Genomic DNA, 60948 nt, shown 5'->3' with positions numbered 1-60948 from the left:
GTTCTCAATACCTAACAAATATTAACACCACAATCGTTGTCAATTACTTGAAATCTCACTCTGCCCCATTAAAAGAGTGAGCCAGGTAATTTTGTAGGTTTGTACAAGATTACATTTTTTTAAACACTTGTACTGATATCAGAACTTATGAACTCATATATATATTATCCAGTACTCACCACTGAGCCAATCCTAATAGGTATACAAGATTAAATATAATAATAAAAAGTTTTAAAAGAAAATATCAAAGCAATTATCAACATTTTTTCATTGTTAAAATGCTTTAATATCCAGCTCTTTCCATTTGTTCTCTAACTAAAGTAAAAAAAAATAAAATATTTGGCTGGCTATAGCAATTACAGTCTACTGCATTTGACTGTCTAGGAACAAGCTGATTTTTGAAGATTATCAATTTTCTGTCATAGAGGTTATTAGCAAGATTAAGTTTCTTATGTATAGACAAGCGCACCTGTTGCATTTGTTTTAGCATCTTGATATATGTCTTGTATCATTTTGGGTTTAATATAATTTATATTTTTTCCCAAAAAAAAAGTAGTATCACATTGATGACCATTGCTATAATTTGGTGTGTGCTAAAAAAGAGAAAATGAATTATTTAATTTTCATACATTAAAAAATTCATGTTCTCAACTAGCTAAAAATTACCATGAGTATCACAAATAATTATTATAAAAGTTAATAATCTTACCAAACATGATACACTTTCAATGTATTTAAATTAAATTAATGAATTATATATTAAAAAATCAAATGCTTCAAATGGAATTGATCAATATTTGAAAAATATTGGTTTTCTTTCCCCCAGGCTAAAAATACTAATGGCTTGGATTTATTGCTTTTTTTGGTTAAGCACACAAATAGCTTTATTTTCTTAAATCAATACCCTCACTCAATGAATCAACTTAAGGACCTGTTTGTTTCCCTACTTCTGTTGCGTCAGATCAGGACATAATTTTTGTTGGTCAATTTTGGGGGGAGTTATTCAGACAGGCAAGAACTAAACTGCGGTTTAGCTCAGCTTATCAACCGAGGTGACTAATTTAACTCTTGAAACTTAAGATGCTGGTGTCATGCTCACCCTCGCCAATGGGTCAAGTGGGTTTTCTTGGGCTGAATTTTAGTTTACACTAGTTATAATGCTTCAAGGCAAATGTCACCTTCAAGGCTGTGACCAGTGGCTTATAAATCAGTTTCGAACAAAACTTAAATACAATTCCTTATATGCTGGCGTAATCCATTAATACATACCTATGTTAAGCAAGTTAGTGAGATGAAATTCTAGTTCTGATTTGAAAAAAACAACAGCAATACATAAGAAACTGTATCTAACTTTTGTCCATTGGTTTACCTTCATAAGAAGCTTTTTGAATGAAGCAATAGAGGTATTCTTGGGGAAGGGTTGAAGCATTTTGTTCAATACAAAATCTCCATTGTTATTTTCAGTTATTTCTGTTTTTCTCTGGACAGAGGAGCTAAGTTTCCCCACCCTTCAGATCATAAATTCAAGGACTTATCAAAGTATATTACTTGGAGTTAGGGTGTGAAGGAGAGGGGTGCCAGAATCTTTTTTTATAGTACAAAAAATTTATTAATAAAACTGGGGGTGACCATGGGACCAGTGGTCCACCCTGTTCCCTCTGCTGCTGGCAGATACCTTCAATTCAGTCCATCCACAATTTTGTTTACACTAGCAGTGAATTTCTGAAGCTACCATTATTCAACCAAAAGGTTAAAAATATGTATATGCAGGATGATTACAATCTTTTGTTAGGCAATATGTGATCTGAGTCTACTATATTAGGACCCGTGAGACCTATAGTATGGAACATATTAAAACACTGATAGTAAACATAGATGATATCATAACAGTATACGAAATGTCTTATTAGGTAAATTTATACAATTATGTGAAAACTAAGCAAAAGAGAACATTTTTCGTCTTATCAACACCTGAATCTGAAATGGAGCTCAAATGTGTCTGCAATGTACAATAGTAACTTGCCACCGTAGTAAATATTAAATTTTCATACGAAATTAACAAAAAATGCATTGGTCCATCTCTAATCAATATAGAAACTGAAGATCTGCAAACTGTATTCAGAACAATAATATTGTCACAACTTTAGAAAGAAAACTATCAGACAATTTTTAACAATTTTCTACAAGGCTCAGTATAATTGAGGAATTCCTCTAATGAATCAGTTGATCAGCGGAGCAAAATAAAAAACTCATTTCATGCCCTAGCAACTACAATGGTAAAGAGAAGTGACATTGATGGAAGTAAACTAGACAACCTGACCATCATAAGGATTATTCTTACTGTAAGCTACTTGGAAGGCTTATCAGAAGATGTAGAACCCTTTTCAACCACTTTGGCTGAACTAGTAGATTCTTCAGCTTCAATGAGCTTACGTAGTCTTTCTTGATGAGTTCTTACTCTGTCCTCTGTCTTGCGAAGCTTTCTCCATCTATAAGTAGTCCAGAGTGCAAAGCCACCATATACAACAATATAGGAAGCCCAAACATAAGGGTATGTTTCTGCATGCTCTTTGACTTTTCGATATTGTTTTTCCAATGAATCTTTAAAGCCCATAGTGGTGCTGGCTGCTTGATCTTCCTCACTTTTCTGGATAGGTGGTGTGGAACTTGTTGCTTGCTGGTTTTCTTTAGACTGATTTGCCATGTCCTCTGCTTGTACAGTTCCAGATATCAATTATTTAAAGAAACTGCACAAACATTTGGCCTTTTTTAAGCATCACATATTTGAGAAGACAGATGAAGAATATACATAGCATCATATTATAGCATCACAGCATGCATATACAAGCAAAAGGAGAAAATATTTTATTCTGCACTTGCTAATCAAGATTCAACTCCTACAAGAACATCTAAACCACATACGAAGGCACATCCAATAAATATTATATTTAATTCAGAATAAAGATGACCTAAAATTCAATTTGTTCATTCATGACCAAATGGTGGATGCAAGTAAATTTTTAGTGTAACTATGTAGAAGTTTAGCATATGATTCATGATGAGGGAAACCACCTTACCAATGTGAAGCATGATCAAAATTATATTATATAAATCAACAAAAAGCAAGCCACCAATATTGTCAACATTGAAATCCTACCAAGGGTTGGGAAGGGGGTGGAAGATCGTAAATTGTAGGATTGTAACTCAGATTGTAAGATCTTACTGAAAATGCAAAATTATACTTATATGCAAATGCATAAAAAATAACAGATAATAAAAACTAACTTTTATTTGGTGAATAAAAATAAAAAATAACTTCTAAATAACAACCATTTAATTAAACTAGTAAACTTAAATTGAAATTGCATACCCTTGAGTTCACATCTAAGTCATAATACGAACTGAAAGTACTAAAACATAGAACAGAGATAGACAACAGAGTAAAGTAGAGACAAGAAAAGGATAAAATTAGAACACAAGGCAGAGATGAGTGTGGCTGAAATCACAAGTTTAGAACCCAAGGAAGAGACCAGATTGCAGTTGCAGATGGCCAGAATCAGAACACATGGAAGAGACGCAGATGACCGAACAACCCGAACCCAAGGCAGAGATCAGAATGCAAGTGGCCAAAGTCACAATGCACAAAGAGAAGGAAGAGAGTAGAGAGAAGGCCAAAGTCAAGAATGCACAAACACAAGACAGAGCAGTAGAGAGAGAACAAGGAGTGGGAGAGATTTGAGTGTGAAGAGGGAGAGACTGAGAGAGTAGGGTACGAACAAGGGAATCATAAGATTATCAGGTTGCAAAACCCAACATGCACAACCCATCTGCATAAGCCAAAATTGGCTTGTAAAAAATCTCCAATCCCAAGATCCTATGAGCAAGATGGTGATTTCACTCCTATCACACCAATTTACAATCCCAACTCCATTTCAGCTTGGATCTTAAAGATCGTGCGATATTATGATCTCATCTTAAAGACAATTTTGACAGCATTGCAATACATAGCTGAATACAAACATTTCTTTCCACCCCATACATGATGAAAAAAAGTAAAATGTCTCCAAAAAAATAATAGTCCTATTTGATGGACCACTATAAATTGCTGAATATTTGTATATTCTTAAGTCTTAACACTTGTCAACCAATCACTTACCAAAAGAGAAAAAACAAAAAACAGACTGAAAAGCATGAATAATCTAATTTATTATATGATTAGGTTCAGCAATCAAAAAGGCAACATGGCATCTCAAGAATTGAATGGGTCCAAAGATTGTACATTTTTCTTGGGTTTGGGTAGGGATTGTCACACAATAGCACATTAACAGCCTGTTTGGAAACACATTCTGCAGTGAATAAATCACATCCAATGAAAGGATGATGTAAAAGCTACAATAGGAAGCTTTCAGATGAACATGAAAACCCACGTTGCTGATCCATAACCAAACACACACTAAGAGCCAAGAGGACCAGTAACAAAGACAAAAAGGGAAGAGTAGTGGCAAAAAATGCAACTGGGTAAAGAAGAGTTCAAGGAAGAACCTGAGAAGTTGAGTTCCACTGTTGAAATGAAAGGGGTGAGAGAGAGGAGTTTCAATGCTTAGGGCTTCACCCTCTTTGGGCTGAGACACATACTTAAACTAATGATCTACACAAGAAATGACTGTGGCATCTGATGGTGGTCAATAGGAAGAGGGAAGATGACACAAAGTTAATAGCAATAGGCATAGACATTAATTAGACACTTTTTTAATCAAAACAAATAGAGACAAACAATGTAGAGGTGGATATGGGCTAGGCCGGGTTTTCTTAGGCTTGAGTATAGTATGTTTACCTATCATAAGGATAATAAATAGAACAACAAGCCTATCAGTTTAAGTAGGCCAACAAGTATATTAGCATAAACAGGTCCACAGCCTACACAAGATTCAACAGACTTAAGTATTTAAACTACAACTTATAGTATTACTAATACAACTATAGCCAACAAATATTAATAATATGTGGAAATAATATTATCACATAAAATAGATCAAAAAGTGAAAAATAACTTCAACCAAGAAATTTGATAATTTGTTCTGCTTCAAGACTAAGATTTAGTTACTATTAAAAATTAAACCAGATAAATATATCCAAATGAAACACACTGACTAAAGTCAAACAAAAACATATCACATTATTAATTTACTAGTAAGAAGGAAGAGGAAATACAGATGCATCCATCTGTGCGCAGAATTATTAATTTATTCAAATAGTGACATTTTCCTCTCTGAAGAGCTTAGGAAGCATTGGGCAAAAGGGAGAATAAGCAAGCTAATTTAAATAATCACTTCAGATTATGAAACATGTCAATATGTACCAAAATACAAGAATATCATATATTCACAAGCCACAGGAAGCATGTTACATGAGCTATGCTCGCCCAAACATTGTATATTGCTGCATGTATGTAAAATGTGGACAAACATACTGTAGTGCAACTGGCAAAAGTATTCCACCCTGATGTCCACGTTGAATGACAAGCCCTCAGCGTAGAGCAAGATTTCACTTAACTAGCTTTTGCTAAAATAGGAATTAATCCAGACATTACTCATAAAGAAGAGTTTAAATATACTCTTGCCCACACACGACGTACCAACATATAGCCTGAATTATAGATTATCAAAAGTGTAAAACTAAAATTAATAGTAATTCATATAACAAGAAGCTTCTTTGTTCAAGAATTTGCACAATGATAATATCACAAAACATAAATTACGCAACTCAAAAGACAAGAACTACTTCAATATAAACTTGGCATACATTACAGAGACGAGGTTAATCATGAAACAGGGAAAGTGTAGATAAGCTCATATCAGGCAGCGAAGAAAACGAAGAAGACAGAACAATCAAACAACTCAAGCGAAATTCACAAATGATAGAAACAATAAAAATCTCAGCTCCAAAATCCAAAGTCAGTTTTCTAAAAGCCAAACTTGATCACTTCCAAGGCACTAACAGACCTAGGTCAAAGAGATAAAACCATAAAGATCAGCATTTTCACTTCAGCATAAAGTAGCAATGAAAACAGAGGCGCAGAAAGTAAACTAGGGCTAATAGCAGCTCATTTTCACTTTAACAAACTAATTCCATTTGGCAAAGGACTAATGCTGATGCTGCCATAGAATACAGAAGCTCAATCTTGTTTTGAATCAGCAAGTTTTAGTTAAGAGTTGGTAAAGAGAGATTCGTGGCAAATAAACAAAGATGCCCAGAACCCCAAAGAAACAGAGGGAGGCACCTGACGGCGAGACGTGACGGTGGCCGACGACGTCGACGGCGGAACTAGCTTGGTCCGTGGTGGCGATTGCAGTGTGCTGCGGAGTGTAACTGTGCGGCGAGGACGCAAGGGGTTTTGTTTTGGGCACTGAGACTAGGTATTACACAAGTCGTCAATTTGGTAAAAGTGCAAATTAAAGATATAATATATTTTTTGTTTGGCCGACATAATGATTGGGTCGGATCAACCTGATCCGCTCCATCTCGTCAAACAGTTCAAATGGAACGGTCTAGGCCTCATTCATAGGCTGTCAAGTCATTTCACTAGATCAATTTAAAAATTAATAAAGAAGTTTAAAAACTTGGTTTAATGTAAAAAATATATAAAAAAGCAAAAAATTATTTATTAGATATTTATGTCATCTAACAAGTATTAGTAATGTCATTTAAATTATGCTTAATAAATCCTTAAATTAATAATATTGTTTTGAGATTGTTATTTCTTATAGACATTTATTTTATGTTTAATATATATTTTTTGCCTTTTAAAAAAAATATAAACTATAATATAAAATTATAAATTATATTAATAAGTTATTATATTTTATTTAATATTTATAATATATTACTAATTGGATCAGCCTTTGGTCCATCAAGTCTGTCCCTTCCAAGTCCATTTGAGTCGTCATATTATATCGACTGGACCTAAAAGGCTTGTTTATATTTGGATTGCTTTTTTTTTTTTTAGCCTAGTCTAGCCCTAATTATGAGTCGGTCCATTGGGTCAAGTCCATTTTGCTTTAGCACACTAAGTAGTTTTGTTAAAAATGATGTTTAATCTTGGCTGTAGTCCGTGAGCACATAGAAGATAATATTTTCCTCCTAACATTCAACATACAAGTCATTATCACTGGTGGAATTGTTATGTAAAGTATTTGTTTGAATTTGTATTATATTTAATTCTATTATTATTAAAAAGATTAAAAAGTAACTTTTATATATAATTAACTACAGAACAAAAGTGAGTTTTCATTGTGTTTTTCGTCTTTAAATAAATTTTTTTCGTTGTGTTAATTTCTTTCATAGAAAAAAATTAACACAACAATATGCTTTCATTGTGTATTGTGAAATTGCACCCCTATCATTCAGCGGAAATACGTTTCCGTTAAGGGTAATTATTTCAAAAAATGAGGTAGGAATAACAAGAGGTTGGAATAGCAAAGCCCTCTGGCCTGCCATATACCTGGCGTCCATGTATTTTACTTCGTTTTATCTACCTTCATTTGGCATATTTTATTTAGTGCAACAAGAAGGATTTTTTTTTTCTTTTTAGGAATAAATGTTGGAAAAATTAACCAGATAAAAAGGCTAGAGCCTGTACAGAGTGTGAAAAGGATTGAGCCTGTACGACTAGAAGGATTCTCTTGCTACTCTATTCACCATTTTATGGTTGCCGCATTCGTTGTACCTGGAACCTCTCCTTCCTCTACCTAATTAAATGAAGGATTAATTTTAGTCTTTAATTTTTTTTTGAAATTTGGTTTTTAATTTTTAAATAAAAGTTTGATTAGTCAGAGTGTTTTAACTTTTATTCATTAAGATTTTTAATATCTAAACTTTTGTTTGACCTGCTAAGGTTCCTAAACTTTCAAGAAATTTCAATTTTGGGTTTTTAAATCAAAAATTGAATTTATTATTTTTATTTATTTAATGATATTTCAAGTACTAAAAATTGATTTTTTTTAAAAAAATTTAGAGACTAAAAATATTAATGAAAAAATTTAAGAAACTTTAACTTATCAAACTTTTATTTAGAAACTAAAAACCAAATGTTAAAAAAATTGAAGGAGCTTAGTTAGTCAAATTTTTATTTAAAGACTAAAAATCAAATTTTAAAAAAGTTTAAGAACTAAAAACTTAGGTAATCCTTAATTCAACATTTAGTGCCGGTTATTAAATAAAATTATGTGTGGCTTTCTTGGAATTGGAGACTTCACTTATGCTGCAATAATAACTAGAATATAAAAAGGTAATGAAAAAATTGCAAGTATATACTTGTTGTCTTCTGTTAAAATAATAAAGAAGTAGTGATAATGTAAAGTAGTTTTATTTTATCACAATGGTAAGTTGTTTGATTTTTATAATAATTATTTTAAAAGTTATATTAAAGATAATTTATTTTTAGTTAGAAGTATAAAGCTTTTTATGATGAGTGCTGACCTTGTGTAGGTATTAAACTACTCCTAGCCACAAAACTATGCCTCTAAGACTAACTCTTAGTGAATATCCCTTCCGTGTCTCTTTTTCTCCATTGGTAAGTTGAATGATACCTTAAGATTAAGCTTCTTGCGCATGCTATCCGATCTCCTTGAACAAGATTTTGCAACGTAACTTTTTCACTAGACACAAACGCAAAATTGACATCTTTCTTGAGCTCTAGCATTTCATTCCCTGTCTCTGCCACAGTACTTTTCATAATATTTTAATGCCTTGCAATAAGGTCTAAACTCAAAAGTTGATGAGTCTAATAATTTAATTTTCTTATGGCTATCTTCTTCATATGTGCACCCATTTTCCACATCTTGGAGCTTCATTGGGAGAGAGGAGAAAGTAATGGAAGCAAAAGCTTAATGTCTTGATTGTGTCTTTGGGGTGTGGAACTACTCATCCCATCATCACAAGAGTTGTCGTGAGGATCTTGTTTGAATTGTTGTTGGATCACATGATTTGTGGGAGGTAATTGGTTTTGTTGTGAAAAGGGTGATTGCGATTGTGATTGAGTGCTTTGTGTTGTTCTGGCCTTTAACAAGTCATAGATTGTGCGATTGGGAACAATGAGGAACACACTACCAGGAAGCAAAACTGACTCAGGTTTGACCACAATCCATGGGAACTTAAACAAATCTGGCCTAGTAATGCAGTTTCTAGGGTTTTTTCTTATAACCTCTGCAGCTCTTATTGGTTCTTTGTGAACCTCAATTTGTCTACCAGGATGCACTAGTTTTTGCACTCTTTTCTCTCTTTTGATGCTTTCCATTCTCAATAGCTAGAGAAGAAAAGAAATGTAGAAGAATTTCTGGAAGAGGAAGTACTAAGTTGCCTATTCTTGATCTTATATTTGTAACATCTATCACTTCAAGACACGAGCAAGTGAAAATTCCAGGGAAAGCATCTTTGGAGAAGAGAAATCTTGTTCTAAGAATTGGTCTCGTTATATGACAGCTAAATTGTGTATAAAATGGTACTGTTTGGGATATATACTTTCTCTGTTTATTTATCAATTTCCTTTTTTGTATTTTGCTTCTTTCAGTTTCCTTTTGGGTAATCTTTGATTGCTGTTTGAAATGGCAAATTTTTAAATGAAAAGATCTTTTCCAAATCTCGTTCGCACTATTTATGTACTCTTTAGTAAAATAAAACTAAGCTTACGAATGATTTAACATATTGTTCTGAGATAACTATTTCTCTAGAAGCTGGAGTAAAGTTACAAAGTAGTCCATAAAGAATTTCATTACATGATTTCTATTAATTCAATCATTAAAATATAATTATATATTCTCTTAATTATTTTTTATCAAATTTCACAAACAATATATGAGAAGGATTAAATAATACCTTTTCAATTACAAATATAAAATTGGTTAGTGGTTAGAGTTGACATAAGGGTTATACAGTAAAAAAAATATTTGCATGGTTGAAATTCAGAAGTGATTTAGACAATGCCCACTGTCACGTTGTTATCAATGAATCTGCTGCAAAGAAATTGATATATATCCTTGTAGATAATTATATCCATATAACAAAGGGAGGATTATGAGATTCTTGGTACAAATTTGTCCTCTTGGTGTATATTTCTTTTGATTCCGCAGCTCCTTGAAATTACGATATAATTAAGAAGAGCAGATTATCATTTGTCTTCCAACAAATATAACATTAATTACAAATTGTTAATTTTTTTTTATACCATTTTTTAGCTCCCAGGAAATTTAAGAACCGCAAGAAGAAAGTACCATGACCTTTAGTTTATATTCTGAAATTTATATAGGCGACAATAGTGAGTAGTTATCATCGAAAGCAAGTACAAGTTACCCTTCAAACCTTGTTGAATTAACAAAGGTCCATTGCACTTATCCCTTCCGTAATCATTACGAAACAAAAGAAAAAAGTTATGACTAGCGTAATAAATAAAAACGAAATATGTACCAAAATATAAATAAAAAAGAAGGATAAAGATGTTTAGACGACACCCCATGCTATTAGACACTTTGAGAGAGAAAGAATTAGAAGAGATGATTACTAAAAAAATCTAAGTATATTAGGTGATATGATTTGATAGAATGAGAAAGATAAAGAAAAAAAATGTGTTAAATAAGTGTTTAAGATATATGAGGGTCCACATATATCATTACTCAAAAAAGAAATACCTCTAAGATACATGAATTCCATGTACGTAATACCCACATAGAAGTGTTTTCTGAACCAACAAAATATTATTTCATGCAGTATGCTGATCCCAAATAATGGGTTTGTTTTTTAGAGTGTTTGCTTCTCAAAGTGCAACAGCTCATGACTCACGAGGAGGCTATATATGCTTGCAATTGGAGCTTTAATTTGGCCTATGCAACACCGGTGCTGATGTTGCGAAATACATGACAGAATTTTACAAGTATTTGGAGATGGGTCTCCAAAATTTCGAGGACTACCAGGTTTTTGCTATCAGAGTGGGTGTGGTTGGTGATGCACAGATGTATTCAGTGCAGAGCCTTGGAGGAGAAAATAGTGTGCTACTGTCTTATTGTTTAATGAGTGAGAACCAGTGATTAACAGGAATTTTTTTTACAATTCTATAGAAAATTGATGGTTGTCGGTTGATTATTGAATAGAAACTTTACGAAGTGCATCATTAAAAATTGAATTTTAATGTAGCATATTTATAAAACGGGTCTCGTTAACTGCCTTGAGAACATTAGACAAAGAATCAATAGAAAAGTTTTGATTGAAAATCACAGTGAAAATTACTTTTGGAAATCACAATGCTGTATGCTGAGATATAGTACTCTCTTGTAAAAACTATCCAATTTTATTCCTTAACCACTGCTCTTTTTATCAGAGTTATTGTGTGTACCAAAGATATTCTTCAACAAACAAAAAGATATTCTTCAACCAATAGTTAGAGAATAATCCTTACGCAACATACAAATTAAGAAAGTGATATTTTCTTGTTCCAACGAACCTTAACCGTACTCCAAGAGCACTTGATAGAATTCTAGAATTGAATTAAGTGTTTAGTGTAGACTCTAAAAGATACAGTTTTGTGTAGCAAATGCAAAATAGTGAAAATGTTGGAGCATATTTCCTATAATGATAGTTCGCAATTTTACATTAGAAATTGAAAATCCAATCTGTTTTCCAAAAGTTATTTTATTAGTGTATCCAGAATCTCATACAATTCAAATTCTAAAACTACCAGAACTTTAAAGAGCAGAAAACTGTTCTACTAGCTTATCTAGGAAAGGGTAAGACAACCAGAAATTCAACAACAAATGACAGTGACAAGGAAAACATAATGGTATATCCTATTGATCCTATATAATGGTAGTTCCATAAAACAAAACAAGCTGAATTTGAAAGTAAGGATTGAACAAAATTCAAATGCTCATGCATTTTCAGTGGCTATGTTGATTTGGTGTTGTAGAAACGAATACCAACCGCAACACCCAAGATAAGCAGGGGAAGTAGAAACTGGAGCATCTTGGTCATGAAGTCTGATGATGATGATGACGATGATGATGTCTTGTCCTGATTATTTTGAGGTTGTGTTGGAGGAGTGTTCTGAACCTTGGTAGGGATGGTTGATGGATCAATGTCTCCAATATATAAATCATCCAACATGGCTCTAGCACCTTTACTGTGACCAACATCCTCAAAGTCATCAGTGGCATCTTTCCCTGCAAACAAGTGACATTTTGGGCCATCAGAAGACATTTCAAAATATGTAACTCAAGTGAGTGATGCCAAGATGGATGCATAAATTAAGCGTATGTTTGGATACACGTCTGTTAAGCAACACTTGGTTGCTTCAGTTAATACGTGCATCAGAGGTCATATGACGTAAAACCAAACACGCAGTAAGTGTACTTAGAGAGAATGATAGATATCTAAGACTAAGATACATGTATACCTGTGGAAGACACCAAGACATCATCCCCACCAGGATGATCATCTAAGAACTTTGTGACATTGTAAACCTGTTCCAGAAAAAGAAAAGAAGTTTTGCCAATTCTAGAAAAGATACTAATAAAGGGTCTAACACAACACCAAAGCTCATTAAAAGTTTAATCTGGTGTGAAGTATCCCATATGAAATGAAATTAATACTTCATAAACTGCTATTGGTGTGTGTGAACAGTGGCCTTCAGATGTTGCGTTGCCTTGACAGCTTCATATGCTTTGAAAAACAGTGTTTAATGCAAAACACAGCACAAGAGCACGGTAAAAATTGTTTAAAAGATTTCAATTTGCAGTTACTCTTTTACCTAATTACCTAATTTATTCCTGTCATAATCAAATTTTATTATGACATAGTAGCAGCAGTAGAGATATCAACCTTTAGAACCATATCATTTAAGTTCCTTAGAAAAACAAAGAATAGAAAAATCGTTTAGAATAACATTTAGTACAATCCAAATGCTAGTCTACACCATAAAAGAGAAAGACATAGAAGGGGGAGGGGGGGGGGGGGGGGAGAGGTGTTAAATGAATACCATATTGAGATGTCCATGTATCATTGTTGAAAGTTTATACATAAGCCACATAAAAAAGACTAGATAAAAGTAGATATAACTTGAGATATCAATAATTATAATTTCGAATTTTTGATATTTCAAGAACAGAATCAACCATAATTATGAGCAAACAATCTACAGTATTAATCACAGGACCAGCAGTTCTAAATTTTCTATAAAAAAAAAAAGAAATCTCAAAACCGTCTACATTGGTTTTGAGTATTTTAATATAATGTGTTTTGAGTTTTGGCAGGCAACACACGAGACAAATTGTGCAGGCCAAGTGCATATTATCATATCATTAATTTATGATAGGAAAAATGATAGCAATACATATTCTAATACTTTGATTCTTCCATTTTCTTAACAAGTGAAATTCATAGGCGTCTCGTTAATTATGTTGATCCTATTTTTAAACTAGTAGGACTCGCATGAATTTCAACTGATAAAGGAATATATTAGAAAAATATTATGTTACAGGGTGTATTGTTAATCCTCCTCTACCTATAAAAATACTCTCATGAATAAAGATGTGGGACACTGATGAATCATAACACAACCAACCCAATCTTGATTTGCTTAATTGATATTCATACCGAATATAGAGATAAAGAAGAATTGAATTCCAGAGATATATAATTAATTACCAAAAGAATCAACTTTACGGGAATTAATGTGATCTACAAATAATCACTTCTCATACTGCATGTAGAGAAGTCATAGGGATTAATCCTAATGCCCATTTAAAAAATAAGGTTGTTAATTGTAACAAGATAAATAAACGCACCACACGAAAAACATTTAAAATGGTTCATCACATGATCATACACTAGCACATAGCACATATAATGTCATTCACGCCACACAAAAATATATTACAATGTGAATCCCATGATCAGATCTAATTGAACCGTTTATTGTGAGTTTTCGAACGATAATCAAATAAAATACACGAAACCCAGATGGTAAAATCAAAAGCAAATTTGCATCGATGCATGCATGGGTCACATTACATATTGTATACATATATATACCTTGCCATCAATTATGAGCCAGCAATCTTTGGAGGTGTTGTGCTCAGATACTTGGGCCAAAGTGTATACCTTGCGCTCCTCATCCATTTGTCTAAGGAGAGCAATACAATGTTGTCTCTTGGACGAAATTGATGATTATGATAATAGTGTTATTTGGTATTCAGATGTTAAAAGAATTTCAAAGCGAGGAATATGGAGATCTGTGAGAATGGTTGGTTATGAAATTCTTCTGGGATGGTTGTGTCACCTAGCTATTACCTTTTTTTTTATGCATACCTATTACCTTACCTTAGGACATAATAAACTAAACCTTACCATTAGTGCATGCATGTCCATTAATATTTTTTTATAACGTTTTTATTTATTTCTTGGCACTACGAAGTAAATTTAATTTCTGAAATTATAAAACTATTACTTTAGGATAAAAACATGTTAGCATTTTCTGTGTGAAAAATAATGTTTTTTTCACAGCTGGAAAAATGTTATTACTTGGTTTCTTAATTAGGAGAAAAATGATTATACACAAATATTGTAAAATTTTTATATAATTCAATCATAATTCATCATATATAATAAATTATTGATTTTTAAAATAATTATTTTAAAATAATTTAAACGATATTTTGTGATTAAATAACAATGTAAAATTATTTTACACCGTAAGTACATAAACATTAAACTCATTAATTAGATATTTACCTTTACATACATTCATAAGTAAACGGAATTTTATTACTAAAATAAAATTAACTATAGAAAACTTAAATTTAGTGATGGAATAGTTTCCTTAATTATGTATCAGAATATAACCAGTATATACAAGTACTATCAATTTATTTAAGTGAAAATATATGCTTGTATAAAGGTGATTTAGAGCATTTCCTGCTAGCTACATACACAAATCATCTACATATCACCCAGGTTCTCCCCCCCAACCCAACTTATCCTTTTGGGTTGCTTTTTGGCTAACTAGCCTATTCAAATAACGTGCAAGTTAGACTAAATTCTCTGGCTGCTTCAAAATTGGCCCATGTTAGCACTAGTTCCTCTCAAAGTTCCTCCACTAGAAAGCAAAAGATTGCAAGCTCAAGTTCCACAGCTAACTTCGATCCCTAGTTTGCTCAATTTCTTTCAACTAAATGTAGCTTGAATTTTTCAGGTGAAATAAGCTTTGTAGCCGTTGTTCTTGATATAAACATTAGAACAAAATAAGTTGACTCTGTAATAACAATAAGTCACAAGTGAAAATACACAGAAAATTAGAAGGAAAATTCAATAAATCACCAACTTTTGTTTTACCTTGATCAAAAGGACTAGAAGCATAGTCAATGATTTTGTCATTTCGCTTAGTGTTTGTGTGGTGAAAGAGTCCTCTTATCCATGATCATGATCTAACCATATCATTAGCTAACTGCAACAAAATATGACTGAGCATTAGAACTCTAGAAGAAAATTTTGTTGATAAACAAAATAATATAGGAGAGAATCATCAAGTAGAAATGTTAAGTCATTACAAGAGACATTGATACACTAAATTTCAAAACTGAAGCAAGTTCTTCTAGTGCAATCTGCAAATTGTCAGTGCTTTGTTAGTTAATACGAAAACTAGAATGCAGAAGAGACATTCCTTTAAATTGACTTTTGCATGCAAGAAAGTCCTGGAGAAGTAAAAAGTGAGTATTGGATAGAACTAAACAAGCAAATAGATAATTTTTTATTTCAAAGCTACACAACATATGTCTATTGTCCAGTCTTGTTAAGTTCGGTAGATGTGCGGACCAATCTATAAACTAAAAGAACTAGAGCAATCATTTTTGACTAACCACCTCAAGCCAGTCCTGCAGAGCATGCTTTTGAACTTCCATCGTCTTTTAATTTCTACGGAATAACTTCGCAACTGCACAAATAAACTAGGTGAATTCTGACCTGCAATAGAGTTTTTATCATTTTGAACCTTTACAAAAATAGAACATAGAAGATTAGTATCCAAAGTGAGTTACCCACACAAAGTGAAAAATAGTATGATCAGAACCTAGAAATCTTTTGTTAAAAACCTTATATTAGAGCCAATAATACCTTGTTGGTTGGTGGTAGCCAACTCATGTTCCACTCTACTGACTCTGTTTAGAGCATTAGAAGGCTCAAGAATGGATTTTACTAAACTAAACTGTAATAGATTAAATATAAATTTGACAGTACAAAAAGTCAGGCATATGTACGAGATTTGCGGTCATTCTCATTAATGTCCATGATTCCCAAATCATCATCATCATCATATCTAGCATATGAAATGTGCAAAAAAAGAAAAAGAACATTGCAATGTTTGCCATGAAGACTTATGCATTTAAAGTAATAAAGACCAATTTGTGTTAAAATTATTGGGAAATATCCAAGTTCCACATCGGCTGCCTCACTCTTTTGAGTACAACTTATATACCTGTTAGACAACTTCAATTAATACCAATTGATTTTGAGATGAAATCTAACATGATATCATCCTTAAAAGGATAAGTGAAACCTTAGACTCCATATCCATATACATACCAAAGCATAAAAAACAGTATATTTCTCTAGCGGCTTTCAGTTGGTCCACAGTGAGCGTAACCCTTGCACTCATCCCTTCTTGTGTGCAGTTTTAGCCAAAACTCACGTTGCATACTAGTTGTATTCATTAGCAACCTATAGCTTTGCAAACCAAGAACACTATCAAAATTAATTTGCACTCTCAAACATCGGTAAAACAATTTGTGATTTCTCTCAACATGCTTAGATCCTTCATCCTCTCATTTCCTATAGACCTCACAAACAAGGCACATACAAGAAAACAAAAAAATCTGTTTCACACACAAGGCACATATAGGAAAATATTTATTACACACACATCCTTTACACACACAAGGCACATCTATGAAAAATATTTAGAGAAAAAAGATGATACATTGACAATGTAAAATTTTTTATACAATCATTCAATCACAACCCATCATATATATGATAATCATTTTAAAAGTAATTCAAGAATAACCTGTGATTGAACGATAGCGTAAAATTATTTTACCCAACAACTGCATAAACATTCAATTCAAATATTTATTACACATTGTTACACACATAAGGAACATGTAAGAAATATTTATTTTACTTTGAAGTGTGACAAGACAATGCATGCATGCAAGACTCTAGATAGAGTTTTTGTCATGTGATATATTAACTTCTCTCTCCCTTCGCATCACATGCACATATTTCATTTTTCTTCTTTAATTGAGTTGGGTTTTAGGTAGTTATAGGGGGTGTTGGGTAGGAAAAGTCTAATTTGTTTATTTTAAGGATATTATTATTGATCCCATACAAATTGCATACAAAATCCACTTCCATATTAGTGTAGGGCGTACAAACAGATTACACAATGAAAACGTTTCTACTTTAAATTTTGTAGGCAGAAATATGTTCGTTGCAGTATAGAAAGTGTCTATAAAATATCCCGTGGGAACGTGTTTCCACGGGCAAAATAAAAAAAAAATGTTTTCATTACATATTTTTTCTAATTTGTTTGCACCCTTTTTATATAACTAACGAAAACATGTTTTCATTAGATAAATTTTCAACAAAAATTAATTGCAGAATTAAGTTATTTTTTTACTTGAATTAATTTTTCTATTAATCTAGCATTCCTCCAAAAAAAATACATTTATCAAGAGATTTAATTCATTTATTTAAAATACATGATTTATATTATAATTTTTTTGATATTATCATCGATTTGATTTCCTTCCACAGATACAACACCAAAATAATATATTTGATTTCCTCCCAAAGATTAAAAAAACAAAACAATATAATATATTTGATTTCCTCCCAAAGATTAAAAAAACAAAACAATATATTCTTGCTTTTTTATTTGGTTCGGAAAGGCTTAATTTTAAGTAACAAAATAATATATTTAATTTCCTCCCCCACAGATTAAAAAAATAAAACAATATATTCTTCCTTTTTATTTGGTTGGGAAAGGCTTGATTTTAAGTTGCTTTAGAGTTTCAAACCTTCAGGGTAGTTGGGTCAAAAGCCCAACCCACATTCACCCGCATCATAAAAACCCTAATCTCCCTCGCCGCCTCCTTTTTATACTCAAAACCCTAACACACGGAGGAGAACACAAACAGCGCGAGACAGAGGCACAGAGAGAAAATGGTTTCGGGGTCAGGGATCTGTGCCAAGAGGGTAATTGTGGACGCACGACACCACATGCTGGGGAGGCTGGCATCGATCGTGGCGAAAGAACTTCTGAATGGGCAGAAGGTGGTGGTGGTACGCTGCGAGGAGATTTGCATCTCCGGTGGGCTCGTCAGGCAGAAGATGAAGTACTTGCGTTTCCTCCGCAAGCGCATGAACACCAAGCCCTCTCACGGCCCCATCCATTTCCGTGCACCCGGCAAGATCTTCTGGCGCACCGTTCGTGGGTCAGTACTGTCACCCTTTTCTTTCTCTAAAAAAAACATTAATTTATTGAAGATATTATCGTTGCAATTGGGTTCATTTAAGTGTCTCTGTATAGGTAGACTAATGATTCTTGCATTTTTCTAATAAAATAATTAGTTGGCATTTTTATGCTTGCAATTGATCTGATGCCAATGTCTCCGTATGATGAAATTACTGGTAAATCTGATAAATTCATCCCCAACAAATTTGGCTGCTGACAAGTCTAGGTTGATTCATGTTTGTAGCTAGAGTAATTTTAACTGAATTCAATGGTGTCAACCTAATCTAGTGGGACGGATTTTATTGATGTTGGGGCTAATGTGTAGTGTTTTTTGCATTATTTGGGGCTAATGTGTTTATGGTTGACATTATGAACTTGTAATGAAGATTACTGGTGTTGTTGTGGAAAGTTTTCTAAGACGGATGTTTGTGTTTGCAGGATGATACCACACAAGACAAAGCGCGGGGAAGCTGCTCTTGCGCGATTGAAGGTGTATGAGGGCATTCCTCCTCCTTATGACAAGACCAAGAGGATGGTTGTTCCTGATGCTCTCAAGTGAGTTTTTCTTTCTACTTTTGTTTTGGAATTTGGTTGTTCAATCTTTTAGATGCTGAAGTGGTGAATGAAATTTATTAGGGTGTTGAGGCTTCAGAAGGGACACAAATACTGTCATCTGGGCCAATTGTCATCTGAGGTTGGATGGAACTACTATGATACCATCAGGGTGAGTGCTTGCTTTCTGGAACTTGTTTACTCCGTTGAATTTCATTCTTTTCTTGGTGAATTGATAAGAGAGATGTCACGGTGAATAATTTTAAGAATTTCATTTTTAATGAAATCTAATAGCATCAAGCGAGGCTCTGTTGTTATTGTTGTTGGGTTTTCCCTCTTTTGTTTGCAATTTCTAATTTCTAATTGCTATGTTGCTAACAGGAACTTGAGAAGAAGAGGAAGGATAGAGCACAATTGTGTTACGAGAGGAAGAAGCAGCTTGCCAAATTGAGGGAGAAAGCTGAGAAGGTTGCAGAGAAGAAGCTTGGTTCCCAAATTGAAATCCTTGCTCCTGTTAAGTACTAAGTAGTATGCTAGTTAGTGTTTTGAAGTTTTGGTTTGAGTTGTATACCGAATTGAACTACATTTCAGTTTTGCTGGTCATCTTGGACGCTAGATATGATAATCTTGAAAGTTGTTTTAGTTTATTTGCTCTTGAATTTTATGTCATCTTATTTTCTTTATATATGGTTTCTTGTGCTTCCCCAATGTTGTGATATCAATCTTTAATGGGGAACATGCGGGGTCGATTGTGGCAGTATATTAATATGAAATCCTTATTTGTTGGGCTAGCTGGGATACTTTACCCTTCGATAACTATTAATGTGTAGTACTAACAAAATCTTGTTTTATCAATATTAGTATGCTTGAATATTAAACCCTTAACCAACACAATCAAATTCACACTAAAACAGAGATTGTCGAGTTGACAAAGAATCTTATTACAATCACGATGTCTCTTTTGGAATAAGACAAACCCAGACTATGATCTCAAATCTTGGTTTCCTTCATGAAAGCTTGCTCTAGGCTCCTATTTTTCATCTCTTTTCCTTTTCTTCTTACGGCTCTTCCCATTCCCTTTCCCTTTCCCATTCCCTTCGCTCCTTAAGGCTCTTTGGTTTAATTGCATGTGTTATCATCCATGATCCAACTACTAATATTTTGTTAGTTTCATCAAGTCTTTTTTTCTCGCATGTTTTTCTTATGTGTGTGTTTCTAAGAAATGACATTATCTTGTCATAGTTTTTGTGAAATATGATTTTGTTACAATACCATTGATGCCGCGTGTTGAGATGATAAATGCTCAAAAATTAGATTATAAAATTAAAAATATAATGATAAAATATGGAAAAAATACTTCGATGAAAATTTATCGTGGTAATGGTAAAATGTGTTAGTAAGCCGAAATGTATCGATTTAAGAAATTATTGATACAATTTAACTAATGTTATCATGGTTAATTTACCTTATGTAACTTTCCAAAAAATTGAATTATTAGATTCCATAGATCATACATAAATTAGAATATTATTAAAGAAATATAAACAAAAATTATTAGAAATAAGAGTAAATTGAAAGATCGATCAAATAATTGAAAAGGCAAAGGCAAACTAGTGGTGGAGGATTCAAGTAGTTTTCAGGTCTAAAACACAGTCTACACACGCGCATGCATATATATATATATATATATATATATATATATATATATATATTCTCATATAATTTTGATCATAATAATATCCCGCTTACTCTCTCTGTTAATCTAGTACTCCTCCAACAAACTATATTTATCTATGGAATTAATTCAGTTATTTGAATAAAAATACATGATTTATTATAAATTTTTTAATATTATCATCGATTTGATTTCCTTTCATAGTTAACAAAACAAACTAATAAAAAAAAATATATTTGATTTCCTCCCACAGATTAAAAAAAACAAAACAATATATTCTTACTTTTTATTTGGTTCGGAAAAGGCTTAATTTTAAATTGGTTTAGAGTTTCAATCCTTTAGGTTGGTTAGGTTAAAAGCCCAACCCACATTCACCCGCGTCATAAAAATCCTATTCTCCCTCATTGCCTCCCTTTTTATACTCAAAACCCTAAGACACAGAGGAGAACACAAACAGCAGCGTCTTGGTTTGTGAGAGAGACAGAGGCACAGAGAGAAAATGGTTTCGGGGTCAGGAATCTGCGCGAAGAGGGTAGTTGTGGACGCGCGGCACCACATGCTGGGGAGGCTGGCATCGATCGTGGCGAAGGAACTTCTGAATGGGCAGAAGGTGGTGGTGGTGCGCTGCGAGGAGATTTGCATCTCCGGTGGGCTCGTCAGGCAGAAGATGAAGTACTTGCGTTTCCTCCGCAAGCGCATGAACACCAAGCCCTCTCACGGCCCCATCCATTTCCGTGCACCCGGCAAGATCTTCTGGCGCACCGTTCGTGGGTCAGCACTCTCACCCTTTTCTTTCTCCCCCCAAAAAAACATTAATTGATTAAAGATATTATCTTTCAATTGGGTTCATTTAAATGTCTCTGTATAGGTAGACTAATGATTCTTGCATTTTTCTAATAAGATAATTAGTTGGCATTTTTATGCTTGCAATTGATCTGATGCCAATGTCTCCGTATGATGAAATTACTGGTAAATCTGATAAATTCATCCCCAACAAATTTGGCTGCTGACAAGTCTAGGTTGATTCATGTTTGTAGCTAGAGTAATTTTAACTGAATTCAATGGTGTCAACCTAATCTAGTGGGACTGATTTTGTTGATGTTGGGGCTAATGTGTAATGTTTTTTGCATTATATGGGGCTAATGTGTAATGTTTTTTGCATTATATGGGGCTAATGTGTTTATGGTTGGCATTATGAACTTGTAATGAAGATTACTGGTGTTGTGGAAAGTTTTCTGAGAAGGATGTTTGTGTCTGCAGGATGATACCACACAAGACAAAGCGCGGGGAAGCTGCTCTTGCACGACTGAAGGTGTACGAGGGCATTCCTCCTCCTTATGACAAGACCAAGAGGATGGTTGTCCCTGATGCTCTCAAGTGAGTTTTACTTTGTGCTTTTGTTTTGGAATTTGGTTCTTCAATCTATTATGAATGCTGAAGTGGTGAATGAAATTTATTAGGGTGTTGAGGCTTCAGAAGGGACACAAATACTGTCATCTGGGCCAATTGTCATCTGAGGTTGGATGGAACTACTATGATACCATCAGGGTGAGTGCTTGCTTTCTGGAATTTGTTTACTCCTTTGAATTTCATTTTTTTTCTTAGTGAATTGTTAAGAGAGATGTCACAGTGAATTTGTTTACTCCTTTGTTATTGTTGTTGGATTTCCCCTCTTTTGTTTGCAATTTCTAATTTCTAATTGCTATGTTGCTAACAGGAACTTGAGAAGAAAAGGAAGGAGAGAGCACAATTGTGTTATGAGAGGAAGAAGCAACTTGCCAAATTGAGGGTGAAAGCTGAGAAGGTTGCAGAGGAGAAGCTTGGTTCCCAAATTGAAATCCTTGCTCCTGTTAAGTATTAAGTAGTATCTAGTTAGTGTTTCAAGTTTTGGTTTGAGGTGTATACCGAATTGAACTACATTTCAGTTTTGCTGGTCATTTTGGACGCTAGATATGATAATCTTGAACGTTGTTTTAATTTTTTTGCTCTAGAATTTTATGTCATCTTATTAAGTTTCTTTATATATGGTTTCTTGTGTTGCCCCTATGTTGTGATATCAAGCTTTAACGGGGAACGTGCGGGTTCGATTGTGGCAGCATCTTAGTTTGAAATCTCTCTTGTGCAATCGGGCTACCTGGGATACTTGACCTTCGGTAACTTTTTAGGTGCTGTATAACAAATTCTTGTTTTAGGAATATTAGTACGCTTGAATATTAAACCCTTAACGAACACAGTCAAATCTAACACTAAAAGGGAGATTTTCGTGTTGACAAAAGAATCTTGTTACAACCACGAGGCCTCTTTGGGAAGAGAGACAAACCCAGACTATGATCTCAACTCTTGGTTTTCTCCATGAAAGCTTGCTCTAAGCTCCATTATTCATCTGTTTTCCTTTGCTTCTTACGGCTCTTTCCAGACCCTTTGCTTCTTAAGGCTCTTCCATGTATGGTTTAATTGCACATTTTATCATCCAATTATGAACATTTTGTGAATTTCATTACCAAAGTTTTTCTCACATGTTTTTTCTTAAATGTGTAATGAAGTGTTATTGTGTCCCTAAAATTTGACAAATACTCAGAAAAAATTTGGATGATAAAATTCATAAAAATTAAAAATATAATGATAAAATATGTGAAATAAATACTTGGATTAAAATTTATTGTGGTAAAATGTGTTGCTAAGCCAAAATGTATCAATATATGATAAAAATATCGACCATTAATGTTGTCATTGTTAATTTACTTTATGTAACTTTCCAATAAAATGAATTATTAAGTTCCATTGATCATACATAAATTGGAATTGGAATATTATTAAAGAAATATAAAGAAAAAAAATATTAGAAATAAGAGGAAAGCGAAAGATAAAGATCAAATAATTGAAAAGGCAAACTAGTGGTGGAGGATTCAAGTAGTTTTCAGGTCTTAAGTTCAAATTCCGTTGCTGGCATTATACACCAAATAAAAATAATTTAAAAGATTGAGACTTGAGAGTATAATACAAAGTTAAAGTGAAAACTGAATTGAATATCTATGTCGTGGCGTCTTAGATTGAAGGAGGGGACATACAAAAGTGTTGCACGACACAATAAAGCCAACCAAACCGCCGAAACGGCAACCTAATAATTCTCGTTTTAGAAATTTTATGTTAAATGAATAGATAGGACTTAGGAGTATTTTTTTATTATTATCAGTGAATAGATAGGAGTATGGATGACAAATTGCATTGTATGCATAAAATGTAAATAAAAAATTCCTCTGAATCAACTACAATTCTACATCATGACAATTATGATAAGGAAAATTTAGCATAGTTACATTAAATAGAACACAAACTTTTTATGACAAGTTAACTTTGTTCCCTTCATCATTCATTGCTTCCTGTAAGTGAGTGGGAAGGGTTATTGAAAGCTTGTGATTGAGAATTCTTGTTGAGGATGAAACCTTTACTCCCAACGTTTTTTAAAGATGTCATAAAACTTTTAACACCGTCATCTAAAGCACTCTGCAGCATCTGATGGGAAAACAACTCGGGCTTCTCTGAAGCTTTTTTGACTGAGATTACTGCACAATTTATCTACAAAAAGAGAATATGGAAGGCATAAGCTTAATGATGGAATAGCTCTTCCTACTAGATCACTCAGCTGCAGGGGTAAATACTTTCATTCACATAATGATTAGGTGATTGAGACTATACATATTCCAACGAGTAAATTTAGATACACAAGTCATTTTCACCAATTGTGCTCTGATCATATTGCCTTTCCTCTCTGCATATGTTTAGGAGAACTTTTCCTACACTTTTAGATACATAAAAATAACATATAAAAACAACCTTATCCCACTAGGTAAGGTCGGTTACATAGATTACACATGCCATAAAATTAATGGTTCTGACTCCTGAGAAATACAGACAATCTATTTAATAAGTTGTCACTACTGATTTACCTCATTAATCAAAGTTCAACACTAGTAAAAAAATTGGATTTTACAGATCCTAGCATTTCAGTTGACCATATACACCAAACAATTTCAAACTTACAATACTTACATGAAGTTTTATACTCTCTACTTCTAAAAGCTATTTAACTAATCACATCATAAACTACAGAATAGCAATGACTTTAAAACAGTCTACTTCACATCTTTCAATAGTTTCTATGGTTAGGCCCTCCTCTTTTACATAAACAATATGGTGATTGGTGATCACAAAGTTGAGGTATTCAAAGTATGTATGTTTGATTAATTAATCAAGCTCAATTGCTGTAAATTACACATCAATTGAAAGCTTGTAGATGTCACATCAAAAGGAGCTGTATTTCCACCCACCAATGGTCACTCAGGTAGTCTTATGATACTTGTACAAATAAACTCAAAGTAATTCATATATATATATATAGCTAGTAGTATAATATGCACTGAATTTAACTTTCTATTTGATGGCAATGGTCATTCAATCTCGATTGTACATGTACATTATTTATTTTCATTTTCAAAGTCATGCTTGTTGTGCCTTCGGGAAAAAAAAATCCAACACCAATTAAGAATATCAAGCACAGTACCTAATAAAAGTTACTATGAAGAAGCATAGATGAAAATATTGTAGCAAAGCATAGAAGAATAAATTAAAATGGGTCAGCTGAAAGTAAGCAATAAACTGATAGTAAAGATAAAATCAAGAAAATAAATTTATCAAAGGAAGTAAATACTGGGCCCAAATCAAAGTAATACTTCTATCAATGATAAAATCATCATCATACCGATTGTGAGGCCTTATGCACCAAAGCTTTGGCAAGTGGCAATATGCAAAACCTTTTGACAGAAAAAGAATGAAAAATAATCAGCAAGTAATCAAGTATGAAATAGTGGTTTTGTTGCTTAGCTTATGCTGCAGAAATGCAAGAGATGTAGAACTTGACATACTCTTTGCACTCCTTAAATAAGAAAACTTAAGCAGTAGATCGCAAGCACAATGCTTAAAAAAGTATATAGTGGACGTTTTGCCCATTCAGGAGCCAAATAAAAAGATTTAAAAGAAAAGGAAAACATCTTACATTCCTCGGCCTCCATCAAGTGCTTCCTCTGCTGGGTCTTTCCACTCATCAATTCTGCCAGACACAAACCAACAGTGATCAAAGATTTACTATTTGAAAAATATAGTATGGGACAAGATCAATACTAAGCAGAGGAAGGGGTGAAAGAGAGAGAGATTACACCCATCCATAGCGGCGGTCAAACAAAAGCTGCTTAGATAATTGTCTAGAGTTTGGAACATTGACTTTGGAGCTTGTGGATTCCATCTACCAATAGCTGGAAAACAAGGTCAATAACAACAAAGAATTGAGACAGTTAGAGATTTGTTTAAGATCCCAAATATCAGAAGGGGGGGGGAGGGGGGGGGGGGGGGGACATTTCACCCTACAGTTAAACTTTGGCACTCATTAATTCTTTGAAACAATTATTGGCCCAAATTCATAGGCAATCTTCAACCCCAATAAGTCTTCAAAGTTTAAACAATATGATTGGAGTTTTAACAATAATGCTGCAAGCAAAGCATAATAAGATACAAAATAGTTAATCTATACCAGAGTTAAGAAACCAACACACTTAACCTAGATACCCTATAATCCACAAAAATCTGCTCTACCACATGTCAGATTCAGCCTAATAAAGAATTTAAACAAATATTGATGTAGCAATGGTATCTTTGCCACACATGACCTGATTTCTGTTAATTTCATCAAACACCCTGTGCCAAGGTTTTAAAAAAGGGTCCAGAACAATCACAATGTCAAGATTTTTGAGGTCTTAATGACTGCAATTGTGGCCTTTGCAATTTCCCGCAATATCAAAGATTGCGGGTAAGGCTGCGTACAATATCCCTCCCCCATACCTTCGCAGCGAAGAGCCTCTGGACAATGGGGTACGAAGTTTTTTATCAAAGATTGCGATGAAACCACGACCATGACTGCAATTTAAAACCAGTGGGATGCTATTTAATCTTTACACCATTCAAAGAAATACTTTTTTTTAATAAAAAAATATTATTTGTTAGTTTGTTAGTTTTTATTAGCAGGAGGGAGCGAACACTCGACCTTTTCCTCCATTCCCTCATTCTTAACCATAGGAGTTTGTTGTAGGTTGGGTGGGTGATTGGGGGAGGGATATAGGGATTAGAGTGATAAGGAGGTCATGGTTCGAATCTCCCACCAACAAAACATACTAATTGCTAACATTTGCCAATAATAATTTTGTTTTTTACTTAGCATCCGAGTTTGAAAACTACCAACCAAAGTACATAATTCTACAAGAGAATACACAACAAGTGATAGTTCCAATCCAGAAGATGGCAAAAGTAGCGGAAAACGAAAAATTAAACAAGAAAAGGAGATACCTTCGAGTAAAAGTCGAAGCTTGGAAGTGGGTCTGGCTCAAAACAATGATTTTTCTTTCTTCGCAGAAGCGTCTTAGAGGTACTATGAAGTAAGAAATGCGTTTGAAGCAGGGGTAGAATGAGCCAATAAGGTGATAAAGAGGCAAAATAATTTAAGGACAGACAAAAATGAAAAATATAAATTTAATTTCTAAAAAAATATGATAAATTAGTAGATTTTTTTTAGAAATTCGATATTCGGCCCACCTGAATCAGAATTAAATATTGATCTTACGGCGAGTAATTTTGATTTAATATTTTTAAATAAATGAGAAATAAACATAAATTTAGTCTTTTAACAATGTATGGGATAATATTCATGTTTATATAAATAAATTTTTTTAATAAATAAGTCATTTTAACTATATAAATTATATTTTTTTAAATTAAAAAGCATATTCAATAATTTTTAACATAAATAATATTCGTGTTTTTATATATTTTTTTAAAATCATATAAATAACCATCAATAATTTAATAAAAAATCATATTAAATAATATTTAGTAGTAGCACAGAACTTATATTGTGATAAAAAAAATTATTTTTAATTACTGATGATTTTTTCTTATAAAACGTTATTGATGATTTATTCAAATGTTTGTTTAACAATTAGAAAATGGGGTATTTTCTATTTTTCTTTCCTACTTGCATATTTTTTCATGCCCCAAAAAGGTTAAGTGACGGGTAATCCTCATTCCTCACCAAGTCACGACACGACACCAAATATTCTCACTCGTCGTCTTCGTCTGCGCCCTAACCAAATTCAATTCAAACTCTTCTCATCAAAATCCAAGGCTCGTTCTTGAAACCCTAATTCGATATCCTCCTCCTCAGAAGAAGAAGGATCGATGTGGGCAGCTTCTTGCCTGGCGTCATGCTGCGCGGCCTGCGCATGCGACGCCTGCAGGACCGTCGTATCGGGAATCAGCCGCCGTTCCGCCAGGATCGCCTACTGCGGCCTCTTCGCCTTCTCTCTCGTCGTCGCCTGGATCCTCCGTGAGGTCGCCGCTCCCCTCATGGAATCCCTTCCCTGTAAGCAACAACAACAACAACATCATCATCATCATCATCCCTAATTTCCTTTTTCAATTTCAATTTCATCTTCTATCTCAATCTCGTCAATTTCGTCTACAAAGTATTTAATTCTTTATATGCATCGTCCCTTTCTATTTTCTCTCTTTTTAATTAATTTTTTTGGCTTCAAACAATTATTATTCTAGAATAGGAGGGCTTGTTATTTTTAACGGTTTATTTTAGCACATAAGTCTTTAATTTTTTTTCTTCTCAAAATATTTTGTTACATAATTCCTATAGTTTTGCTTTCTTGAGCTGAAGTTTGGTTGCAAGTTAGTTTAGTAGTTTTGGTAATGTTACGATATTGTTAATGCATGAGGGTAGATTGATGGATGTGGTAAGCGCTTAAGTATTGACTTCGCGGGCATTTAGGCACTGACTAGGTTGAAAAACTCCTTTTTGTTTTAGAGCTAGAACCCCATCCAAAATTTGCGTTTTTCCAAGTTATTTTTTTTCACCCTCGATCCAATCCAATTACACTCAATCAAATAATCACCATTTTACATTATTCCTAATGTACTATGGAATTCACATGCTTTTTTTTTCACTGAGATGAAATTTTGTTGCGAGTTAATTTGGAGTTTTGGTAACGAGAGTGGATTGATAGCCATGATGAAGTTAATGAAAGTGTTTAGAAGAGGATAATATCGTTGTTGTGTGCTTTTGGATGGAGCTAATGTGCTTCTGTTAATGCTGCAGGGATCAATCACTTCAAACACACACCTAGCCGAGAATGGTTTGAAACGGATGCAGTTCTGCGGGTTAGCTTGGGGAATTTTCTGTTTTTCACTATTCTAGCTGTTCTGATGGTTGGTGTGAAAACCCAGAGGGATCCCCGGGATAGTATGCACCATGGAGGTTGGATGATGAAAATTATCTGCTGGTGCCTTCTGGTAATCTTTATGTTTTTCGTTCCAAATGAGATCATCAGCTTCTATGGTAAGAATTTCTTCTAATTGATTTCCGTTGATTCCTAGTAGTTGATTAGCACACATGTTGAGCTGTCTGTTCTGCTACTTTGCTTGAGTCTTGTATTTTGCCCATATAATTACAATTAATAGTAGTAGTATGTTCTCAAGATGTACAATTTGTGAATGAAAAAAGGATATTTCTTCATGTTTCATGCTTGATGCCTCTTGCTTTTAATAAGATGACTTCTTTGTGCCTTTAGACATAGGGTGTGTTTGGGACAGTTGTGAAAATTAGAATACTTCAATAATTGATCATAATTTGGATCAGTTTTTGTTGGGTAAGTTTGCTGAAAAGTAATTTTAAGATATTCGTTTGGATACAAAAAAAGAAAATCTTTACATAGTAAATTATGAAAAATGGTATTATGTGAAAGGGAAATAAAAGCTTTTGGGAAATTTAGAGGGCACAATATTATTGGATTATGGAAGTCCTGCTGGAATAAAAAGATTACTGTGATAAACCTTAGATTCTTTAAATAATATACCATTACCTTATTTGTTGAGCTATTATTACTTTGAATTTGGGATTACTTCTCTTGATCTAACTATTGTTTTAAATATTATTTTATGATTATATTGTTTTCTTTAAATGCCTACTGTAGTGATTCAAAATTTGTTTGAAATTTTACTGACATCGGTTTGCTATTCAGTATTTATAAAATTAAAAGCAGTAAACTTACAAGATACAAAAAATTACTTTGCTTAAACAGTTTGAGTGTGAAGAGGATATGTATATGTATGTGTGATGTGTCTGTCTGTAGGCCCTTCATATGCATTTGATATGTAAATTGTTTCATTGTTTATGATTTTGATGAGGTATGTCAATTTGCAGAAACAATATCAAAGTTTGGCTCGGGCATGTTTCTTCTTGTTCAAGTCATGCTCTTGTTGGATTTTGTTCATGGATGGAATGACAAATGGGTTGGATATGATGAACAATTCTGGTTAGTTTTAGGCTTTGCTTTTCTTTTTCTTTTTTTTCTACTGTAACGTTATTTCCTTTACTTGATAAGTTGACATTATATTTTTGAATGAGAATTTCAGTATTTACCGGTTTATTTATACAGGTACATTGCTCTATTTGTTGTTTCCCTTGTTTGTTATGTGGCAACATTTGCATTCTCAGGAGTTCTCTTTCACTTCTTCACGCCATCTGGACAAGACTGTGGACTCAATGTCTTTTTCATTACTATGACCATGATTCTTGCATTTGTTTTTGCCATAGTGGCATTGCATCCTGCAGTAAGTTTGTTATTTGATTTTCATTGTAGCTAACCACTATTAATTTGTTTTCCTGGTTTTTAATTTGCAAAATGTAAATTTTCCAAATTTGTCTCTTCTATGATATTGTACAATGCTTGAAAATTGCTGTTGATGCATTTTTCATTTGTTTTTACTTAAATACTTTGTTAAAATGTTACTATGTAGGAGTTCATATATAATCTGTTATTTATTAAATCTAATTTCTTTTCTTCTATCTCCGTTATCATGGTTCAATTTTTCTGATGGAATGTAAGTTAGTAGAGCTGGCATTAAAAGGTATATTTATTCCTGTCAGCCTGGGATGTGACTGACATTTTCTAAGTTTGTTCTGAAGGATAAATTGCTGAAATTTTATTTTGTTTAGTTGGGAACAGGTTTTATCCTTTGTGTACTGTAGATCATTCATTACTTTAGTTGAATTTGAGGTTTTTGAATTATTTTCATATACAGGTAAATGGAAGTGTTTTGCCTGCTTCAGTAATATCATTATACTGCACTTATCTCTGCTATAGTGCACTGGCTAGTGAACCAAGAGATTATGAGTGCAATGGTCTTCACAAACACTCAAAAGCTGTTTCCACTGGCACCCTTACTTTGGGTTTAGCTACAACTGTTCTATCTGTCGTTTATTCTGCTGTGCGTGCTGGATCTTCTGCTGCAGTGCTTTCCCCACCAAGCTCCCCTCGTGCTGGTAAATATTCTTAAAATCCAATATTTCTATTTCATTGTTGTGTCAAGTATGCACAACTAAAAGTTGGGCACCAAATATCTGAGTTTGAAATCTAAGAATGGTTTTATTGGCCTTGAAGCTGAATTTGATTTTGGAATTTGGTGCCATGAAGGAAAATAATAAACTGTCTTGTTATTTGATTAGCATTAATTACAAAAATTTGCCACAAGCTAATACTGACAATCTGTCATTTCTTGTGATTCTGCAGGTAAGCCTCTGCTTCCATTGGATGCAAAGGAGGATGAAGAGAAGGAGAAAGCAAAGCCAGTTACATATTCATATGCCTTCTTCCACTTGATTTTCTCTCTTGCTAGCATGTATTCTGCAATGCTTCTGACTGGTTGGTCTACATCTGTTGGAGAGAGCGGGAAGTTGGTTGACGTGGGGTGGCCTTCTGTGTGGGTTCGAATCATCACTTCCTGGGCAACTGCTCTGCTGTACTTGTGGTCTCTCGTAGCTCCTATCATGTTTCCAGAAAGGGAGTTCTGAGCATCACGTTCCTCAGTTCCAAGTTTCTGAGGGAAAATGTGTCACCTAACTACTATATAGTCGAGTGGTGTTGCTTTTTATAATAGGATATACGGTATGCATCTATATCAGCATACATTTGAATAAAGTGTTACGAATGACATGATTCCGAGTGGTGTGCTTTTAACTGTATAGTGAAAGATTTGTGTCATGAACAAATCTATATTTGTCCATAATGGTCTGTTTGTGCATCTAAAATCATGAAAGATTTGTATGTGTTGTGACTGATCTTATTGAAAGTAGAATGAATGAGACAATTCTTGTTGATGAAAAATGATCGGTGATTGGAGACTTTTAGTGCATGTTTGGGTGCAACATTTTTCAGAGAAATAATTACTTTGGCTTATTTATCTAAATTTTACTCCTATTATTGTTTTTTTCTTCAATACTGTTTTGCTTAAATTTGGTCTCAGTTTTTAGTTGTTATAGTCAATTTTTTCCATCACTTTCTCCGATTACATAAAACTTGAAGTTGGTATTTTCTACTCGAATCGTTAGAGCTTAGAGGTTTTGGATGGATTTGAGATAAATGATTTAAGGACTTAGAAGTCAAGTTTGATTTAATTTGAAACATTTTGTAAGATGGAAGCCTAAGGTCCGTTTTGGAGAGGGAGAAGTGTGGGATTTTTTACTTTTGAGTGAACGTGATTTTTTTATTGGTTGGGAGGTCATCAACGAAAACCTTCTTGCCGTTAATCAAAATTCTCAACAACCAGATGTCATGAAATGCCCTAATTTACACCCTTAAAGTGAACATCCCCAATTTACTTGGGTAGTTTAAATAAAAAAATGTTGTTGGGTTACAGTTAGTGCTCTTCTCGAATAAAAACCATCTTTGCTCTATGAAAGCAGATTCTTAAATTGCTTTGTATTTGTTTTGTTTTTACCCAAAAAAAGTTTCAGATGAGTTTGTCTCTTTTTTTGTATATTTATTTTGCTTTATTTTTATCCTTCTACTTTTTAAATTATTATTAAAAACCTATTTTAGGGTGAAAAATGATTGGGCAGAAAAATAGCCTGTAACCCAACATGTATCACCCCAAGTATTATTTTTCTTTCATTTTCTGAATATTTATTGAAAAATCTAGAGGGTATCTCAAAATCCTGTTCCCCACCGTTACGATAATGGCAATTGAACTGGTGAGATCGATCCAAGCCGGTTTTTATACGATTTTAAGGGATGAAGAGTGTGTTGCTAGCATTATGAATTTACACAATTTACCTTTTAGGATTGAAAGTACTCAAGAAAGCACTGTAAATTTTAACACACAAAAGGATCATTTGCCCGTTCTGAATATTTTAACACTCATCATTTGGCCTATTATTTCAAAATAGATAGATAGTTCAATATTTCTTGCTTACAACCTACAGAAAACTCTCACTACCCTTGCCAGTTGCGAGTGAGCTTGTAAGAGATGGAACAATCACTAAAATAAATATATCTATAACTCTTGGATACCTCAGAAGAAAAAAATGTAGAAAAAATAAAAAAAGTTATATTGTGGTAAATTTTTAACATTTGGGAAGGTCAGAGGGTGGAGGTGGAAGCTTCTGATGGTGCAGCTTTCCATCTTGGACGATCCATGCCATTTTCAATCCCCAACTCGTATGCACTTCAAGATGGCAGTGCATGAACCAAACACCTGCTCATGTATGATCAGCAAATTAAAGTTACAAACACTTGCAACTTAAAACACACTCACACTAAACACACCAAAATGTGCAAGTGGGTTTGATTGATTCATAAATTTAAAGATATTACTGCTTTTTAATTTTTACTTTTAGTAACCGTGATTAGTGTTTGGTGGATGATAGATATATGGTCTCTTGGAGATAAGCATCATCCACATAATTAACATGATTCAAAGTGATGTGGTGTGAAGATTAAGAACATGATCATCCAATAGGAGTATTAAGATTTAGTTTAATTAATAGCAATGCATTGTGAGTGTAAAAGTTTTTACAAAGTCAACCAATTAGAAATCATTGCTGATGTTACTTATAAGGTAGTTATTTTAAGAGTCAAGGAACTTATCTATCATGCATGGTGTACTTGTAATTGGATGACAGTATAAAAACTCTTTACCTTAGTGCATATATTACCTGGATTGTCTGCAAAGAAGCGCACGGCAACCCATCCTCCTGATGGCACACCAATGGTGTTCCTCTCAGCCGGGTCAACCAGATTAAACTTAGATGGGTCCTTCTTGGGGTCAAAGTTTCCATTGCCTTGACCAACAACAAAGAAGTTAAAGCCATGAAGGTGAAGTGGATGGCTCTCAGCACCAATAATGCTGGTGTCCTGCAGGATCAACTCCACACTTGCATTAAATGGCAACACCACTGCCTTAGTTCCACTGCTTATCATGATATTGTTTGGTGGAGTCCCAGTATAGTTGAATCTGAAGGGTGGATTAGCAGGGAAATCAGTGGTGTACACACCTTTGGATTTGTTGAAAAAATGGGCTTGGAGTAAGGCAATGTTTGGCATAACAAAGGACACATTATTAACGGCTGCAGTCACCCTGGTGTTATTGGGTCCTTGGCATGCTTGGTTTTTGGGGCAGGAGCTAATGCCTAATCCAACAGTGAAGAAGAAGTGTTTGTCTACAGTTTTTGGAACTTTTGCCGGGAATCTTGCATTGGCCAAGCTTCGGACCTTCTTGTTGAATTTCATTGCGAAGATGGTGTCATTGAATTTAGGAAGCACAGGTCTAAGAAGACGAAGCTTCTTGTTCTTAGTTTTTGTGTTTGAAACTGAAGATTTTTTGTACTCCAGCAAGCCAGTGGCTGTGGTGTTGTCAAAAGCTGCAGGACCTGTAGCATAAGGCCTAGCAGCTATGACAAAGGCTGCATTTGGAGCCTTAGACTTTGTCTTGAGAAGAACATTAATAGTTTGTCCTGGTGTTATTAGTACATAGTTTGTTCTGAAGGGCTTTACATATACTGCATCAGCTTCAACCACAGTGAGTGTGTGGTTTGCAATGCCGAAGAAGAGCTCGTTGTTGAGTGCAGCGTTTATCAGACGCAGGAGATAAGTTTTCCCAGCCTTGACCTTGAGTTTGAAGGTATCTGCATGAATGAGAAAGTCGTTAACTTTGTGGATTGAAGGTAATCTTTTTTTTAACATAACATAGATATAGTTCTATATGTGCTTTTAGTACTATATATTCTCCAATTAGAATTGGAGTTTTACCTGAGAAATTTAGGTTGACCTTTATTAACGCAAACCTTTATTACGTAAATTATTGAGGTTGAACTTCAATTCTAATCAGAGAATAACAATAAAAACGCCTAAAGACTGCATCGAAGTTCTGCCAATCTTAATTTCACCCGTCCTATTATCATGCTGTTGTTTACCTTTTGTGGTGCCATTGTAGAGAAAACCTGGAAAACCATTGATGGTGTAAGCATTTGAGAGATTAGGTGCCAATCCTGTTTGCATTGCTTGGTTAATAACAGTTTCTGTGTCTGCTTTCCACCATTCACCTATTATCATTTTGAGTCAATGGCAATGCTCAAGTGTTAATATTTGTAAAATAAAAAGCTTAACTTACTATTATGTACAGGGAAGAGGAGTATAGGATTGAGTCTGAAGGTTATTAACTTACCAAATATGATAGGGACTTCCTTAAAGGTTTGGGGGAATGGGTAAGGCACATGTTTTTTGGGAAGAATGACAATAGGACCATAAAGAGTTGTTCTTAGCCATGAGATGTGGGCATGCCACCACAATGTTCCTCTTTGGCCAGTGACTGTGAAGTTGTACACAAAAGTTTGGCCTGTTTGAATTGGACACTGTGTCACATAGGCAGGTCCATCTGCCCAAGCACTCCGTAATTGGCGAACACCGTGCCTAAAGAGATAGATAATACAATGTTGAACATTTTTTACCATTCAAAAATTACAATAAACTGAATTATGAGGATTTGTTTGTATAATACCAATGGATGGTAACGTTGTAGGGAACATTGTTGGTCACTTTAATCACTAGCCTGTCACCTTCTCTTGCTATGACTCTAGGCCCTGGAAATCGACCATTAATTGTCACAATGCTCTTTGTTTGACATAGTCTTGTGACATTTTGTAATTGGACCTACAGAAAGAAAAATGAAAAGATAATAAACAATAAAAGGAGATGAAAGAAAAAGTAAAAGTTGATTATGTGCTATTGAAATGCAATACACATACATTAAAGTTGTAGTGCCTGGTGATTTTTGCATGCTTTGCTAGTGTTAACTCTGGCATTATCCACAGAGCACATGAGAAAAGAAATATGGCCCTTAATGAGCAGAAAGAAGCAAGTTCCATTGCCCTTGTTTCTAAAGCTCTTGAATGATCAGCCTAGAGAGTTTCTTGTTATGTGTTTGGAATTTTGGATGGGGAAAACAGAAATACGAGGCAATATATATAGTGATAAAGATGTTGGTGGGTTTGGATAATTAGATGATTGAAAATGAGATATTGCAAACCCACAATGCCTTCAATAACAAATTCAAATGTCTGATCCATCCCACGAGATTGCTGCTTTGGCAATGCTTATAGAGTAGGATTCAAGGCACATAGGACTTAGAGGATTTTCTCTAGCGGTATAGTTCCCATGATGACCCTTAATTAGACAAGGACAAGTATCCAACCATATTGGTGCCATGCCACATTTAAGAAGGTTATCTCAGAGATTGCAGTGATATATACTAGATCATTGAGCACTGTTGTATGTTGCAACTAAATTAAGGACACTTCCAATAATTTCCTTTCGTAAGACTTTAATTTGAACTATGGTCCTCTCATAAAAGTTCGTGACTTGCCTACAAGGGCACTAAGCCCTTGTCACATGAGGGTCACATGATCTTATTCATGATATTAACTTGTTTCCTTACAGATCCAGGGGCAATAACATATAACATAAATGGATGACGGGGATTTTTGCTGAATTAAACTAAAATCAATTTCATTTTTACATGAATTTAGGATAATTTCAGTCACACTTTTTGTGTGAGAGTGTGAATATATTTATTTGTTACAACATTTTCTTGGGTTGTCTCTAGATTTGTTGGATCTACAATCTATCAACTCCGTGTAAGCATAAAAAATATCAAATAGAAACACAATCTCAGGGTATTCAGGGTCTTTTGAAACCATTTTTTCTATAATTTGGAAATTAAATAAATTTAGCATAAGGAAAGGGATTGGTTATAAGTTATAACTGATGGTTAGATAGGCATAATTGGTTGCTAGCTGAACCTTTCCCCTCATACCACCCATACTTGCTAATTATGGAAATGGGAATATGGAAAAGTTGCAAGTTAGACCTTAGGGTGTTGCTAGGTGTACCCAATCGTATTGCTAGTGCACCCAATCGTATTGCTAGTGCACCCAATATTCCTTATAAATACCAAAAATGCCCCTTGTCCTCACATACTTGCAGATCAAGTTGATACGTGAATGACTTATGGATCAACTTGATCCGCAAGTTACACGCGGATCAAGTTGATCTGCATGAAGCTTGCGGATCAAGTTGATTCGTAAGTGTGCAGAAGACAGTTTTTTAAAAATTGAAGGCCATTTTTTTTTACAATTGGAAGCTTTATTTATTTGAGTCATGACCAATCAAAGAAATATTTACAAACTAAAATCCATTTGAAAATATAATTAATTTTATTTTGTCTCTTTTGTTTATGTAAATAAAATATTATCCTAATGAATGTTTAGTTAAACGTAACATTGATACTATTTCAACGAAATTCAAATGAATTTGGAATCAAGTAATTTAAAAATAACACTTAAACGTTAACACTAATATTATAAACAAAAATAACTTTAAATATACAGAATGTTAAGTAAAAAATAAAAATGTGATCAAGTACAAGAAATGTATATACATTGAATATCAATATGAAATGTGTAAAGAAACTACGGCTGATTCATACGACGCCTATGTTGAGACCTCACGTACACAATGCGGTCCTGGGTGACACTCCTGGTAATCTTGAGACATTCTTTGATGACCTCATGTGTCGATGTGCCTGGCGTGACTAGCCCTAAGCTGAGTGATGCTCCAACCTCTCGGCGATCACATCGCAAGCCTCCTATTAAATAGAAAACAAACAAATTAGATAAATTAGTATTAAAAAATTGACGTAAATGATATTTCATACATCTAACCATATAGTAACACCTATCACTGCATGTTTGGGCTCGTCGACATCAGACCTGGTTGGATCATCTGGGACCTAAGGGATATTTGACTCTGGGACTTGAGGGACATGTCTGGGCTGCGCATCAGGTGCATTTGCTGGAGGATCTGAAGACTGTGCCACGGTCATGAATGGATGAGAAATACGGAAGAACCAGTCAATGTAGTCTGGTGCACACTAACCTGGCACAACACATGGATCACCTGATTGTGTTAATATGTATATTGTTATGTTGGCTTTGAGTGATTTCTCTTTCTCATTGGTGAAACTGAAACATAATCTCAGCTAGGATTTTTGCATACGAGCAAACAAGCAGTGGAAAGACACACACCACGTCTGGCATTACTGAATATGCTGTAAGGGACATATATTCAAATCCTGGTTTCACCTTACAGTGAAATGGATGATGTTCTTTCATTGTGGCTGAAATTTTGACATTTTGTTGTTGCTTTCAGCATAAAGATAGAGAATTTGTTGTAAGTGATTGAGTTGGTATTTATTTTATCATTAAATTACAAAGTAATTGAGATAATTCTTCTCATTTTTTATTTCTAAGTAATTGAGTTGGTTTCTTTGTACAGAATTTTGTTGATCTAGCAGGAAGTGAGCGTGCTTCTCAAGCAATGACAGCAGGCACAACATTGAGAGAATGTAGCCACATAAATCGCAGTTTACTGAGCCTTGGAACTGTAATTCGGAAACTAAGGTAGAATTCCATCCTGTGTACTGAGTTTAATTTTGGATAATTATGGGTTTAACATCACAAACAATAACACATACACATATAATGAACATGTTGGGGAGGTGTCGGTGTTGAGTTTATGATTGGTTGTACTTGTACTACATAAACACTATATTCAATTACTCATGATAGAATTGCTCAGTGCTCAGATATCATGAGTTCCAGAGTAACAGATAAATGTACTATGTTATGCACTTATGCTAACCAAGATTAATTAGGTTCAGAAACATTTAGGGATAATTACCTTTACATATAAAGTCTTAATGTCTTTATCATTGAAGGGTAAATAATCAGCCAATAGAACAGAAACATTTAGTAAGAATTACCTTTACATATAAAGTCTTAATGTCTTTATCATTGAAGGGTAAATAACTGGCCAATAGAACAAAAAAAATAACACCACATGACGATATATCAGCGTGTGCACCCTCATAGCCAGTGATGCTTGCCACCTATATAATATATGATAAGAGACAACAGTAATATTATTAATTACCGAAAGAGAGAAACTGAATTTGAAGTTTAAGATAGATAATATATAGTATACCTCTGAGGCCATATAATGTGGGGTACTGCATGGCGTGTGAAGCTAATAGTAAGAATAGGATAATCAATTAGAAATTGGACATAAATGCCCTTTAAATTTTTGAAAAATTAGTTAGTAATAACTCACTGGAACTTGTTCAGACAAAATCTGATAGTTTAAGCACCCCTTTAGCATCCAACAACGAATTCTGTGGCTGAAATTAATAGTTCATTAATAAAATAAATGTTAATGAAATTGTTCTCTCTTTTATTTTTTAGATGATGGGAAAAAAAGGAAGGGACAGCATATATATTAATTACATAAGCCACAGCACCTCACTACTCACCTTTAAGTTTCCATGGGACAACATATATATTAATGAAATTGCATTCTTTTATAACTGACACCTTTGCATTCTTTCAACCTTGTATCATTTGTAGATTGAGCTTTTGAATAGTTTTTTAACCTAATTTTTTGAAAGTGTTACTTTCAAAGTTTTGTAAATGGCTACTGGAAGTTTTTTTAATATATATATATATATATATATATATATATATATATATATATAATAAGCAAAACTGTATTTTTTTTAACTTATGTGAAACAGAATAATAGCTGAGTATTTAGGAGTGTCATAACGTAATAATGTATGATGCTCTTCATATAACTAATTCGAGATTTGATAGACTTGGAGTTTCCATCTTGCACATTACAATTAGTGATCTTCGTTCTTCTGTGGAGATCTTGTTCGTTCATCTCACTTCTAATTAAGGAACAAGCTTTCCGCAGTTGAACACCCTAGCTAGTTAGCTTCCACCAATTTGAATCACCAATGGCTCGCTCTTTCTCTAATGGCAAGGTTCTCTCTGCTCTTGTCGCCGACGAATTCTCAAACACTCTCACCTAGTACCACAAGTTAATCTCTTTATTCTTCTCATCTACTACATAGCGTTTTTATAAAATAAAATGTTGTAATAAATAACTTACAACTAACGTTTCTCTTTCTTTTGTTGAATAACTTGTTGAGCCCTATTTTCAAAAGCCACAATGGTTGGCTTAAATTTTGGCCCGAGGGGGTTATTTCTTGTTCTCTTTATGAAAAGGGTGTTGTTCTAACGGGTTAATAAAAATTGAATAATGAAGTGAGGGATTAATAATTGATATATACTTCCTCTATCTCTGGTCCTTTATTAAGCAGGTTTGATATTGTCCTTGTTCTCTTGGATACAAAAAATCCCGATTGGGATGCAGTAGTTTTATCTCATATTCTTTTTTGGGGTAATCTTTATCCCTATACAATGCATACAGCTTCCTGTGGTTAAGATTATAATATTTGTTTAAAAACTAATATCCAGGCAGAGCATATTATAATGTGCTTTAAGCTTGAAAGAGTATGGAACATTGAAACGTTATTAATAATTATTAAGTAATAATTGCATCTCCTTGTTTCCCCAGGTCAGTTTTCTCTGTATCCTCTAATGTAGTTAATTTCGTGGGACATAAACCACCTTAGAATACCCACAGACCCACGTATTTGGTATGCATTATACGGTTGAAAAGGTTGAAATGTTTAGAATGGGGAGGGTGAAGAGAGATTATGTTCTGTTGGTTCTTGGTTGATGAATGACCAGTCATGCTAACTATTGGCATGTGTAACTTTGTCCTAGTGGTATTCATACATATGAATTTGAGGATAATTATCAATATGTATGTGCCTGCGGCTATTTCTTGTATTGTTGTAATACAGTTTTGAGACCAAGGCATGTATGCATGATTGGGTGTGTGAGACCAAGGCTGGTGATACAGAAAGGGTAAAATTCATTTTTATGCATATTTTAGATTTTTCTATATTTGCAATTTTGATGTAAAATCTTTGTCTAATAGTTAAACTTTAATCTACATAAGTTAATTCTTTTGTATGTGAAAGCCAAATTCTCATTTTCATATGTGTGATGTGTGATACAGTTGTGGTTTCTAATTCTATCATGCTGGGATCAATAAGTTAATTAACATGTTTCTTTCTTACTTTCTCTTGTGGTAGTAGGCGGTGAAAGAAAAGTCTATAGGTTGTCAAGTATTATGGATTAAAGATTGCCCAGAGGCAGTCACTTAATTACCATGAATCCAGGCGGACAGCAGGGTGAATATAATTCTCCTGTGAAGCATGCTTCAGTGAAACCCAAAAACTATAACATAATTAATATGCTTTATGAAATTAATCTTCAAAATTAGTATTCAAATTTTAATATTTAAAATGGTCTGTTTACTGCTGATGCAATGAACAAAGTTGTTTTAATTGCCAATATTTGTCTCTTAAAGGATGGTGGAGACATACCAAGCGCAATTGAGGAACTGCTCTTGCTTCCAGGTTTGGTACGTACAAAATGTTTATGAGATTCAAAAATCATTTTTTTTGTTAAAATAATTATTTGGTATGACACACATTAGGAATTAGTCCCTGGATGAAAAAGTCAAGTTTTAGTTTATAAAGGCATATAAGGACTAAGTTTAAGTAAGGGTATGACTTCATATTGTGATGTGGCCACTGGTAGTTATAGTGGCCACTGCAGCTGAGCTGTTACACCTGCATCATGTGATGTGGTCTGCAATTTAAAAAAGATTTGTAAGGGTATGACTTCAACAATTGAGCTAGTGTAAGGGTATGACTCCCAACACATTGGTAATCATTTTCAAGACTTCAACAATCTACTTCGGCTACTTTCAGTTATAAGCTACTGAAAAGTAAATGAATTTTATTAGTTAGATATTATCAATTAATTTATTTAAGTCATCCTCAATTACTTAGTCTAATACTTACACAATCTTTGAATCTTTTTCATTTTGGTGTGATTCATCTTGAATGTTACATAAAACATATTTAAGCTAATAACAAATATAGTTGCAGCTAGACGATTAACAAATAGAACATTATATAGGATTCAAAACATGATTATCACAAGATATTTAAAACAAACTCTTCCAAAGAAAAAAGGATAACCATTTTCATTACTAGCATCCATAGTTTAACAAACCATCTGATTACATTCAAAAAAGGAAAAAAAAATCAATGTTGTAAAGTTACATTTAATTGCAAAAATGTCATTGTCTTTCTACATCAATTTTTCAACAATTGATAAAGAATTGGAAACAAAATGTATTTTGTGCATGTAATATGTGTATGTGGCAAATGTCTTCTAATTGGTCAATAATGTCAGACAAATGCAATACAATTACTCATGCCTTAATTAGAAAATTAAAAAAAATAAATGCCAAATTACCCATATTAAAGGAACAAAGGTGCAATTTTTAAATTTTTAAGGTACCATTATGTTATCCATTCATGTTACAATAAATGCAACACATTTAAAGAGCACTATTTTAAAATTCAAAGCATTAATTACTCCATGTTATTATTTATAGGATCCAAGTTTAAAATGGTGTTTGAAATGGTGCCAATAAATACAATAGAGTTACTTTGCCTTCAAAAATAAAAGAATTAAAGTGAAATGACAAACCCTTAAGGGTTCAATTTTATTTTTTAAGATACAATTATGGTGTCGCTTATCTTGTTGCAATAAACGTAACACATTTAAAAAGCATCATTTCAAAATTTAAAAAATTAATTGCAATTAATGAATAAAAAAACTAGCTAATTTATGAAGAAAAAAACAATTTATGTAATTAATTAGTGTGATTCGTTTTTTTCTTATTTAGTGTGATACGTTTTTTTCTCTATTTTAATGTCATTAATTCATTTTCTTATTTAGTGTGATACGTTTTTTTTCTTATATCTAAAAATAAATTTACATTTTGAACTATAAAAAGGCTATTAGCCTTCCCTTGTCCTCATTGAAATCTCTTTCTTCTCGTGGGTTTCTCTATTTTTTTTCTTTGTCACTTCTCCAAGTAGGTTCTAGCAATTTCTTCAATTCTTGAGTATAGTTTAAAGGATGATTCTTTCGATGAAGCAAGTTTTCTCACTAGTAATATTCATTGCATTTTGGGAATTTTCTTCTGGTGTAGCTGATGGGGGAGATGTGATTATAGTTCGAGTATCAAATAATTTAAACCAAGGTTTAAGTTTCACAATTCACTGCAAAACCAATAACCAAGACTTGGGAACTCAAGTGGTGAATCCGGGTTACTTTGAACGACTTGAACTCCATCATGACAATGCAGCTGACACAAAATTCTTGTTTTGCAAAATAACATGGAGAGATGCATCAATTGATTATGTCATTTACCAAGATGCCAGGGATTTTCGTCGTAGATGTATAACTGATTGTAATTGGGAAGTCAACAATGAAAACCTTCTTGGCACTAATCAATATACTCTAAAACCAGATATTATTGTCCCATGGCCTAAAAATTGATACCCATTTAGTGAACATCCAATTTTACTTGGGTAATTTAAATAAAAAAGTGTTGTGTTACATTTTGTGTGCTTCTTTCAATATGAGTTTATCTTTTTATGTTTATTTATTTATTTTGCTTTTTTTGTTATTCTATTTATCTTATTATTATTACCTATTTTAGGGTGTTAAAATGATTAGGGGAGACTATAACCACCATTAGGGGTGTATGCGGGTTAGTTTGGAGGCAAATTGCCTTCGGGGCCCAAGGTTTCTTTTAGAAATTAATTTCGAATCAGGGTTTGTTTTAAAATATTTTGGAAAGGGGTCGGTTTTGTGTGAGCGGATTTTGTCATCGACATTGACAAATAGGTGTGCTTTGTGGATTTCGTCATTTTCATTGGCAAAATAGATGGTGCTGCTTTGTGAATTTCGCCATCTTCATTAGCGAAATAATTATGGCGAAATGAAAAAATTTGTAGTGTTGTATGTTATAAAAAAATTTGCAAAATTATAAAAGTTAATATCATTTTTAAGTATATCTAATATTTATGTTATAAACTTTTTTAAATACATTAAAAGATAATAATATATTTTAAAAGTTAATAATATCTTTTTCAAGTATATCTCATATTCACTTTTAAAAAAGAAATATTGACTACAACAAATCCTCCATACATATCTTTTACAAAATATATATTATTATAATTCTAAATTTATAATTAATATTAATCTAGTTATATTTTTAAAAATACATATTAACAACTTTTATTTTCGACTAAGGAGATACTTGCTATATATATATATATATATATATATATATATATATATATATATATATATATATATATATATATATATATATATATATATATAACCTGAAAATGAATTATATACGTACAATTCTTATTTATTTAATTACCATATATCCTTATTTATTTACATGACATAGAGTGTACAATCGGTCATAAACTCTGCATTTATTGTAATTAAATAAAGATATATGACAATTAAATTAATTAATTGGTGAGATTATAATAATTTTTTATAATCAATAAAAAATGAATCAAATTTTAAATTTAAAAAATAATTAAAATATTTCATACCGATAGCAATTATTGTAATTTATGTTATTATTTTATTTTAGTAGGATTTTACAATTTTAATTTAATCTAGTATATTATATAAATTTTTTTATCATAGTGTTGGTAAGGAATAATTCATATTATTTGGTTATATGTTATATGATATAATATTTATAATTATATTATTATTATATGTATAAATAAGATTTTGTCTTCATATATATTAGATGTAATTAATTAGATTTTAATTTTTTATTAAATAATATCCCCACAAGAATATCTTCTAATTAAATAAATCAATTCAATCATTAAATTGATTCTGATAATTATATATTATAGTATATTTAATTTATTAAAATTATGACAAGTTATTTATTATCACGATTCTTAAAAATTTACGTATATAATTGATTTAAAGGTTATATATATAGTGAAAGAAAGTATCTCCTTAGTCGAAAATAAAATTTATTAATATGTATTTTAAAAAATATAACTAAATTAATATTAATTATAAATTTAGAATTATAATAATATATATTTTGTAAAATATATGTATGGAGAATTTTTTGTAGTCAATATTTCTTTTTTAAAAGTGAATATTAGGTATACTTGAAAAAGATATTATTAACTTTTAAAATATATTATTATCTTTTAATGTATTTAAAAAAGTTTATAACATAAATATTAGATATACTTAAAAAGGATATTAAATTTTATAATTTTGCAAATTTTTTTATAACATAGAACACGGTTAATTTTTTCATTTCGTCATACCTATTTCGCCAATGAAATTGGCGAAATCCACAAAACAACACCACCTATTTCGTCAATGAGAATGACAAAATTTACTCTGCACACTGCACTTATTTCGCTAATGAGAATGACGAAATTCACTTTGCTCCTATTTTGCTATTCCTATTGGCGAAATATGCACTTATTTCGCTGTTCCTCTTGGCGAAATATATGTTTCGCCATTCTCCTCAGCTAAACACTCACACAAAAGAAATTCCCTTCGCAAAATGTTTTAAAACAGACTTTGATTGAAAATCAGTTTCTAAAAGAAACCCTCTAAGGTTAATTTGCCCTAGTTTGGATTAAGTTTTGTTAATTAAACTCATGACCAAACTAACCCGTTTAAAGAGGTTGGTTTGGGTCAATTTTTTAAGAAAAAATTAAAACTCAATCCAAACCAATCCTTTTGAAAAAAGTTTGGATTTGATTAGATTAACAGGTCAACGTATTTAAATTTGTCTGATATTTTTAAAAATCTAATATTTTTTATAATCTTGAATTTTTATTAAATAAAAACAAATATATTACTTATAATTATTGCATGTAGTCAAATATAGTGGAAGAAAAAATCGGGTGAAAAATCGCATTGTTGTCGTCATCATTATCAAATATACTAATATATTTTGTTAAACAAAATTTAAAAAATTAAAATATAAAAAACAAGCATCACACACACGAAGCTTAAAAATTCAAAAACTAACTTACATAAGTTTAAGTTAATTTTTATATCCTCTAATGTAGTCCATAAACTTTACAAAAAAACTTGTTTTTAAACATTCCTCAAAGAATCTTAACTAACATCTTTAACTTGTATCTAGCATGTGGTACACAATTTTTTTAAAAAATTAATCAAAATATGTGGAAAATTGATTATTATTTTTTAAATGAAGTTATCAAATGTATTCCCAACACATTCAACCCTAACTTTTAATGACTCCATCTCTATCTTGGTTTCTGCCTTCATTCTTCAATAGTTTGTGTTACAGATATATTCATGCGCTTCTTTTGATTTTGTTTATCTATTAAACACAATTCACACATAGTTGTGCACACGAACAAAACAATAGAGAAAGACTGAAGTTTCTTTCTATTTTGTTTCTCTATAAAAATAAAACCTTTGGTATCTATTAAATTTTTAATTCAAAATTACACCACATGAAATAATGCATTCCCACGTTTATAAAAAATTATGGTCACCATGTAATCTATATGTCACGTAATAAACAATGCTAACATCATATGAGAGACTAAAAACACGATTTTAATAAAATAAAGTACATGAACTAAATTAAATGATATGAAATTCCAGAGACTAAAAGCAAGAAAAAAAATGAAGATATAGGAATTAAAAATATGTATTTTCCCTGCATTTTATAATGGCATTAGGATTCTAATTTTAAAGAATTATTTTTATTATGATTTTTCTTTTAATTTTTATGGAGGAGAAATAAACTGAGAGTTTTGTTTTTAGTAATTACTGCATTCTAAATAAAATGCTTGGGTTAATTTATATAACACTAGAACAGCAGTTATGATTTTTGGAGGCTTAAATGCAGTTTTTGGTAGCTAAAAGCCACCACAAATGACTGAATGAGTGTAGAAGGAGAGGAAGTTGAGTGTAGAATTGCTCATGCAAAAGGAAATTTACTCAGGCAAAACATAAACTACAACATTTATAACTTATACTTGATAATTAGGACAGAAAACCACCAAAATAGGTGGCTATATGTCATGTTACATGTGAAGATTCATGATCTAGCTTCTTAACTTTTCTCAACATGTTCGTACTTTGTTCATCCCAAGTTTTAACTCAACATTCATAATTTTATGTTAAGAAAACTTGGGCAATAATATGATAACAACCAAACACCTTGGTTTCATGCTAAAAATAAATCAAATTAAGCTAACCTTTTATCACAACAATAAAATCATGACAACAATATATCAAGTGAACAACATGAATTTAATTAAGCTGATAAAACATAGAGTGAGGGATCTTGGATCCCTACCCCCCTCACACCCTATGGAACAACATCACAACAATTGAAAGAATACCCCCCCCCCCCCATACCTTGCATGTTGATCAACAAGAATATGTTCCTATAATACTCAAGAATGTGTTCCTAGAACTCTTTCCATGTATCCAAGTGAAGTTTTGTGTTGTGTGAAGTTCATTGGCTAGATAGATAGCTAGATTGTAAACCTAGGTAGCTAGTGACAAGACACAGCGCTGTCCCAAGCATGCAACAATATTATGACTTCTCTCTTTATCTCTCTCTTTTCTTTGTTATTTGGGTTGGGTCTTGGGGTAGTCTAGGTTATAGGGAAGTGCTAGGTGCAACCAGCAACATTGCTGGTGCACCCAGCAATTAGGTGAATGGGCAAAACTGCCCCGTTTTTATCTTTAAAAACTGTATGGAGTTTTCATTGGGATGAAAATAAGGTTCACATGTACACTTACTAACAACACCTCATTTTGTGCTCGGCCTGATTTCCCAGCTAAACCCTAGTTTTCTACGGAATACACCCCTCTGGCATATTTTTGTTTTCTAGATCTTAACCCCAAATCTAACTATTTTATTAATCATTCTTTAGGTCATAACCACAGTAGTAATTTAATATTTAGTGATTAAAATAAGATAATTATTATTAATGTAATCATTTGTTTTGTATTCACTAAATCCATACATTATATATATATATATATATATATATATATATATAAAATTAATAATATAGTATATATATTTATTAATATTAATGCTATTATTATTAGTTAATATTTGCTAATTTATATTCATCAATATTATTATATATAATATTAGTAGTAGTAAACAAATTAATGATCTATTAATTCGATCCCATTTATGAATATACTACAACAATATTATGTCAGTGTCATTTCAACGTGGCACATCATAAATCAGTATAAAAATATAGACTCTAGAGTGAAAAAGAATGAAATTTATTTCTAGTATATATGTTTCTTAAATAATTGATTTTCAATAGATTGAGATATGAATGTTTTATTGAGGATGTAAATAGAAAAAATGATGTGGTTGTTTGATTAATAACATTCATTAATGTTAGAAATTACCCACGTTGAACACAAAGCAATTTAGTGCCAACCTTATCATACAGTTCAAAATTTTGTTAATTATTGTATTGTTTTTTAGTACTTCAAATTACAAATTTATATCTGCATCGAAAAAGTTTTTCTTTTAATATTTAATGATAATTCTCGTGGCCTTCTATTGGATTACCTTCCCAAATTCATAAATTACATTTGAATATGAATGGAATATTTTTTTTCCTTTGTAATTGTTTTTTGTGGGATAAAGTTTAAGGAAAAAGATTATACCTACTGATTAATGTGATGCATAGTAGTAGTGATTGGGTAAGAATGTAAAGTGATAATATATATAATTACCCAGTGCAATTGTTTCCATCCTTGCAAGTTGAACAAACATTGGCCTTTGTGGAATTTCTAGGCAAATATTTTTGAAAAATATGAACACAGACAAAATAAAGAATTATGAGATGTTTTGGAAAAAAAATAATCAAAAAATTAATAAAAATAAGAAGAGATTATTGGAAGAAAATCAAAATGGATTTAATTAATTTGAAGATTTCCTCCAAATTGAACAAAAGGGATTTCATTAAAAAAATGAAAAATTAATAATCCGAAATTACAAGACATCCGTGCAACTCTAGATATGACTAATCTTTCTTTTTTTCTCTCACACAAATGCACGCCTATGCGCAAACAAGTACATTGTTAAACTATATATTGAGGCACCAAGGATATCACAAATTAAACAACAATTCTCCTGGTTGGTTCAACAATTCTTGAATCATCATTTCATTTTCAATTTCATTAATCTCAACCATCTTATATGGCCCCATTCCATCATCATCCCACGGCATAATCTCCTTCTCTAAATCTTTCATCTTATTCTTCAGTTCATCACTCATCACCTTATTATCCAATTCATCTCTCCCTTTTTCATCACTGCTCTTCATCTTATAAACACTCTCCATCCCTCCCTTATGCTCTTTTTCATTACTGCTATTCATCTTATTCACTCTCTGGGAAGTGAATGGCATTTCTTCCCTTCTGCTTGATTCATGGGATGTCGAACCTGAAACTTGTAAAGTTTAACATCATCAACTATTGTCATATCACCTAATTTTCTCTATATATCATTGTTATGCAGATCATGTGTATATATATTATATACAATGCTTCAAGTTTTGAATGTTAAAAAATACGTACCTGATTATATATCTACAACCTCAGCAACCTTTGCTTTCTTGCTACTACCTTTACGAAGAATGACAGTAACGTCTTCTGCGATGGTAAATGAATATAATACTGCACAAATAGTTGTTGTATATATTAGTGGTCAATATAAGCTTTTATATATATATTGGAGTAGAAGTGTAAGGTGAAATTTCATCTCGCATAGAAGTAAAAAAGTTAAGCACTATATGATTGGAGAGAAAATTTATGAACTTAAATTTTAAAATTTTATATTAGAATGTGGTGTTGAGTTCTCTTGAATTTTTTTTATCATCTAATATTTTAATCTTTCTTTGACTGAAAATTTGGGAATGTGAAGGTTCAATTCCCAACAACTTGATTCTTTCTTAAATCGATTTAATAACACCTGTTTCAAATTTCCATGACATGCTTTAATAACAAAGTTATTATATCATATAAATCGTAAATTACAAATTTATAGTTCATATAACATGAAACAGACATAAAAAGAAAAGAAAATAAATGGACTATAAATTAGATAGTAACTTGGAAGAGAACCTTGGAAGTTGTCCTTCTTCCTCTTTTGCTTCTGCATGTGGTCAACATAATCATATAAGTCACACTGATATGATTTTGAGGCAAAAATAAGAAACTCTCAAACCAAAAATTAATCCTAACGATAAATGCAGTGAAATCTTAAAATCCAAATTAAAAGACTTATGAAAATTTGAAAAACAAGAGCTTTACTTTTCTAGAGGTTTCATCAGCGTTATCTGATGCATTTGTCTCTGGCATAAGGAATGTAGGCGTAACTGATGGATGTCCACCATGTGCTGATGCTGTCCTCTTTGGCTTTGTATTCTCAGTATAAATATTTAAGTTGTTATTCTAGAAAAAAAAAACAATTTTCACTAACACAGAGGACAAAAGAAATTCAGATGTGATAAAAAAAATGTTACTGAAAGTGAGATGTTACGATGGAAAACATTCTTTTGAGACAATGGTCATGTAAGTGCGTCCACTAGTAAATATTCAATTAGTACTATAGTTTTCGTTCGTTTTTCATTTCAGGAATAAAGTGATTGTTGAATTTTTAAAAAATGATATTTAATAGTGACAAAAATTACTATTTATTATTTAATATTTCTAATAGTAAATTTCTTTTGATTGAAAATCCATTATGGGTTTAACATAATATTTTATGTATTTATATATCTCAAACAATATTATATATATATATATATATATATATATATATATATATATATTATTGAATTTCACCTTTTTTTTCCAAGAGAACAACCTCTCGCCATTGACAATAGAGTTTACTCTCTCAAGGCGAGCCTGAGATTTTTAGTTTCTTGGGCAAACCAAAAAAATTATGTTATCATAATTATGAAAATATTGTTCACCTTGAAATTTTTTATTGCAATAAAACTCATAAATAATGTGTTTATAATCAAAATTATTTAAATTAAAAATAACATAAATAGTAAAATTATTTAAAGCAAAGTAAAATTAAGTAATGACATAATATATTGCAAATAGAATTTTAATATTTTCAATTTTGATAAACTTCACATTTTTACTTTACTAATATTTTCTTAGCGAAAACAACCTCTTATCCAATGACAATAAACTCATTCATTGTGTTGTTCTCACTCAATGAAGGTAATCTCTTGCTAAGCAAGAACATCTTGTTTAGGAAACTTAAAAAGTCATGATCTTCTCTTAATGTGTCAATGTGTGAGGATCATCTAAAATCGAGAAACAAAAATTTCATCGATTACAAAAGTTGCAAATCTACTAGCAATAGATCTAGGGTCACTCATGGCCCACAAAACACTCTTTAGCACCTTAATCAGTCCCTCAACACTTATTTAAATTTATAATTGATTAATCTACCTAGTAAACCCATTATTCATGCAAAATAAAAAATACCCCAAACCTAGGATACAAAGGGAGAAAAGAGGAAGAAGAAGGAAAATCCTACAATCAAAGGGACATCTATGTACACGGACTACCTCAAGGATCCTGCAATCTGTTAGTCGTTATTCATGAGTTAATTTTATATTGAATATTTGTAAGGAATTAACACTTTACCTCCAATTTATGATTCTTTTTGTATGAATAGTACATATTTTTCTGTTTAGTGTGATTTTATAGAGTAGATATTCTCATTTTGTGAATTAATATTGAATCTAACTCAGTTTTAGGCTAAAGAAGAGAAGGTTCAAGTAGCTGTTGACTCGCTCAACGAGACAGATCCACTAAGTGAGGCATACAACTCGTTTAGCAGGTTGAGAAACCCTAGAAGAAAATCAGTCATAGATGTGATCGCCCAACGCTAAAAACTTGATGTAACACTCTTTCACTATCTATTTAATGTTATTTTTATGTGTTTATTGCTTCTATCTATACTTATTTTACATGCTTGTGGCTTGATCACCCATTTGTATGTATAATTAGAATTTTTAGCATTGAGAAATGCTTTAAAGCCTTAGAACTTGGTAAGCAAGAAATCTATATTTCTAGGAATGGAGCGCAAAGATCTAGTCCATATTATATTGTAGACTTAATGCAACTCTTTTAAACTAAGTTTGTTGAGGGATCAAGGACGAAGTTTAAAGAGAGTTAGGCTCATTCACTAGAGGAATCTTGGTTTGAGTAATTTCTCAGCATAAAAACACTAGGATAACGTTAAATAGAAAAAAATACATGTTAACATGAAGAGAAATTTAGTAGAACGACCCAACGCTTTTTACTTGATAGTTTTCACTTCCATAATTCTAGATATTTAGTTTATATTCCAATAGACTTTAGTACAAAATTTAACTTGATATTTACTTTGCTTTTATTCCATACAAATGTTTGCATATTGAATGTACAGTGTCTAACTGAAATAAATTTCTTGAGGATACTATACTCGGTCTTACCGATTTATATTACTTGCGCGACTCAATACACTTGCCGAAGAGCACGAACACAATCCAAGCCTTATGGATTAGGGTTTGTGATCTTTGTTGCTCCTCCTCTTCTTCTCTACCTGCTTTGTCTTAAATAGTGGTGTGTGTCTTAAAGTCAAAATAAATTAATATTTATATAATTAATTACATGATTTTATTTAATATCTTTATGAATTTTAATTGTTTGAAAATTACTATTTATTATTTAATATTTCTAATAGTGAATTTATTTTTTTTAATCATGATAAATTAGGTAATTGAATCTTATATATCGGAATGGAAAAAATGTAATTTGTGACTAAAAAATCTAGCTCAATTAAGAAGGAAAAAATAATTTTTGTAAGACATTTATAAACAAAAACAAATGTTAACATGTGTCTTTAGTGTATTAATTATTAAACTAAAAGCAAAAATAATTTTATTAGGATGTGCAAAATTATGTTCGTGAATTTTTTAACACTCTCCGGCCTATAATTAAATTTTATATTAAATATTTTTTATATAAATTTTTTAACTAATGCAATAAGATAATTTTTTAATTTGCTAGACCCAATGAACATAAGGTCCACCATACTCCTAATCTGAGCGAAACAATTTTGCAATTGCTGACATATATATATATATATATATATATCAAACAAATGTCTTCTACAATTTCAAATTGTTGAGTAGTGTCCAATAAATACAATATAGTTACTTTGCCTTCAAAAATAAAAGAATTAAAGTGAAATTACAAGCCCACAATAGAGGAAGAAGGGTTCCATTTTATTTTTTAAGATACAATTGTCTCTTATATTGTTGCAATAAATGCAATACATTTAAAAGCATTATTTCAAAATTCAAAACATTAATTACAATTAATGAATACAAAAGCTAGCTAATTTATGAAGAAAAAAACAACTTATGTAAGACAACATTTATTTATAGAGATAATTAATGTCCACAATACTCCTAATTAATGTCATTAATTCATTATTTAGTGTGATATGTTTTTTTCTTATATTTGAGATCAAAAGAGTACATAAATAAATTAATATTTATTTAATTAACATTATTGTTCGAACATATATCAAATAACATTTGTGTTCAGATAATTAACATTGATACACACATTTTATTTACATCCTACTAGAAATAAATTTCCATTTTGAACTATAAAAAGGCTATCAACCTTCCCTTGTCCACATTGAAATTTCTTCTCCTGGGTTTCTCTATATATTTTTCTTTCCTTGCAAGTAGATTCTAGCAATTTCTTCTATTCCTTAGTATTGTTTAAAGGATGATTCTTTCGATGAAGCAAGTTTTCTCACTAGCAATATTCATTGCATTTTGGGAACTTTCTTCTGTTGTAGCTGATGGGGGAGATGTGACTATAGTTCGAGTATCAAATAATTTAAACCAAGGTTTAAGTTTCACAATTCATTGCAAAACCAATAACAAAGACTTGGGAACTCAAGTGGTGAATCAAAATTACTATGAACGATTTGAACTCCATCGTGACAATGCACCTGGCTTAACATTCTTGTTTTGCAAAATAACATGGAGAGATGCATCAATTCTATATGTCCTTTACCAAGATGCAAGGGATTTTCGCCGTAGATGTACAACTGATTGTAATTGGGAAGTCAACAACGAAAACCTTCTTGGCACTAATCAATATACTCTAAAACCAGATATTATTGTCCCATGGCCTAAAAATTGATACCCATTTAGTGAACATCCAATTTTACTTGGATAATTTAAATAAAAAAGTGTTGTGTTAAATTTTGTGTGCTTCTTTCAATATGAGTTTATCTTTTTATGTTTATTTATATATTTTGCTTATTTTTTGTTATTCTATTTATCTTATTATTATTACCTATTTTAGGGTGTTAAAATGATTAGGGGAGACTATAACCCACCATTAGGGGTGTATGCGGGTTAGTTTGGAGGCAAATTGCCTTCGGGGCCCAAGGTTTCTTTTAGAAATTAATTCTCAATCAGGGTCTGTTTTAAAATATTTTGCGAAGGGATCGGTTTTGTGTGAGTGAATTTTGTCATCGGCATTGACGAAATAGGTGTGTTTTGTGGATTTCATCATTTTCATTGACGAAATAGGTGGTGTTGCTTTGTGGATTTCGCCATCTTCATTGACGAAATAAGTATGACGAAATGAAAAAAATTGTAGTGTTGTATGTTATAAAAAAATTTGCAAAATTATAAAAGTTAATATCATTTTTAAGTATATATATCTAATATTTATGTTATAAACTTTTTTAAATACATTAAAATGGTGTTTGAAATGGTGCCAATAAATACAATAGAGTTACTTTGCCTTCAAAAATAAAAGAATTAAAGTGAAATGACAAACCCTTAAGGGTTCAATTTTATTTTTTAAGATACAATTATGTTGTCGCTTATCTTGTTGCAATAAATGTAACACATTTAAAAAGCATCATTTCAAAATTTAAAAAATTAATTGCAATTAATGAATAAAAAAGCTAGCTAATTTATGAAGAAAAAAACAATTTATGTAATTAATTAGTGTGATTCGTTTTTTTCTTATTTAGTGTGATACGTTTTTTTCTCTATTTTAATGTCATTAATTCATTTTCTTATTTAGTGTGATACGTTTTTTTCTTATATCTAAAAATAAATTTACATTTTGAACTATAAAAAGGCTATTAGCCTTCCCTTGTCCATATTGAAATTTCTTCTCTCTTTCTTCTCCTGGGTTTCTCTATTTTTTTTTCCTTGTCACTTCTCCAAGTAGGTTTTAGCAATTTCTTCAATTCTTGAGTATAGTTTAAAGGATGATTCTTTCGATGAAGCAAGTTTTCTCACTAGCAATATTCATTGCATTTTGGGAACTTTCTTCTGTTGTAGCTGATGGGGGAGATGTGACTATAGTTCGAGTATCAAATAATTTAAAGCAAGGTTTAAGTTTCACAATTCATTGCAAAACCAATAACAAAGACTTGGGAACTCAAGTGGTGAATCCGAATTATTATGAACGATTTAAACTCCATCGTGACAATGCACCTGGCTCAACATTCTTGTTTTGCAAAATAACATGGAGAGATGCATCAATTCTATATGTCCTTTACCAAGATGCAAGGGATTTTCGCCGTAGATGTACAACTGATTGTAATTGGGAAGTCAACAACAAAAACCTTCTTGGCATTAATCAATATTCTGAAAACCCAGATATTATTGTCCAATGGCCTAAAAATTGATACTCATTTAGTGAACATCCAATTTTACTTGGGTAATTTAAATAAAAAAGTGTTGTGTTACATTTTGTGTTCTTTCAATATGAGTTTATCTTTTTATGCTTATTTATTTATTTTGCTTAATTTTTATTATTCTATTTATCTTATTATTACCTATTTTAGGGTGTTAAAAATGATTGGGCAGAAAAACATATCATAACCCTACATTAGGAGTGTACGCGGGTTAATTTGGATTGGGTTTAATCAAACTTAAGATCAAACAAACTTGTTTAAATGGGTTGATTTGGATTAATTTTTTAAGAAAAAAAAATAAAACTCAATCCAAATCAATCCATTTGTAAATGGTTTGGATTTGATTGAATCAACCGGTCAAAGTATTTAAATTTATCTAACACTTTTTAAAATCTAATATTTTTAATAATTTGAAATTTTTAGTAAATGAAATATCGAAGATATTACTTATAATTGTTGTGTGTGATTAAATATAGTGGAAGAAAAAATCAAGTGAAGAATCTCATTGTTGTCACCATCATCATGATTTAGAAACTTGAAATATAATAAACACACATCACACTCATGAAGCTTAAAAATTTAAAAACTTAAACTGTGAAATACTAGTTTTGAAATTTGAATGTTCTAAAATATTCAAATGAGTAGTCCAATTTAAATTTCAATTAAATCTAAAATAGTTTGAATTCTAATTTTTGTAAGAGTGTAATTGTGAGAAAAGAAGAAAGGAGAGTGGACTTGGTCTCCTTCACTCTTAGTTAAATTATTAATTGATTTTTTAATCAAGATATAATAATATTAATACAAATTAACGACCCAATAGAATGGATCAATGAGTTAGCGCATCTAGAGATTAAAATCCGTTATCCAATTCAAAACACAACAAATTTATTGCTACAATTTTTAGAACCTTTTATATTTTTTTGAATTTATACTGAAAAATCTGGAGGGAGTCTCAAAATTTTGTTCCTGGCCACCATTGTAACCCCTTATATTATCATGAGGAATTGTGTTCTTTATTTAAAGCATTTGTGAAATTATTTAATTTATTTTATTTTTGAAATATTATTTTAGAAAAACGAATTTGGAGTACAACTCGAGTTGATAGATAATTTAAAGCACAACCATGAGTGGTAGAAAATGTATTACGTTGTAATTTTTTTTAGCAACGTATATCCAAAAAACATAAATATTAAATAAAAGTAATCACTCATCATCATAGAAAACTCTTACTGAAACGATTATTATAGGATAAGTAATCACTTTTTTCATGTGTAATTTTCTAATAAATGTGTGGTTAAAAGAGAAAAATATAAAATTTAGTTCAAAAAAGTATAAAAAGTATAACAAATACATTCGGCTGTTAACTTCTGTTCATCACTGTTAATAAAATAACATATGTGACACATAGAAACTGTTTTGTTACTGAAATGATTGTCAACATGATTATGCTGACTAAATTGGATGAAAATGTCAGTAAGATATCATTTTTAAAAATAAATATCAGTCATTTTTTGTTGAACGAAAAATATTAATATTTTTTTATCGGAAGAAAATGTTAGAAATTTTTTGAACCTAAATGTTAGTCCATTCCATTGGACTAAAATGTCAATAAATTATTATTATTGGACGAAAATGTTACTAATTTTTTCTTGGACCTAAATATTAGTATGATTTTATTGGATTAATTTGTTATACTCAAAATTTAATTTCATTTAAGGGTAAGATATTATTTTAGAGTAAATTTTCATCAATTTGTTTCTTTAAAAGTATAAGATTTCAATAATCACTTAAAAAATATATTGGGAAGCATAATTTAAAACAAATATAATAATATTGATTATCAATCATAATTTGTCTTTCATAATAGAAATTATTCAAAATAAATGTTGTACCGTTAGCCAAAATAAACATTATAAAAATGTACCAATTATTATAAAATTTTTCAAATTATAATAATTAGTCACAATTTATTATAAATAAAAGATAAATATATCTTATATTCCACTTCTTCGAATCTTTATTATTTTATTAACGGTGACGTACAAAAATTAATGGTCGAATATAATTGTTGTACTTTTTACAATTTTGGGATTAAATTTTATATTTTTATTTTTTAGGGACACATTTTTCAACGAATTACACATTTAAGGACAAAAATGACTATTTACCCATTCCTATTCCCAGAGAGTGAGAAGACGAAAAAATCAAAAAAATATTATATGACAAGTAATTTTCTATGTTGACAATTAGATATGACCACGTTGACCATTATTTCAGTGACAATTTCATTCTTCAGTATCACGTAGGTTATTTTATTAACCGTGACAAATAAATAAAAGTTAACGGTCTAATATATTTATCGTAATTTTTATACTTTCGATAATTAAATTTTAAACTTTTATCTTCTAAGAATATATGTATAAACGAATTACACATTTAACAATAAAAGTAGTTATTTTTCCATTATTATATAAACATAATCACTGAGTCATAGTCAAGTCAAGCTGATAGGGATCATCAAAACTTAAGTACAACCCGTGAGAGTAAAAAGGATGTCCAAAAATAGAATTTAGTAAAGTGAATACCTGAAAGATAATCTAACCTAGGCACTTTCAAGGACTCTCGGTAACACTCTTTAGCTATCTCTGTCTCTCTTACAGATGCACATTCTATTTTACATAAAGATTGATTGCATATGTAGTATATAACAGATATATATGTCTTGCCTGACTACTTATGGTAACAAAAAGTTAGTGACTATAACTCTATGACACATAATAACATTATGCTTTTGATTTGAACCCCAAAAGACCGAGTCATGTTTGCTTACTCTTGTCATATTTGATGAATGATGAATGATTTCTATTTGCCCAACTTATGCTTTTTACCACTAATGCAATACTTCTAATAGAACTCTGTTTTTCGTTTATCGATCTGCAAATGAAAATAACGGGTAATTAGTATGGGCGTTTTTTTTATCAGTAATAATCTTGATTTATGTTGCAGTTGAAGTCATCCAAGCTATTGGCAATCGATCTTGCTCGTACATTGAGAACCCATTTTTTCACAAGTTTTCCTCTTTTTTTTTTCTTTTTTTTTGTCTATTTTACTAGTAAGTATTATTCTATAAACTTAAATATATTTTTTATTCTTGATATATACTCTAATTTTACATTTGATATTTCATAAATTTTTCATTCAAATTTACTCCATGATATAGTTTTGTTTTATATCCTACCCAACAGTTAAAGAAATGACATATATAAATATTTAAAAACATGATTTGTGACCACTAAAAAATTATTAGTATTTATTCAAAAATTAAATTTAAATTTTTTCATGGTTAAAAACCATCACACATGCACGCATACACACAGGGAGCAAAATAATTTTTAAAACATAATTATAAACTTTACAAAAAACTTATTTTTAATACTTCATCAATCAATCTTCATTAGCCTTATTAACTTGTGTCTTGTATGGTACACAATGTTTTTTTTTGTTTTTTTAAATTTAATCAAAATATGTGAAAAATCGATTATTATTTTTTAAATGAAGTTAGTGGGTGGTCGCAACGGAAGCGAAGGCGAGGTCCCAGTCTAACAGGGATATAAACTACACTCTTAGGAGTGACTCAACTGATGTGAAATTTGGGTATTTCTCAACCGTTATCAAATGTCTTCCCAATATATCAAATCCTAACTTTCAACCGGTTTATCTCTATATTGTTCTTCACCTTCATTATTCTTCAATAGTTTGTGTTTCAAATATGTTCATACACCTTCTTCTAATTTTGTTTGTCTATTGAACACAATTTTTGAACAAGAATGAGAGTCCTCCTTTGCCGGCACGGAGAAAGAGTAAAGTTTCATCCTATTTTGATTCTCTTAAAAAAAATAAAGCTTTTAGTTTCTATTAAATTTCAATTCAAAGTTAATCACATGGAATAACACACTCCCACATTTATAAAAAAAAATAATGGTTACAGTGCAATCTATATGTTACGTATTTAAACGACGTCAATATCATATATAAGGAAGGAATAAAAATACGTTTTTGATAAAATACATGGACTAACTTGAATGATATGAAATTTCAGGAATTGAAAACAAGGAAAAAATGAAGGTATATGGATTAAAGATATATTTTTCCTATATTTTATAATGACATTTGGATTCTAATTTTAAATAATTATTTTTATTATGATTTTTGTTTTAATTTTTTATGGAGGAGAAGTAAACTTGGAGTTTTTTTTATAGTAATTACTGCCTTCTAAATTAAATGTATAGGTTAATATTATATAACAGTACAAAAAACAGTCATGGTTTTTGGAGGCTTAAATGCAGGTTTTGGTAGTTAAAAGCCACTACAAATGAGTGTAGAAGGAGAGGAAGTTGAGTGTTGAATTGCTCATGCAAAAGGAAATTTACTCAGGAAAACCATAAACTGCAACATTTATAATTTAATCTTGATAATTAGAACAGAAAACCACCAAAAATAGGTGCTTATATGTCATGTTACATGTGAAGATTCATGAGCTAGCTTCTTAACTTTTCTCAACGTACATGTTCATCATGTTCGAACATTTTTCATCCCAAGTTGATGCTGAGTTTATAATCTAGCATGCATGGCTTTGATCTATCTTTAACTCAACATTCATAATTTCATGTTAAGAAAACTTGGGCAATAACATGATAACAACCAAACACCTTGGTTTCAAGCTAAAAATAAATCAAATTAAACTAACCTTTTATCACAACAATAAAATCATGACAGCAACATATATAAAATGAACAACATGAATTTAATTAAGCAAATAAAACATAGACTGAGGGATCTTGGATCCCTACTCCCCCCCTCCCACCCCATGGAACAACATCACAACAATCGAACGAATAAAGCCCTCTCGCCACCTCCCCACCTCCCCATTATTTGCATGTTGATAACGAAGAATATGTTCCTGTAATACTCAATGAAATTCATTAGTCAATCAAATTTTAAAATATTTATTATCATCAAAG

The 60948-nt window shown here is 31.7% G+C and overlaps 6 protein-coding genes and 1 long non-coding RNA gene across 8 annotated transcripts; 3 read left to right on the top strand and 4 right to left on the bottom strand.

The window, feature by feature from the left end:
- Positions 1-2117: 2117 nt before the first annotated feature.
- On the bottom strand, positions 2118-6438 carry LOC100786413 (uncharacterized). The gene is made up of 2 exons (XR_001389658.3): positions 6281-6438; positions 2118-2747 (listed from the first exon to the last, which is right to left on the bottom strand). It is a non-coding gene; the product is annotated as an uncharacterized lncRNA (long non-coding RNA).
- Positions 6439-11737: 5299 nt separating this feature from the next.
- Positions 11738-14310, bottom strand: LOC100785360 (cytochrome b5). Its single transcript, XM_003532245.5, has 3 exons — positions 14077-14310; positions 12440-12506; positions 11738-12206 (listed from the first exon to the last, which is right to left on the bottom strand). The coding sequence occupies exons 1-3, from the start codon at positions 14161-14163 to the stop codon at positions 11932-11934; spliced, it is 429 nt and encodes a 142-aa protein (XP_003532293.1). The 5' UTR covers positions 14164-14310; the 3' UTR covers positions 11738-11931.
- Positions 14311-18221: 3911 nt separating this feature from the next.
- Positions 18222-19693, top strand: LOC100527190 (uncharacterized). Its single transcript, NM_001249273.1, is given in 4 exon segments — positions 18222-18533; positions 18992-19108; positions 19190-19277; positions 19487-19693. Coding segments are annotated over 4 exon segments (621 nt in total). The 5' UTR covers positions 18222-18261; the 3' UTR covers positions 19631-19693.
- Positions 19694-21103: 1410 nt separating this feature from the next.
- LOC100784830 (60S ribosomal protein L13a-4) lies at positions 21104-22757 on the top strand. Its single transcript, XM_006586187.4, has 4 exons — positions 21104-21551; positions 22041-22157; positions 22241-22328; positions 22498-22757. The coding sequence occupies exons 1-4, from the start codon at positions 21280-21282 to the stop codon at positions 22639-22641; spliced, it is 621 nt and encodes a 206-aa protein (XP_006586250.1). The 5' UTR covers positions 21104-21279; the 3' UTR covers positions 22642-22757.
- Positions 22758-23929: 1172 nt separating this feature from the next.
- Positions 23930-27282, bottom strand: LOC100306013 (uncharacterized). 2 transcript variants are annotated; one of them, NM_001249352.3, is made up of 5 exons: positions 27174-27282; positions 25994-26089; positions 25834-25887; positions 25540-25591; positions 23930-24356 (listed from the first exon to the last, which is right to left on the bottom strand). In NM_001249352.3, the coding sequence occupies exons 2-5, from the start codon at positions 26077-26079 to the stop codon at positions 24147-24149; spliced, it is 402 nt and encodes a 133-aa protein (NP_001236281.2). In that variant the 5' UTR covers positions 26080-26089; positions 27174-27282; the 3' UTR covers positions 23930-24146. The 2 variants fall into 2 exon arrangements, with proteins under 2 accessions (NP_001236281.2, NP_001348224.1); NM_001361295.1 differs by having other exon boundaries at positions 25996-26089.
- A 554-nt stretch (positions 27283-27836) lies between these two features.
- Positions 27837-32053, top strand: LOC100784295 (probable serine incorporator). The gene is made up of 6 exons (XM_003532243.5): positions 27837-28245; positions 28987-29226; positions 30091-30202; positions 30326-30500; positions 30972-31212; positions 31460-32053. Exons 1-6 carry the CDS (start codon positions 28062-28064, stop codon positions 31738-31740), a joined length of 1233 nt encoding a protein of 410 aa, XP_003532291.1. The 5' UTR covers positions 27837-28061; the 3' UTR covers positions 31741-32053.
- Positions 32054-32983: 930 nt separating this feature from the next.
- LOC100783768 (laccase-17) lies at positions 32984-35700 on the bottom strand. The gene is made up of 3 exons (XM_041017701.1): positions 35140-35700; positions 33883-34851; positions 32984-33422 (listed from the first exon to the last, which is right to left on the bottom strand). Exons 1-3 carry the CDS (start codon positions 35276-35278, stop codon positions 33292-33294), a joined length of 1239 nt encoding a protein of 412 aa, XP_040873635.1. The 5' UTR covers positions 35279-35700; the 3' UTR covers positions 32984-33291.
- Between the last annotated feature and the right edge of the window lie 25248 nt (positions 35701-60948).

The sequence above is a fragment of the Glycine max genome, chromosome 8 (assembly GCF_000004515.6).
Source record: "Glycine max cultivar Williams 82 chromosome 8, Glycine_max_v4.0, whole genome shotgun sequence".
NCBI lineage: Eukaryota > Viridiplantae > Streptophyta > Magnoliopsida > Fabales > Fabaceae > Glycine > Glycine max.
This window is presented reverse-complemented; position numbering and strand designations above follow the sequence as displayed.

Excerpts from the sequence above, each read along its gene's own strand:
- LOC100784830 (XM_006586187.4), top strand. The coding sequence starts at position 21,280 with ATGGTTTCGGGGTCAGGAATCTGCGCGAAGAGGGTAGTTGTGGACGCG. Across the intron at positions 22,158-22,240 it reads GTTGTCCCTGATGCTCTCAA|GGTGTTGAGGCTTCAGAAGG; the intron begins GTGAGTTTTACT and ends GAAATTTATTAG. Across the intron at positions 22,329-22,497 it reads ACTACTATGATACCATCAGG|GAACTTGAGAAGAAAAGGAA; the intron begins GTGAGTGCTTGC and ends TGTTGCTAACAG.
- LOC100306013 (NM_001249352.3), bottom strand. The coding sequence starts at position 26,079 with ATGGAATCCACAAGCTCCAAAGTCAATGTTCCAAACTCTAGACAATTA. Across the intron at positions 25,888-25,993 it reads GACCGCCGCTATGGATGGGT|AATTGATGAGTGGAAAGACC; the intron begins GTAATCTCTCTC and ends TGTGTCTGGCAG. Across the intron at positions 24,357-25,539 it reads TGCATAAGGCCTCACAATCG|ATAAATTGTGCAGTAATCTC; the intron begins GTATGATGATGA and ends CTCTTTTTGTAG.
- LOC100785360 (XM_003532245.5), bottom strand. The coding sequence starts at position 14,163 with ATGGATGAGGAGCGCAAGGTATACACTTTGGCCCAAGTATCTGAGCAC. Across the intron at positions 12,507-14,076 it reads GGCTCATAATTGATGGCAAG|GTTTACAATGTCACAAAGTT; the intron begins GTATATATATGT and ends TTTCTGGAACAG. Across the intron at positions 12,207-12,439 it reads TGTCTTGGTGTCTTCCACAG|GGAAAGATGCCACTGATGAC; the intron begins GTATACATGTAT and ends ACTTGTTTGCAG.
- LOC100783768 (XM_041017701.1), bottom strand. The coding sequence starts at position 35,278 with ATGATAATAGGTGAATGGTGGAAAGCAGACACAGAAACTGTTATTAAC. Across the intron at positions 34,852-35,139 it reads CTACAATGGCACCACAAAAG|ATACCTTCAAACTCAAGGTC; the intron begins GTAAACAACAGC and ends TCATTCATGCAG. Across the intron at positions 33,423-33,882 it reads CTTCTTTGCAGACAATCCAG|GTGTTTGGTTCATGCACTGC; the intron begins GTAATATATGCA and ends ATACATGAGCAG.
- LOC100784295 (XM_003532243.5), top strand. The coding sequence starts at position 28,062 with ATGTGGGCAGCTTCTTGCCTGGCGTCATGCTGCGCGGCCTGCGCATGC. Across the intron at positions 29,227-30,090 it reads TGAGATCATCAGCTTCTATG|AAACAATATCAAAGTTTGGC; the intron begins GTAAGAATTTCT and ends GTCAATTTGCAG. Across the intron at positions 30,203-30,325 it reads GGATATGATGAACAATTCTG|GTACATTGCTCTATTTGTTG; the intron begins GTTAGTTTTAGG and ends TTATTTATACAG.